Source organism: Aedes aegypti, unplaced genomic scaffold, assembly GCF_002204515.2.
Source record: "Aedes aegypti strain LVP_AGWG unplaced genomic scaffold, AaegL5.0 Primary Assembly AGWG_AaegL5_hic_scaff_128_PBJ_arrow, whole genome shotgun sequence".
NCBI classification, from domain to species: Eukaryota; Metazoa; Arthropoda; class Insecta; order Diptera; family Culicidae; genus Aedes; species Aedes aegypti.
The window spans coordinates 1-55932 of record NW_018734718.1 but is presented as its reverse complement, the minus strand read 5'-3'; the positions used below and the strand labels follow the sequence as shown (position 1 = coordinate 55932).

The 55932-nt window shown below is 41.5% G+C and overlaps 1 protein-coding gene and 1 long non-coding RNA gene across 2 annotated transcripts; one reads left to right on the top strand and one right to left on the bottom strand.

Moving 5' to 3' along the window:
• Nucleotides 1–10130: 10130 nt before the first annotated feature.
• On the top strand, nt 10131–52161 carry LOC110680394 (neurofilament heavy polypeptide-like). The gene is made up of 4 exons (XM_021856202.1): nt 10131–11238; nt 50610–50748; nt 51219–51308; nt 51429–52161. Exons 1-4 carry the CDS (start codon nt 10281–10283, stop codon nt 52144–52146), a joined length of 1905 nt encoding a protein of 634 aa, XP_021711894.1. The 5' UTR covers nt 10131–10280; the 3' UTR covers nt 52147–52161.
• On the bottom strand, nt 26545–29707 carry LOC110680395. Its single transcript, XR_002502859.1, has 2 exons — nt 27679–29707; nt 26545–27596 (listed from the first exon to the last, which is right to left on the bottom strand). It is a non-coding gene; the product is annotated as an uncharacterized LOC110680395 (long non-coding RNA).
• Nucleotides 52162–55932: the final 3771 nt, after the last annotated feature.

Here is a 55932-nt window from a genome sequence, read left to right as displayed (position 1 = left end):
CCAAACGCAGATATATAGCACTTGTTTTTACATCTGCAAGATCTCCCATGCACGATTTCGAGCAGAAAGCGCAAGATCGAAACGATCACGGTCATGGAAAGTCGACAGAAGTCGGGTGGAAATGTAAATTTATAATTAACCCCCTCTTCGCGGCTTGAATTTCCATGGTAGTACAGGGGCTTCTTGTTTTTGGATCTTCTTATCTTTCTCTCCTCCTAGTATAACATATCACCTAGGACTAAACCTGCTTCTAATCCATCATTACTTTTTGTGATAATCTCCAGTTTTCGCCACCCGATTATACAAATACGATGAAAAAAGGGGTAAAATCACTCAGTTAAACCACAGTTCATTTGACCACTTTAAAATGCCATGTCAACATTTTCAGAAACCTCAAAGTTTGCTTATAAAATAATGTAGATGTACCATTATTCGCCACCAAAAAGAAAACTATTTGAAAAAAATCAAAAGACTTTTGATTAAACTGTCAATGTTTCAAATGAAAGCTTTTAATCCACATTTAGCAGGAAAAATATAACAATTAGTCAGAAATTTTGTGTTTGTAGTTTCAAAAAGGAACATCTGCACCAGTATTTGCTATGTTCTAAATTTTGGTTCCTAAATTCGCTACTTCAATTGATTTCTTATAAGGGATGGTGAATTCAAAATTTTAGCTTACTTGCACCGTATTTCGCCATGGTGTTATTGAATTTGCCACCTCCTATTAGAAATCAATGTATATGGGGAACTTAGGAATCAAAGCTAAAAATATGACGAATACTGTTGCGGGTGGTCCAGTATCCAGTCACTCTCGTTTTAACCAGAGTTTATAAATGAAAAGTTGCGCGAAGAGTGAAACCAAATCTACCGATCAAACTGTCAAACCTACTTATCTACCCACTTATTCGGGCAGACCAGCAAAACAAATAGCAGCTATTTTTGAAGACGAAGAAGAACAATCATTCAAAGAAGTCTTTTCGAGCAACTATCGGTATACAGATTCTGGTTTAACGACTTTCCCGGTGACTATCCTGAGCTTTCTATACCTACAAACACGTTGGAGCACTTCAGGAACATAACTATAAGAGAGTTTTCAAAATCCTATAGTCCATTCTCAAGCCAACTAGTAACATACAAACACCATTCGATTTTTATTTATATAGATGAAATTTCTATCACATTGCACAGTGATCTAGAAAGCAGTTTTACGCGGAAAGATACATTTTGAGCATTAAAATAAAGCCATAGACAAAAACCCAATTGTTTGTATTAGCAATACTAGTGGTCCCGGCAAACTTCGTCTTGCCATCAAGTAGGCTGTTGGGAAGCGTCAATAAATCTCCCATACAAAATGACACATTCAATCGTTTTCCCGATCATTCTGGAGACTTTCCAGAACTTCTTCTTCACACGAACACGTCGCATCCCTTGCGGAGTGCAACAGTGAAAAACTTGCGTTAGTCCGATGACCCGTTCTCAAGCCATTTCGTGACATACAAACACTACTCCATTTTTATTTATTTAAATAAATGAATAGCTAGAATAAAAGTGCGGAATTACACCGAATCATATTGGAGCATTTATTCTTTGATTTGGGGAGAATAAGTCCCCCAAAGACATCTACTCGATTTGATGCGATTGCGCACAATTATTAACGTTTCCGCACTTGTAAAAACATCTGCGATAGTCCAGTGGTAAAACAAATGCACAATATGGCTCATTTCCAATTATCCCATGCACCCAGGAACACGGGTAGTCACAGAATTACTACATTTTAGTAATTTATGATTATTTTCCATCTGCCTCTTTTTCATTGTGCAGGGAATTTTAATCCTTTTTGTGTCTGGGTTGAAGCATTACTAAGCTTCAACCCAGTCGAAATGACAGTTAGTGTAAAAAATCTCAGCAGAATGAAAGAGAAGCAGATAGAATGCATGAGCTTTAGTAATTCTGTATTTTTATTTTTGAGTGTACATCAATTTGGCGTTCCGTTTAGCATTGCATTGCATTTTTTTGCAGTGAAACGCTGATGGAACTTTCTGTGTGGTTTAACATATTCATCGAATAAATTTGTGCAGCTGTAACAGAACATTATAAGAATGAGGAACAAATACGGTCCGATTCGTGACCTCAGTCGCTCCCCCAGTACGACCAGTTCAAAGTGAAGTGATTATTAGTTAGTAAAGTTAGTAAGGAAATTGAATTGAAATTCGTTTACAAGAGAATTCCATTGTGTTTCGGCAAATCTTTGAAGTGAAATTATCCAGTTTTTTATTTGTTCATGAATAACTCTTTTTTCGATTTATGCCTGGTTTTGCGAATCATCCGGCGACATGTAATCTTTCCCTGTATGATTTTCCACATACATCAGATGAACTTATATCAAATCTCTTTTTGAAGATTATAATATGATCAAGTCAAGTAAAGTAGAAGTCGCAAGGGAATAACAACTTGAAATTATATATTTTGTCAATTGAAATTTGAATTTGATAAGATGCATGTTCAAATCAGAATAAGTTACTGGCTCCTTGAACAATTTAAATCAACTCAGTTTTGCATATTTATATAATTGAATAACTGAATATTTATACAATTTTAAATTAACATCCTTATATGATCACTGGTTTGCTGGGATACCATTTAATTCCACTAGAGTTTGTATCCTTTGACAGATAAGTTTATTCCGACCTCAACTGTGAGACCGCCTTCAGTGTCGTGTACTAGAATCGAGTCTACACGGCAACGCGGATCTACTCAAACCTGAGTTGTTTAAACGCAAAACCGTAGTTGAGCCCAATAACCCAAATTTGGCTAAGGCCCCCATTACGTACTTTGCCATTAGAAAAATTTATTTAAATTTGGTTTGAATTGATTCAACCCAAGCTTGAGAATATGTAATGCATTTACCCAAATTTTAATTATTAGGCCAAACTACCCCCATTAGGTAGATGCAGCTCTCACTATTTTTGACAACATTGGTGAATAAGAGAGAGAGAATACCGAGAGATTTTGGGTTGAGAGAATAATCGATATACTTAATTTTGGGTAAAATCAACTAAAAAATAGGTAAAATGGTTTCTCTGTGTAGTACACGACACTGAAGACGGCCTTACTGCTGAGGTCGAAATACGCGTATCTGTCAAACGACACAAACTCTAGTGGAATTAAATGGTTTAGTACTAAATTCGGTTTTTAATTTACTTATAGGTAGTCCACTAAACAGCTCGAATATTTAATATGTATATTATAATTTCCAAACAAAGGTCCTTACTAATACAAACAACTTTGTAGAAGACCACATTTGTCTAATATTTCATTCTAAAGCGCAAAATGCATCTTTCCGCGTAAAACTGATTTCTGGACCACTTCGGTGACATTTCTCGTTGTTTTGATTTTATATTTCTAGAGTTCGAGCATAACATTTGAAAACGTATTGTAAAAACACCGTACATAATAGGTGCGGCTTATTTTTCGAAAGCTCTCAAAACCAAAAGTTCACGTGCTCTTCTGAATTTTAATCGCATGAAATGGGAAACCTCAAATTTTGAGCCAAAAATATTATAATAAAGAGATGGCACAAGCGACTGGAGGTGAATTTTCAAGTTATGAAATATGACTTTCAGTGAAGACGTTATAGTGATGACTCCCTTCTGGAAGGTTGAATTGGTGCTGGTGTAAATTCGCGTAAGCAAAGGCTGAATCAGTTTTACTCCAGTTGGTAATATTCTTCTGTTCAGATAGTCAGGCTGCTATAAAAGCTCTTGCTTCAGCCAACTCAAGGTCGAGGCTGGTTATCGTATGTCGAGATCAAATTGAGGAACTGAAGTCAGTCAACTCTGAAAACCTTGTATGGGTAATTCTTTCATCGCTGGGTATGATTTAGCTCACAATGGAGCATCTCATGACTTAATTGGCTCTGAGCCAGCTTTTCCAATTTCGAAGTGCTGGATGAAGCTTCAGATAAATTCTTGGGCGGCAACTCAGCACATGTAATACTGGATTAATTTGGAGTCTTGTAGTAAAACGAAGTTGTACATTACTGAGTCATCTCCTAGGGTGGCGAAGAATTCAACAAATCTGTCAAACCAGAATTGCAATCTCTTTGTCAGAGCGTTGACTGGCCACTGCCGACTTACCAAATATTCAGCGTGTTCACTCATTTGTGTGTGATAGTTGTGATTCCGATTATGGAACTTCGTATCACCTGATATGTAACTGTCCAGTTTTTGTGCAAATACGATTCCAATTACTTGGTAAACACTTATTAAGTGAAACTGAATCTTCAGGACATTCTGTTATTCTTAGCCCGTTTTGGTAGTGAGCTATAGTCTCTCATGGGTTTTGCAGTGTGCATCATATCCGGAATGACGCCCATTAGGGAAGATGTTCAATGCTTCAACCAAAGAGGTACCGGAGGAGTCCGTAACGCGTGTAAAGAGATAACGCTTAGTAGTAGGCAGAAAGAATGAGATAACTCCACTAAAGGTAGATGGACCAATAGGCTAAAAAAACATTTAGGAAGCTTGGGTCAGCGGAGATGCTTTAATCCCAAACTTCGTGTAGTTTTCAATTTCTTGCAAAAAAATCAAAAATTGACAATTTACCATGCGAGCTTTCTGTAACTGATACTCTGGTAATAATTGTGAAAGCTCTCATAGGGACTCAAAGTAGACTAAATTGCTCTTTTCCAATTTTCACGTGAAGTCAAGAAGCATAAGAATGCGTAATAAGTTTAAGAATAATTTACTCCATTTTCAAGAGATAGCAATTCGTAACAACCAAGTTGCCGTAACACCAAAAGTCGATGCCTCTCTATTGGCGACATCGCCATTGAGCTAAGCAGTATCTGCCAACAACAATGTTTCTAAGCTGGCCCCAAAAACCTATCACTTCAACAAGACATGTGTCAACTCATTCTCAAGCCAAGTCGACAAAACTTAGATACTGAGTAGACCATGTCCGAACGCAATGCGCAGATATTTTCGGCTATTGAATCATATCCTCGGAGTATTTTTTCGCGACACATGCAATCGTCTCGACAAGCTTATGATCTATCAACGGCGGAAAATTGCCGTAGATCATATGTGAATACTCTTTTTCTTTCAAACTGTGCAACTGTGTTGGTGGATGAAATACCTGGGATCATACAGGTGGCCAGCTGTTGAGGCCCTTCCACCAAGAGAGGGGGTGACGAGTGGGCGGCGAATGTTTTCATCGCCCCGCATTCGCAGCGGCGGCGATGTGATGTACGATTTTTTTTCTTATTTTGATACTATCCACTATTTTTAGACGGCCGACTCAAATATATTTCGTTACCTACAAACGAATTTGTTGGTAGCCAGCAGTACCGCGTCATCGTGTTTGGTGACTCGGAATCATTGGCCGGCAGCAAGTGATTGAACCGTTGTCGTTTGTTCGCGCAGTTGTAGTCTCTTTGTCGAGGATTTTCCTCTATTTACGAATGGTGAGCACGTCACGAGTAACGAGAAAATGTGCCAACCGGCCTTCAGCGTATTATACAACGGCGGGACACTCGTGGGTGTAGCCGGAGGGGGGGAGTCTGGTCCCCTTTCTTCTTGGCATCACGTCCCCATTGGGGCTGGGTCTGATTTTCAGCTCCGTGTTCAATGAGCACTTTTACAGTTAATAACTGTGTAGATGGACCCATCGGCTAATACCAAATGTGTCAGATTGGTATAGTAGAAACCATGGGGAAGTGAACTTCCACCTGACGCAGTTTCCGTCAGTACATGGTTGCTATAGACAGTACCTGCATAGGTTCGGGCACTCAGAATCTCCTGCGTGCCCCAATTGTGCTGGTGTGGAGGAAACAGCGGAGCATGTCGTGTTCGATTGCCCCCGTTTCATTGTTGTGAGAGGTCGCATGCTCAATACATGCGGAGGGGACACGTCCCCCGACAATATAATAGAGAGAATGTGTGCGGATGCCGAGTGATGGAATGCAGTAACTACGGCTGTCACTCACATTATGTTAGAATTGCAGCGTCTATGGCGCGCCGACCAAGAGTTGGCTACAGAGGATTAGCCCTGCCGAGGCTAGTCCCTTGTAACATTGTTTAAGTCGGCTAGGAGAAGCAGTTTGCCTAGGCTACTTCTGCTACACGTGTTGTGCTATATGCACAGGCCCGTCCCCGAAGAAATACCGTAAGGTGGTTCCGGGGAGATAAGGGTCTGAGTCCAGGGGTAATGTCGATGCACTGTTCACCACTTGAGCAATTCTAAAAGAATTGCTCAAGCACAGTGCATAGGCTGGTTTTAGCGGGTCATCGTTGGTGCGTCATCCCCGCATTCCCTGAGTTACCTTCTCAGGGGATCTGTTTGCAGACTTCCCCCTTGTAAAAAACAGTTAATAACTGTAAGCAATATTTGGCCAAATTTTCATTACGAAAAGTTCCTTGACCGATCAGGAATAGAACCCAAACTCCAGTAGCCATACCGTTTTATGATTGCGTCACGATAAATTTATTGGAGTCCTGCTAAAAGTCAGACTTTTTGCCAATATTCATTCAAAGATATTGTCCTAAATTTTCCAGTTTAGAAGGAAAATAAAATTGACCTATCTGGAACCAGTTCGAAGAAGATGCAATAAAAAACCGAAAATTAACCGAAAGTTGGGGTCGTTTTTACCCGATCTGACTCAGAGGCCCATTAAAATAACTCTGGAGCAGTAAACATTTTCAAAACTTCCAAAAGTCCTCGAAAAATTAGACATCCAGACAATTTTATTGGAGCTAAAATGGAGGAGAGCTGTTTAAAATTGTCTAAATGGCAGAATTTTTATTTTTTTTTTCCATTTCGTGGGCGGATACGGATTAAGATATTTCTCCAAATGTGTTTCTTAAGATTTTTATAGGAATTCCTTCAAAATTGATCAACATTTTTTTAAGTTTTTTTTTTTGGATAGTGTTTCAAATTTTGTCAGAGAATCCTCAGCGATTTCTCCAGATATTTTAAAAGGAACTCCCGCTTGCCACGCAGAGTGGAGTAACTGCATATTACAGCTCATTTTTCGAACTTTCTACTTGTCAGAAAGTATTTTTTATTATTTCGAGAAATTAAGCTTTTTCAGTACTGTAAATTCGGGTGAAATTAATCGGTAGGGTGAAATTGATCACCGTGTCTTACGATTTTGTTTCTTACTAATAGAGCACAAAATTCAATGCCCCCTATACTAAATGAACGTGCCTTAACTATTGTCGAATTGTAGGTTGTGAAGTTTTTTTCTGTCAAAAAATGTTTATTTCTTCGAAAATAATGTAAAATTCCATAATCATGTTTGGTGTGGTATTGGCAGACATCTATAAACTTCTAGTATGTATCAAGGATTTGGATATGGTTTCAACCTGAAAGGATGCTTGAAATATATCCCCAAAAAAGATTTTATTATCGAAATTCGTACGAATTTGCTCATTTTGTTGAAATAATAGTACTGAATTCGTTTTTTTTTTCATTTACTTACATTTAGGCGTTTTCAGTGGTATTCTTGAAATTGATTTGCTAATTATTTCCATCAATCTTGCATTGGCAAGAATTTAGCAAGCATATTTGAATACAGGAAGCCCAAATTAAGTGAGTCAAGTTTTTTTTTTGCAGAACTAACAGAAATCGTTTTGATAAGTGATCATTTTCACCCTGATACGGGATCCCTTGATTTTTTATTTTAGAGACGATTTTCAGCACTAAAATTACATCTGTATGAAAATTTTCGTATATAAGCTAATGAGGCTCACTGTCGTACTTGTTTGCCTGCATTTAGATAAGTAGATGAAAAAACCGAATTTAGTACTATACCATTTAATTCCACTAGAGTTTGTATCCTTTGACAGATACGCGTATTTCGACCTCAACTGTAAGGCCGTCTTCAGTGTCGTGTACTAGACTCGACTCGCGAAGTCGAGGGCTTGAACTTTTACCCCACTATGGGCTCAAAATGGTTTCATAGCATTTATGCAAAAACTAATATACCTCAAAGCATTCTTATTATAGGCCTAAAAATGGCCTTAAACAAAAATCTAATAAGATTTTAGTTTTATTTTGTTTCAATGAAAATTTGACCGGAAATTACAATTATCACGTCAAAAAACAACAACAGCAATAACTTCTCCAAATCTCAATCGATTTCTATGATGTTTGGAATAAAAGTCTCTTGAGCGAAATTGAGTAGCATTCGAACCACCATGACATTTATAACATTTGTCTTTTTAAGATTTGTAGCTCAATTCAAAGCTATAAATCTTAAAAAGAAACTCTTGCCCACTCGAAATTTTTAATTATTATATAGGGGAACTTACGTATTCTCGGCAGTCTAACCCGATGCCACGCTTCTTTTGTAATATTCATCAGCAGATAAATTCTGTGTTTGTCTGTTTACATTTATGCGTTGCTCAATCATCTATCGATTCACACCGACAGACTTGTCAAAATGCTTTTGGAAACGTTTTTACAACGCTGCGAACATCTCTTGTCAGTGTGACTATTGTGGGCAGCCTCATTTTGTTCGGCAACTTTCCCATAAGAACTGCTGGTGAATCACTTCTGCAGCTCCAAATCAGTCGCATTTTTAGGCATGTTCATTTGAATTGATGACATCTCTGGTGGTATTGTTTGTTCAGTCTCGGAAATCTCGTCAGTGGGAAGCGGACAGAACAAAGAATCATCTGAATGTTTTCATTGACGTGTTTTGATAGAATAATACTGAGAATTTGGCGTTTGAAATTTAATTGCCTATAATAGTCGAATGGTGCCGAAGCCGTAAGTCTCCCTATATAGGGTAATATTAAATAATTTGTCCGAACTCCCTTTTTCATGTTCCAGTTTCCTTGAAGTACAATAAAGTTATCCATTAATTACTCCTCTTTTAAGGTGTAGTTTATGGTTTGCATATCTGTTTCCGGCGCAAAATTACGCATGTAACCCTTACAAATGATGAAACTATCATTTCTTCACGTTCGAATGGCGACAAAAACTATTGTCTAAGAGAGTATTAACTGTGCTTTCACTATCAAGCAAACAAGGCGGATGCAACACAAATCGTTTTTACTTCGGGAAATAGAGATATATGTTCAGCAAAAATACGCGTTTTAATATGTCTAACAATTTTGTACAGAAAACTTTATTATTATTATTATTAACTTTATTTATGAGATTTTCAGCCCTAGGCTGGTTCATCTCAAGACAGAAAACTTTAAAAAAAGTTAAAAATTGTGGAGATATTTTTTTCTTAGGTCTTAAGGATTTAGCCCAGCCTTAGCGTTTTGCTGGATACTGGGTGCACCGTAGAGTTGCGCAAGCTCGTGGTTCATTCTTCTCCTTCATACGCAGTTCTCACATACCGTAATCGAGGGTAACATTGATCATTTTTTTGGATATTTCTTTGAAGTTTCATTTGAAAATACATATGTTGCAAGTTTTATATTTTTATATCAAGTGTTGATAACCAATGCTCGTATCTATATACTGTATTTTGTTTTCTGAAAGTTTAAAGCATGTTTAAAAAAATGCCTTAACCTCCAAAGGAATCGCCACAAACCCCAGACAACTGGGGACAACCAGAATTATAACTAAAAGGAAGCTTTTGTAATTTTCTTGAATGCCTTTACTGAAAGCAAAGAAGAAAACATCGAAATTTAAGAAAGTCCTAGAAAAGGTATATTTTTTGTGAATTATTGTCATTGATTCAATGAGACGTAAATTATTGTAAAAGTCAAATCAGTAATACCAGATCAAATGGATAATTAACTAATTAATTGTTTGATATTTAAATAAATAATATGATTTTTCTTTTCTATAATAAACAGTATCCACATGGACATTAAAATTATCCTCATTCCTTTTCCTTGGACTAGCGTCGTACACCCTATCTTTCTCTAAGTTGTCTACGTTTCATACAAAAGTTTCGAATAATTACACAAAAAGGATGTGTGATTTTGCGAGGAATTGGTGAATAATGCCTATGAGATTGTTCAACCTCCTGGCTACGACCATGGGTACCTTATTCCGAAGAAGACTAAGTACGCAATGTGGTTGTAGAGAACAAGCGGTACTTACCGTTTTCAGTTTTGATTCTTTCGATTGGGTGCCTGCAAGAAAGAGGAAAACACAAAGGAAAATTAGCCATCTGATCGTAGATAGAAAGTGATGATTCCAATTTCTAGAATCAGCAGTTAGTGGATGGTAATTCAGAGGTCTGAGTGACTCAGACAGAGATTGTCATCTGCGCGCTAGTTTGAAATTGGTGATTGATAGTTGTAGCATATACCATGCCAGTGAATGGAAGCAACCGTCCACCTTGGCTAAAGGATAGAGTTGAGACAGTGAATAAGAACGTTCCTCCGGCGTGGGCGCGGAAAAATTCGGACACCCCCGGTACCGGTCCTAAAGATTTCAAATCTACTAGCAAAGCGGAAAACAGCGACAGCAAAACGGCTCCGATAGTGAAGAAACCTTCAACTGCTGCTACGGCGACTGCAGCAGCTAAGGAGAATGGAGAACCGCCAAAGACCTCCAAGCTTCAATCCCGAGAGATCAAAGTTCCTGTCGTGGTGCAGCAGAAAAAGCCTGTCCAGCCTCCCCTGACCAAACCGGAACCAATGATCAAGAATACTACCCCTCAGATGACGGTCCTTCGGGAACCCGCCAAGTCCAAACCGAAACCCAAAGAACCTTCACCTTCGGAATCCGAAGAAGAAGAAGAAGAAGAGGAGGAGGAGGAAGAAGAAGATGAACAAGAGGAGGAGGAAGAGGAAGAGGGTAGCACGGAATACGAAACGGAGACAGATTCCGAGGAGGAGTCTCCTCCACCACCACCAGTGAAAAAGCCGGAACCAAAGCGGGAGCCCTCTCCCCAAAAGCCTAAACTTCCCGTCCCATTGAAGAAAGTCTCCAAGAGTCCGGAGAAGACCGACACCGAGAGCAAATCGTCCAAATCGGAGAAATCTTCGTCTCCCGAGCCGAAGACGTTCGTCAAACCGCCGCTCAAGAAGGTGATCCGACCGCAGCAGGATGAGCGCAAGGAACGATCCCAATCGCCGGAGCCCAAGGGATTCCGGGTGCAGTTGCGCAAGGTGCCGTCCAATCTGAAGGCGCCACGCCTCAAAGAAAAGCTACCGGAAGTGCAGCTGAAGCGCGTGGAGAAACCGTTGCTCGAGGAGAAACCCAAGAAGGAGGAGGCATACCCGCACAAGCCGTCGATGCTGAAATCGGAGAGCAGTAAACGAAGTGAGTATCATGCTTTTCTAATATTCAACAAACTGAAACAACTTTTAACTGTTCAATTAGCTCTATCTAATATTAAGAAAATTTATCTACTCTCCCTATTGCCAATTTGATCATAGATTCGAGCGGAATTGGCAACGATGTGTAACAAAAAATAAAAACTTCCGCAGTGAGCCAATCGTAGTCCCCAAACCTCCCCCCCTCATTTTCCAAAATCAATCCAAGCACGAGAAATGTTTTTTACGAATTTCATGCGTAAACGATGATTTTCCGGTTACAGTAATGACCCGATTTTGTCAGCCCCCGATTTTGTCTACCCCCGATTTTAGTATCCTTTTTTCCCGATTTTGTCAGCCTTAATATTCATATTTATTTTAATCAGAGTAAGCTCGTCTATACTGGAAATATTGGGTGCATAAAGTCAATTATGACCTTGGCCACGTCTATACAATCATCTAAATCTATTTTTTTAATAATTATTCAAGAAACTGATCAATGTTGCCTTGCATCACGGTACATAGAAAATTGAAGTAAAAAACACAATGTTCAGGTTAAAACTAAGTCCTTAAGTTAAAATAAAACTTGAAACCAGTGGAAATTTTTTTTCCCGATTTTAGCTCTTTTCCGATTTTGTCAACCCTAAATTCAGCATGGGGCTGACAAAATCGGGACATTACTGTATTGTAAATTGCAAGAATCGTTTCACCAATCACTACAAATAACAGCCACTACACTCTTTTTTTAATTTCTGGGCTTTATGTAATTTGAAATTTAAGTTTTGGTTTTCATGATACAAAAAAATAAAATAATTTTACAGTGTATTTTTTTTTCTTGTAGTCCAAACGATTCACTACAACTTCTCTATACCGTGCACCCCCGCTAATTTGAACGGCACCTCATGCAAACCATCGGGGTTCATTTTTAATTTGAACATCTAGTCACCCTAGAAACGTGTTTCTGGTAACCTCTTTCACTTCCATCTCACTTCACTCCGTTCCATGAGCTAAATGACGTTTGAACTATTTTTAATCTGAACGATGTGCAAATTAGCGGTGTACAGATTAAACATTGTTCAGATTAATTGTGGTCACTACTGGAAACATGTGCAAAATTTAATCGAAATCGAAATATTATCGAGTAAGATTTTTAATTTTTTCGACTCATTCAGAATGCAATTCCTGTAGAACAAGTTTCACTGTTTTTGTTACTTTCCTGGGATGAATATCTGATGCAATTTATCGGTGATTTTCTTACAGAACTTTTTGATAAGAAGTTTATGATGAAAGTCGTGGCATAATTTGAGAAGTAGGTAGTAACTCAGGTTTTTCTTAAAATAATTTCATGTTTTTATTGAAGAAATCTCGCTTAATTTATGATTTCAGCCCAAAAGCCATTGGTAACCGCGTATATAGCTCGTTGTTTTTAAGCAAATGGATGCTACCCCATTACCCCGAATCCCATTGCCCTGAATGCCATTAACCCGAACGCCATTACCCCGAATTCCAAAACTCCGAACGACACATCACCCCGAATGACATTACCCCGAATTCCAATATCATGGAGAAATGTCATCAATATCATCATGTCAAGATAATCGTAAATTCGGGGAAATAGCATTCGGGGTGATGGAATTCGGGGTAATGGTACATTCGGGGTAATGGTATTCGGGGAAATGGCATTCGGGGTAATGGGGTAGAATCTGTTAAATAACGTATAAATTCATCCGTTTACTCAGTAACAACATGCTACACACTTGATTACCAATGGCTTTAAGGGCGAGATCATAAATTAAGCTAGAAATTTTTGGTAAAACTTGTAAAGAAAATACTCCAAATGAACACTCTGACACAATCCATAAAGGTATACCGTAAAATGGGGTGACAATAAACACTTGTGAGCGACTCTGTTAAGTAAAATCTGGTGGGATGCATGTATCATCATCCAAATATTTCTAGAAACCAGTACTAATTGGATGTTTATCGAATAATGTTAACGAAATTATGACACAGTGCAATGATAATAACAAAACTTCATAATAATAATAAATAAGAACCGCACGGCCAAGATGCCCACAAGTATTTGTAATCGACCCTATATTGCAATGAATTATTGATTATGCATCGTTTTATACTTCCAGCGTAAAATCTTGAAGATTGATCCGTCGCATGATAGGGTTTGCGATCATCGGATTGATGTCCTTTTCCAGGGTCTCTTGATCGACTTCAAGGCATCCCGGAAGTACTTGTAAATGGGCCTATGTTGCAAGAAATTACTCAATTTGCACCTTACCATACTACTCTGGAAAAAAAACTTGTAGATTTATGTGTCATATGATATAGTTTGCAATCATCGGATTGGTGTCCGTTTCCAGGGTCCCGGAATCGGCTTCAGAACATCCCGGAGTACTTTTAAATAACACTAAGTTGCAAGAAATTACAGTCGGGTCTCCTATTAAACGTATTCCTATAACGCGCACTCCTATAAGACACTCTAGAGCGTTATAGGAGACCCAGGGCTTATGGGATTTCATCACAATGGGGGTGCTGGTGAATATCTCGTATGTTAAAAGATATAGCACCGTATTTTCTTCGGCGAAGTTTCAGTGCTAAGTACGATCTACCTTTAGGAGTTGAGGATCATCCTTGTAGTTGAGAACTTGGCCGGTAGGGGCGCTTTTTCTAAATATAAAATTTTGGAACATTTTTTTTTTGTCTTTATTAAAGTGTTTTTTAACTGACGATAGTTCAACACTCTGTCGGATTAGAGAACACCAAAAGAGTGCCTCGAGAAAGAGTGTGCCAGAGGGGCAACACTAAAAAGGTAGAAGTGATCCAGGAGGGATCACTACTCGAGCCCAACCAAAGGGGTCTCGCCGAAAAACAGCTCCCAAGGTTTGCCAGCATGTCAAGTCCTACGTCAAAACATTTTGTAATCTGTTATTCTAATAATGCTACCAGTATAAATACTTCTTCTTTCTGGCGTTACGTCCCATCTGGGACAAAGCCTGCTTCTCAGCTTAGTGTTCTTATGAGCACTTCCACAGTTATTAACTGAGAGCTTTCTATGCCAATTGACCATTTTTGCATGTGTATATCGTGTGGCAGATACGAAGATACTCTATGCCCTGGGATGTCGAGAAAATTTCCAACCCGAAAAGATCCTCGACCGGTGGGATTCGAACCCACGACCCTAAGCTTGGTCTAACTGAATAGCTGCGCGTTTACCGCTACGGCTATCTGGGCCCCCAAATAATAAATACTGTACACTGTTAATTTGTTATTCTGAAAAAGTTTTCTCAAACCAAAGGCGGTTTGTGTAGCTTCAGGGCTTCACGAATGCTTCTTGAGATCCCATGAATATTCCTGGAAAACTCGTATAGTGGGCAGAAGCAGATTACGTATTCTACGGTATTCCTTATATGACAAAAGGAACACATCCGATGGAAAGATCCACTGCCACTCATGTTGTGTGAAAAACTCGTGTGCGCCGTCCTCAGCCGATATACCAACCGTTGTTCCTTCAAAAGAGGAAGGTCTTTCCAACGTTCGGTGGACGATTTCACCTTTCGCAGGTACGGTGAATTCAGCTGATTCCATTCCGTACTCCATATACTCCTAAATTGATTTGTTAGCCACCTTTTTTTTTTTTTGTTTTTTACAAGGGGGAAATCTGCAAACAGATCCCCTGAGAAGATAACTCAGGGAATGCGGGGATGACGCACCAACGACGACCCGCTAAAACCAGCCTATGCACTGTGCATGAGCAATTCATTTAGAATTGCTCAAGTGGTGAACAGTGCATCGACATGACCCTTGGACTCAGACCCTCATCTCCCCGGAACCACCTTACGGTATTTCTTCGGGAAGGGACCAGTGCATATAGCACAACACGTGTAGCAGAAGTAGCCTAGGCAAACTGCTTCTCCTAGCCGACTTAAACAATGTTACAAGGGACCAGCCTCGGCAGGGCTAATCCTCTGCAGCCAACTCTTGGTCGGCGCGCCATAGACGCTGCAATTCTAACATAATGTGAGTGACAGCCGTAGTTACTGCATTCCAGCACTCGGCATCCGCACACATTCTCTCTATAATATTGTCGGGGGACGTGTCCCCTCCGCATGTAGTGAGCATGCGACCTCTCACAACAATGAAACGGGGGCAATCGAACACGACATGCTCCGCTGTTTCCTCTACACCAGCACAATTGGGGCACGCAGGAGATTCTGAGTGCCCGAACCTATGCAGGTACTGTCTATAGCAACCATGTCCTGACAGAAACTGCGTCAGGTGGAAGTTCACTTCCCCATGGCTTCTACCATACCAATCTGACACATTTGGTATTAGTCGATGGGTCCATCTACCCTTAGTGGAGTTATCCCATTCCTGCTGCCAGCTTCTGAGCGTTTCCTCTTTACACGTGTCGCGGACTCCTCTGGTACCCCTTTGGTTGAAGCATTGAACATCTTCCTTGATGATGAGCCCGATGGGCGTCATCCCGGCTATGATGCACACGGCCTCTTTAGATACCGTCCGGTATGCACTTGCTACTCTTAAGCACATTATCCTGTACGTGCTTTCCAACCGCTTTAGGTTTCTGTTCGTTCTAAGCGCTTTTGACCAGATTGGTCCTCCATACCTTAGTATGGATAGCGCCACGCTTGCCAGCAGCTTGCGTTTGCTGGCAATTACAGCAGAGCTGTTAGACATCATCCTCGAAAGCGCCGCTATAGCCGTAGATGCCCTTTTACAGGCATATTCAACGTGGCTAGCGAAGCTCAGCTTGTCATCGATCATTACCCCAAGATGCCTAAGGGATCGCTTGGACTCTATGGTGCAATCACCTACCGAGATAAGCGCCCGTTGCTCGGACTTGCGGTTGTTGACCACCACCACCTCAGTCTTGTGACGGGCCAGTCCTAGTTTCCTAGACTTCATCCATTCCTCAACCAGGGAAATAGAGTGCGCTGCTGTCAACTCTACTTCCTCCATCGATTCACCATAGACCACTAGGGTGATATCGTCGGCGAAGCCAACAATCTTAACACCCGTCGGAAGGGGCAGCCTCAGTACGTCATCGTACATCGCATTCCATAACAGTGGGCCCAGGATTGAACCTTGAGGTACTCCCGCGGTAATTCGAACGCTTTTCTGCCCCTCCTCTGTGTCATACAGTAGAATCCTACCATCAAAATAGCTTTCTAGAAGCTTACACAACTGCATCGGTACCTTGAGACGGTGAAGTGCGTGTGCTATTGCTTCCCAGCTTGCGCTGTTGAACGCATTCTTCACATCCAGAGTGACAACCGCGCAGTAACGGATGCCGCTCCTTTTATGCTCGATTGCCACCTCAGCTGTTTGAACGACCGACTGGATGGCGTCCAGAGTAGATTTACCTTTTCTGAATCCAAACTGGTTGTTGGACAGGCCGTCCGCACTCTCCGTATACGGTACTAGTCTGTTGAGAATCAACCTCTCCAATAACTTGCCCGTCGTATCTAGTAGACAGATAGGTCTATACGCCGACGGGTCACCTGGTGGTTTCCCCGCCTTTGGTAGTAGCACCAATTTCGGTCGCTTCCATACATCCGGGAAGATTCCTTGATCAATGCAGCGTTGCATCGTGGTTCTGAACATGTCCGGATTCGTGTTCACTGCCGCTTTTAAGGCAACATTCGGGATACCATCGGGTCCCGGTGCCTTGTTTGACGCGAATGATTTCACGACTTCTGCCAGCTCTTCGTTCGTCACTCTCGCCACTTCTTCTCCTTCATCTGCCGCATACGGCGCTGGGGGCCATGGATGGTGCGGGAAGAGTACATCGATTATCGATCGCAGCAACTCGGGCGATTTCTCTTGGGGCGCTATGGCTCCTTTGGTCTTAGCCATTACCACTCTGTAGGCGTCACCCCATGGACTAGAATTGGCACTCTCGCATAGACTTTCAAAGCATGCCCGTTTTCGACTCTTGATTTCCTTTTTAAGAGCCAACTTTGCCTCTCTGAATGCTGCACCGCGTTCCTCTCTTTGTGCTTCTGTGCGTGCGCGTTGCATTCTTCGTCTAGCCCGAAGGCAGATTGCTCGAAGATTTGCAATTAATTCGCACCACCAATACACTGGCGGCCTGTTCTCTCTAGGAGGGGCTTTTCTCGGCATGGAAGCATCAACGGCTCGTGATATCATAGCAACTAGCTCTTCACCGTTTAGGTCCAGAGTGTTTCGTTCGCGCCTCAGGGCTTCAGTGAATACTTCGCCGTCGAAGCGCGCTGTTTTCCATCCTCGGGCTTGGGTCGAGTTACATCGCGCTGCCTTCTGCCCGCCTAGTATTATACTATAGCGAATCGATTGATGATCGCTATGAGTATAACCGTCATCAACGCGCCAGTTCATGGTACCTAAAAGGTTAGGACTACAAAACGTCACGTCGATGATCGATTCTGCACCATTTCTGCGGAAGGTACTCACTGTACCCACATTTGCCAGCTCTACATTTAATGCGGCCAGGGATTCCAACAATAGCTGGCCTCTTTGATTGGTGCAGCGGCTACCCCACTCCACTGCCCATGCATTAAAGTCGCCAGCTATCACTACTGGCTGCCGATTAGCTAGTTCGGCCATCATCCTGTCAACCATGTGGGAAAATTCCTCAATCGACCACCTTGGGGGCGCGTAACAACTGCAATAGAACACGCCGTTGATTTTTGCTATCGCAAAACCGTCATTTGAGCTAGAGACTACTTCTTGGATTGGGTATCGTCCTGTCGTCCCTTTAGCTGCTAGCTGTTGAGACCTATCCGCCACCCAGTTCCCGTTGTTGGCTGGTATGCGGTATGGGTCCGATAATAACACCACGTCAGTCTTGGTTTCCGAGACTGACTGCCAAAGCAGCTGCTGGGCTGCATCACAGTGGTTTAAATTTAACTGTGTTACTTCCGTTTTGGCTGCTTTGATACTCCGCTTGTGCCCGGACATTTGGGTCCGCCCGTTAAGTGTCCGTTGTCTGCTCTGTCGACACATATTAGGCACTTAGCGATTTGCTTACAATCGCTTGCCCTATGGCCTTCAGCGCCGCATTTTCTGCACATCTTACTTCTGTCGGGACCATTGCAATTCCACGACTTATGGCCCTTCCCGAAACACTTGAAAACTTCAGGAGGCTGTTGTATGCTCAGCCGGCAAACCGACCAGCCTACCTTGAGTATGCCCAAGTTCTTCGCTTTGTTGGCCTCTGCGACCGGCAGCCTGATCGCCGCCACCTGGGTGCCCTGCGGGCCCTTTCTAAGGTGGATGGCCTTACTGGCTACGTCGATGTCACACTGCTCTTTGAGGGCAGCCGAGACCTCCGCTGCATCGGTGACCTCATCCAGATTTTTACACTGGAGAGTCGCTTCAGCAGTAAGGGATCTTACATCAACCTCGTCACCAAGTACTTCTTGTGCCAGTTGCTTATAGACTGCACCCTTTTCCTTGGCGTCCTTCTTTAAGACTAGGATCATTTCACCAATCCTAGTTCGCCTTATGCTTCGCACGTCTGCGCCCAATGGCGATAGCTTCTCTGTGCTTCGCATCGCCTTCAGAACCTCGGCGTATTTTGCTTCCTCCGTTTTGATAACGAGGGCTTCGCCTAAATTCCTACGTTTCGCTGTTTTCGGTTTAGCGCTCTCCTTGGGCTCCGTTTTCGGTTTCCTCTGTTTTTTCTTATTTCCAACTCGAATCCACGGGTTGCTGTTGCCTTGCGCCCGTGGTTCCTGTGGATGCACTGCCTGGTTCCGGTTAACCCGTGGCTCCTTTTTCTTGGCTTTCTTGGCCTTAGGATTGGTGTTGGCCTCTCCTTTGTTGCCATGTCCTCTTGATCGCGGGGCTTGGCTCGTGCCAGCTTTTCGGCTTTGGAGGACGGCCGCGTAGGTCACTTTTCCCTTAGCAACCATACGTCTTTTCGCCACGTATTCATCCCCGGAAGCTTCCCTCTTCCGCATCGCGTATCGAATAATATCATCAGATATATTCGCGTTGCCTGTGAAGGAAAACACTTCGGTCTGACACGACCTAGTGTCTTTTTGGCCTTCTACCTTGCCCAGTTGTTCCTTGGCTTTCTCGTAGTCCTGCTTTGCAGCTAGGACTGATTGTCGCAATTTCAGTAGACTTGTTTTCAAGTCTTTGCTGATATTTGTTTTGCTTTTAACATATTCGATGATGACATCAAGTTGCTCAGCAGCTACCTGCATTTTAGGGAGGTACTCCCTATTGCGATCCATGGCCTCGATTAGTCCCGGGCCATCGGTCACCACACATGTTGCACTGGAGCGGCCAGTGCCTGCCGTCGTCACAGTATCTAGGCTTTTGCCCACACTGTTTTCAATAAAGTTGGTCGCCTCCTTCCTTGGCGGGAACCTTAGCCGGTTACTGATAGGTCCAGAAGCCTCTCCTTCACATTCCGCTAGTTATTTGTTTTGGTTGATCATCTCTTATGGGTCCCCCTAAGAGCCGCTATCCATCTCCTCTGGAATAGTCGCCTTTATAATCCCATGGTTATCTATGCAAGCAGGGAGGCCATGCTAGGGTTGACATAGTCCTTTATGGGGTACTATGTTCAGAGCCGGATCGGCGCAGGTCAGGTAATGGCATCTGAGCCTACTCCCGCCCAGTTGGAACAACCAGGCGACGGATTTGGAACGTACTCTAAGGCCTGCCACGGTTTTACGGGACGGGGGCAGCCTGCGCCATTAACCCACTCGTCGTTTCGGGCCAGTGTCACCCGACCCTACTAAGGGAGTAGAATGTCGCCGCTGTCAGCCTCAAAGCATATTATCCAGTACATATACCGTTACTTGTCCTTTGTCGTGCGCTGCCAGTATACATAATTGGGGCCGTACTGGCGTTGGTCCCAATGTGCTCGAAGCACTCCTACTCGTAATTCCATGCCTTGTCCGTTTGTATCGCGACCAGTATGCCATAATCAGGATCTCACTGGTATCAATCCTGATGTGCCGGTTGGCACTCCTGTTAGTTTGGGCTAGGGTACTTTAAGCGGCACCGGTCGCTGTGACAGAGTTGCATTCGGATTTTTGTGGTTTTTATGAAGGTTCATCAGAGCCCACTGCGAACTTCACCACATCCTGGGCAACTCCCCAACTCGCAGAGGTCCTGGGGGGGGGGGTCCGTTAAGCCCCTGGACTGTCGTCCCTGCTGCCCCAGCCACCTTTTAACATCATCAAAGGGTACATTATCTTCGCAGTGGGGACAGGAAAAACCAGCACCAGCTAGATGATCGGCAGCTGTGTTTCCGGTTACACCGCAATGTCCGGAGATTAGAGATGGGCGAACCGTTCGCGAACGGTTCAAAAGAACTAGTTCTTTGCGGTGAACGAATGATACGTAGTTCTTTTTTTGAGAACGGTAGTTCAGCAAGAACGGTTTACTGAACTCGAACTGCGAATGAACGAACGCAACGAACTGGAGGAGAGAACTATTCGGCATGCATTCTTCGATCGTTCTCACCGAACGAAAGAAACAAAACGAAGCAAATGAAGAACGCTACACTCCGCTTTTGGTATGTCCTGTCCTTTCTACGTCCACAAGACGCTGGTTATGATTATGTGCGACGAATGAGCAACGAATGAAATGTGTTTGTGTGAATGATGAGTCCTCGTCGCTTCGCTTTAATCATTTCAATCATTCAATATGTGTTTGGATTAGCTGGATAAGGCTAAATACGGACTGACAAGGCTTGGCGTGCAAAGAAAAGCGCAAGGAATAAGCTTATCTATTTTTATTTTATAATTTATTTTACAATAAATCTTTTATTCTAGTTTCCAAATAAATGCATTCTGTTCAATTTTCTCTTGTCAAAGTTTTCTAATTGTAAACAGAAACATAATTTAATTAATCATAATTATTATTAATTAATCATAATTTAGCAGAAAATTCCCGCGCTGACTAAAAAAATTTTCATGAGTCGTAATACATTATTTTGAAAGCGAAAAAAAAAGATTTTTTTTAAGAACGAAAGAACGGTTCAAAAGAACTAGTTCTCTTTCGAGAACGGAACGAATGGGAACTGTTCATTGAAAAGAACTGTTTTGCCCATCTCTACCGGAGATCCATGCAAAGGTGGTGTTGGATCGAGCATCGGTGATCGTGCGCTGAATCCAAGGGTGCGAAGGCCTCTTTGACTACAATGCGGATACTACGCTAGCTGAATCCGTAAAAACAATTATTGATCGATCGGATGGGATAGTGGCTGCTAAATACACGGCTGCGGCTTCCGCTGAGAAGATCGAGCAAAGTGGTGGCAGACTAAGGGTTACTGAAATATTAGGGCCGTAGACGCCAAGGCCGACGCCTCTTATGGAAAGAGAACCGTCGGTGTATCTGTGATCATGATTTGGATATTTTGTACGTAGCCAGTCCAGAACGGTTGTCCGAAGAACTATTGAGTTGTCCCCGGCACGAAACTGGTTTCCAATCGTGCTATCTACGTTAGGTTTAGGTGAAAGCCAACAAATGTCCATTCCGCCGGCCACTGGGGGGAAATCTACATTGGCAGCAGTGCGGAGGATACTGTTCCCCTCAGTAAGGAGGCAGATCCTGTCGTCCCCGATTGTTTTTTTTTTTCGATAATGGCAGTGATTTTTTTACAAATCACTGCGGATATTAAGAAGCGGATGAGGGGGGTCCGTAGCCTTGAGGTTACGCTTTCGCTTCATAAGCGGAAGGTCATGGATTCAATTCCCAGCCCCTCCAAAAAATAAACCGTCCAGCCACCAGAAGACGCCGCACGGAGGACCGTGCATAGGGGAGCACATCCATCCTCCGTCAGTATCAGATGGTGACTGAGACAAATTGACCCACTTCGCAGGCAGCTAGCCTCAAACGACTCAGGAAAACGGCAAAACGAACCACCGCAAAAGAGCAACGGACTATGGCTTATGGACATCGATTGGACCAACAGCAGAGCACTCTCCTACCTGCTCGGTGTGAGAGCAAAAGAGCAGAAGAGAGTGAAAGCAAATGTAAATATAGATTAGTTAAAAATAGAACTGTATCGGTAAGGAAGATACAGATAAAACTGATTCCGGCACAGTAGTGGCCACGAGCACGGAGTGCCTTAATAATAATAATAAAAAAAAAAAAAAAAAAAAATAAGAAGCGGAAAAGAAGGAGGCCAGCTTCAGTGCAAGCAGAGTCAGCAGGCGTGGATGGAAGAAGTCCGGATATGATGCGAATGTATCCATGGTACAGTGGTGCGAGTGTTGTTATTAATCGATCCCTTGCAATGCACGTAAGCTCAAGGCCATATGTTAACCGGCTGTCAACAATTTCGGTGGTTCGTGCAGTAAGGGCGAGAGATTGTTCGAATCAAGTTGAGGCGCGTGCGGCAGCTTTGCTTGATCAAATCAAAGTGATGCTGGAAAGTGAGCGCACGGTCAATGGTTTCGCCGAGCACTTTCACCGTTTTCTTCGTGAGGATGCGTTGACCGTTGATACTTATGGGTACGGATATGCGGTGGTTAGAGGGACAGACGTGACATCTAACACTTCTAGGGGCGGACAGCTCGAAACCAGTTGCAGTGGTCCATTTGAAGATCGCGTTAACTGCCGACTGTGCCTTGATCCTGACGCGGACTGGGGTTTTGCCGGAGACGACAATGAGTATGTCGTCAGCGTATACGAATACATAGATGCCTTTCGGTAAGGTAGGAAAAACGCTGTTCATTGCTATCATGAATAGTGTGACAGCTATCACGGATCCCTGTGGCACGCCGGTCTCTTCGGGAAAGGAGTCGGATAGGTGGTCTCCAACAATGATTCGGAAGGATCGCTCAGACTAGAAGTTTTGAACAAATCGCAGAATGTGACCCGATAGTTTCCATTCAACTAGCTGACGTAGCACTAGCGGGGTCCATGTTCGATTGAAGGCCCTGGACAGGTCCAATGAGACAATTTCGGTGTGTAAGCCTTCCGACTGCACTGTATGTAAGACGTCGCCAAATTGGGCAAAGTAAGTGCTTGTTCCATGACCAGCTCGGAAGGCGTGTTGCCGATGATCCAACAAGTCTTGGGACTCTAAAAATTGTTTCAGCCTCCGGTTAACCATCCGTTCCATCACCTTGCACATGCAGCAGGTGAGAGCAATCGGTCGATATTTGGATGCGTAGTGGGTTTCTGCATTACTCTTTGGAATGGGAACCACGAGACTTTCCCGCCATTCCGGGGGGAGCCAATATTTGTTCATGAGTTCTAATAGTTGCAACTTACCCGAAGGAGGAAGTTTTTTTTATAAGTGGGTAACCAATGCCGTCTGGGCCAGCAGATTTTCCGGTACAACATTTGAGTGTGAAAAGAAGCTCACTAATAGAAAATGGTTGGTTTATCAACAAGTTTTCTGGAACATCAGGAACAGCAAAGGTAGTGACTGAGCCAGGCTATCGACATCGATGGAGACATCATCTTCTATGGTGACAGAGGGCTCGATTGGCTTGTCAGATGGATCGGGCCCGGGACATCCTGTCTACTGCAAATCGCTGCAGTTGATATAAGGCATGTCGATAGGCTGGACTGAGCTGATGGTGGGCTGCATACGACGCTTGAAGCTATCATTATAGCTATCTACACTAGCCAAGCTGGCGAAGTATTCGCCGATGATTCTATCGTTGAGGGGTCAGAGATGGGCGAGTTTTCAATACAAAGAGTCAGAGGCTTTGTCTTTCCTTTGCCACTGAGGGCATTTACTCGGGCCCAGAGGGCAGATGAAGTTTGTAATGCGTTTATGCTATCCAGAAAGTTCTCCCAACTATTGCGTTTGGCGTCTGCAATGATCTTTTTGCATTCATTGTGCCGGCTTCGGTATAAGTTCCAAGCATTCTTTCTGCTAAGATCGCCTATGGGAATGCGTTTGACGGCGCGTAATGCTTTCCTTCTGGCCTTTACCGCTATTCGAGTGTGATCGGTCCACCAATGTAGCGCTTTGCGACTCGGTTGGTTAGGGTAACTGGGGGTAAAACACGCCCTTTAAGGAAGGAAGCGTTTTTAGCTATGAAGAACATTATTATTAGCCTTTTTTTATTCACTATCTCATAGACAAACATGTTTTCTATCAAATAGTAGAAACAGCGATCCATTTTATTTTTACTGGAGTTAATAAATCAATTTTTCTAAAATGCTTGTTTCTCTGCATTTTTATTTTTTGCGGGGTAAAACGCGCCACCTGATCTCGGCGTTAGTCGTTCACGCGCACGCATGCGCAATCATGCTTGCAAATAGGTTGCATACATAAGGGCGTTTGATCACATGTTATTGTTCGATTATAGTATACATGCTGATTCGAAAAATGTGCATTTGTAAGGTTCAATTTGGCCCGTAACTACAGCTTGGCATTACGTTTGCTGGAATTTGAATTCAAACGGCTGTTTTGGTGTTATGAAATAGGTGTGGCCGTTTTGCCCCACGAGTTGATTAAAGTTTGAGTCCTTCAATACGCTTTTTAAGGATAAATTCAACACTTTTTTCGCATGGAATACAAACTATGGGAGTGCACAAGTCGATTCTCGGTGATAGTTTCAAAAGTTTAGTTGTTTATCGACCTGGAAAATGACCTAGAAAATAACTCAAAATTACAACGAAAACAGCGAAAAACGTTTTTTCGATTTTTTCACGATTTTTGCCAGTAAAACACTTAAAAATATATATAGAGAAGCATTTTAATAAATTTTCTGTTATCTCGGGTGAAAAACAGCGTCCCAAAGCATGTCGTTCGTTCAAAACAAGGGTGGCGCGTTTTACCCCAACGGCGCATTTTACACCCAGTTCCCCTACTGCTGTGGGGTATGGAAGACTTGGCAGCTTTGTTAATAATGTCAGTGAGCTCTTGCAAATGGGCAGATTCGCGACCCCTAGATGATTTCCGGAAAGTTTATTCGTAGTTATCCCAATCGGCTTTTTCGTATAACCATCTTGGACGACGAGTGGTCGCCGGTGGAGCGACGTTGGTGGCAATGTGAATAGGGTAATGATCACTACCATGAAGGTCGGAGTCAACATTCCAGTGGAATCGATTGGTGCAGGACCGGCTAACCGCAGCCAGGTCAATAGCCGATGCGGAGTTTCCTTTGAGAAAGGTATTTGATCCACTGTTGAGAACAACCAGATCGTGTTCTTCGAAGACATGCAGTAGAGAGGTTCCTCGATTATCAGTTTCCCGCCCCATATTGGATGGTGGGCATTCATGTCACCAACTAGCAGGACTGGATCTGGTGTTGCTTCAAGGAGTCTATGGAGTTGTTCTTGAAGATTTGGTTGGGCACCACAGGGAATATAGATGTTTACTACACTGATGTTGAATGGTCCATGGAGACGCACTCCAACGGCTAGAAGGTCGGTTTCGAGCCTAAGGACATCAAAAGGAATTGAGGCCAAGACTCCGACTGCAACGGAATGTCTTAGGTTGATATCTCGAAAGAGGGCCCAACGGTATTGGCCACGTAGAGATCGACTGAGCTGTTCGGTTGTAACCCTGTTCACTTCTTGCAGAGCTAAGCACCATGGTGTTTCATTGATATTCCACTGAAGTAAGAAGTTGACTGGCTTTGGGAGTTGTTACCTATGTGATAGGTCACAATCTTGTATTTGCTTTTTTGTATTTTCCTTTTTCGTTTTGTTATATTTTTCTCCTTTCTTGTAAATAATTATGCTTAACATTAGTTTAAATGTATATTTATAAAAATGTAAATAGTTTTTAAATAGTTTTGCCAAGTTAATTAGTTTTGAATTTGAAATTGAAGTTTTTTTAGTGTTAAATTTCTTTAGTTTTCTAGTCTAGTTTTCCGTTTCTTCTTATTATTATTATTCTTGAATTAACTGAATTAGTAACAAATAGTAACAAATTCCGGAATGTAACAATTGGCGCCCAACGTAAATTAGTGTGTGAACAAAAAAGTTTCTAATATATCCAAAATTAGAACCTTTTTTGAATTGTGCTCCGGGAGAATCCGAAATCGAGAAATTTCAATTTCGTTCCAATTCCTTTCAAATTAGAATTAATAAATTGTGCTTTCAAATTGCAAAATCGATTGTGTTAGAACAAAACCATTTCGAATGATGATAATAGCTTTTTTTCCTTTGTTCATTGAACAATTAAGTGTCATTCTATAGCTCATTGTTTCAGTCCTGAATAGAATTATTTTCATTTAAATAACGTGTGAATTGATTTTGTATTGAATAGAATTTCTTTTGTGAATTGGCTGTGTAGTGAATTGAATGTCTTTTGTGAATTGAATCTATTGTGTGATTTTTTTCTTTTGTGAATTACTTTGTCTGCATTTTGGTTTTTATTATTTTGTGAATTGATCTTATGGCAATGCCTACGTTTTCTACCTTCATGTTTGACTATACGCAGTTATGTGCAAGACAACCGAATATGAGTGCGGATGAGAAAACTGTTTTGGAGTCTTTGTTATTTCGAGTCAAAGAACTTGAAAGTAAACTGGTTGAAAATAGCGGAGAAGAATCAAAAGTGCAAATTCCAGTTGCCGACGGCAGTCTATCGAGTATTTCTGCACCTGATTCTGTTGAATCAGGACCGGTAATCGACCTGCAACAAGCCTACATAAATTCACCGACGTCAAATGATTCGTCAATTGATTCAAATTCTTCGAACGGAATAAGTCACTCAAATGCATTCCAGAATTTACCAGACATTTCATCACAGTCAAAGTGTGACAATGCACGATCACCTTTAATGACTTACAGGCTAAATCCGCAGTGTAGCCCGAAATTAAGGAACGGTGATTATTTGTTCAATTTTAGGCACCAGTCGTTTAATCCACCCCAATTGCCCATACCATACTCATTCGACCCTAAATTTCATTCAGTGAAATCCACTCTTACCGCTAATCATGCGAAAAGATCATCGTCATACGAATACCTTTTCGATTCGTATCATCCCCCACCTGAAGACAGATGCTTCAATTGTGGCAAACATGGCCACCCTGTAAGAAATTTCGAGCACTCCACGTACATTTTATGTACAGATTGTGTCTCTGCCATTCACAATACCGCATCAATTCATAAATAGGTGCGTTACATCGCAGCATCAAAGTGTAACCCAACCGAAAGAGAGTACTTATACTTACACGAACATGACAACAACCAATTAGCCATAATCATTGCTGGCAAACCCAACTTAACAACCAGCGCAATAAATCAGAGATTTTTGTTTTGATCAATCGATCGTATGCTAAATCGATTATGAATCACTTAGATATTATTTTTCGAAGAAAAAAAATAAACAAGTCGATAATTTTCTTTTCCATTCTTTATTCATTCCTTTTTTCTATCTGGATGTAACAAAATAATTATTCGTTGCACCTAAAAATAGATAAGAATGATTAAACAAATTTGCAGTGGCACATACCTTCAAGCCCAATGGAAAGCTATGATCAATATTCACCTGCAAACTGTGATAAAACCGTGAAAAGGTGAAATATTTTCACGGTTCACGGTGCTTCAACTCGTATTTCGGGCGAAATGTAAACATACTTTGACATTTCACACCCACACAAGAGCCTTCTTTATTTAGTCGACATACACAGGGCTGAGTAAAAGGCTTTTTCAACCTGGTATGGTCGACATTCGCTGTAGTCATTAAAAGCCCCTCATGTTGCTTGCAATTTTTTCTCGCATGCGAGAGAGTAAAGAAGCAGCATTGAGATCGGTTCATTAAATTTAAGTTTCGCAGAAAGACCACCAGTTTTCTTAGAATAAGAGACGCTAGAGTGATCTAAGAAACAATATTAAGTTAAGGGCGCCCTAAAATCATGTGTTTTAGTAGTAATTAAGTAGGATGAGTGTAATTTTTGAATGAGTAAGTGTGAATGAATGGGATGACTGAAAATTATGAATGGGAATGAGTGGAAATGAAATGATTGAGTGGATTGATGAATGTTTGTGAAATGAAATGTTTGAATGTGAGTATATGAAAATAAAATCTGGTCCAAGTGAAATCTTGTGACGTCATTAAAAAAAAAAGAGAAGTAATCATTGTTTTTCTCTCTAATTAAGTACATTATTTAGTTCTAAGTTATTTTGTCAACGAATGTTGACAGGAAAATAATTAATTGAGGCCTTGTATTCAGTGGGTTCTGTGAGTGGCAAAATGCGAGCTTTTCTGACGAAATATGGTTTTGTAATTTCAAGTACAATTGCAGTTTGCAGATCACAATTTAATAATTCTAATTAATTCTCGGGACAAATCACCTGTCCAGATCATGGCGACATAGAAGTACGTATTCAACTAGATAGTGAGCCTCACTATTTCAAATTCACGTAATTAAGAGCAACAGCACTTGACGCTCAGGAACAATCATTGCTCTCAATTAAATTGAATTTGAAATAGCAGAGAACTACTAGTTGAATAGGTCTTCATAGTTGACCAAATCTCGACACGCAGATCCCTCTACCAAATGGAAAGACTTTGGAAGCTCCGGCTCTTTTCCTTCAAGCGACCGGAAAGGATTGCTATATTTCTATTCATAGCAGGCTCACTCTTCCAAATTCAAGTGATTTAGAGGAACAGCACTTGCCGCATAGGAACAATCATTGCTCCAAATCAACCTGAATTTTGAAGAGAAGAGAACTATGTAAAGAATAAACAGCAGTTCTATCCACATGGTAGCTCAAAGAAAAGTTTCGGATATTGAAAGTTTTGACAAAGACGAATTCCGCGACAACCAGGCTCACTCTTCCAATTTTATATGATTCCTCGGAACAGCACTTGCCGTCCAGGATCAATCATTGCGAAGAATCAACTAAAATTGGCAGAGCAGAGAGTTGTGTAGCGAAACTTATAGTTGGACGCCTGGGAATCCTATAGTCGGAGGCAGAGAACAGAAACCGGATTCATGCAAAAGCAGGCTCATTCTTCCAAATTTAGGTGATTTCGAGCAACAGCACTTGCCGCATAGGATCAATCATTGCACCAAATCAATTAAATCTGGAAGAAGAGAGAACTTTTGCTTGAACTTTTTTTTGTAATCACTCGATTGTAGAGGACCCCATAATAAAAAAAACTTTGTTTTTTTTTACACCCGATCCGGGATAATTGTTACCTATGTGATAGGTCACAATCTTGTATTTGCTTTTTTGTATTTTCCTTTTTCGTTTTGTTATATTTTTCTCCTTTCTTGTAAATAATTATGCTTAACATTAGTTTAAATGTATATTTATAAAAATGTAAATAGTTTTTAAATAGTTTTGCCAAGTTAATTAGTTTTGAATTTGAAATTGAAGTTTTTTTAGTGTTAAATTTCTTTAGTTTTCTAGTCTAGTTTTCCGTTTCTTCTTATTATTATTATTCTTGAATTAACTGAATTAGTAACAAATAGTAACAAATTCCGGAATGTAACAGAGTGCAGGCGTAGGATGATAGGTTTCGGAAATCGATGAGTCACGGTTACGATTATACGAAGTTTGTCTGTAGGGTTTGCTGCCATAACGGTGCCTGGACTGACGTTGGAACAATGCGGCCTGATTTGCAGGTAAATGAATCGGTAGGGGATTCGTAGCGGGAGCAGCGAAAAACAGAGATCCACCGATGGAAGATGACGGCAAACGTTCCACTGGGGGTTTTGATCCAATGGGATGGGGAATAGCGATTTGGGACTTACCGCCCGAGTTGAGGTGCTCGGTGTGCCCGATCGTAACATATGATATCTCTAGGTCCTGATGTTTTGGAAGGTCTCCGGAAGAGTTGTTCAATAGCTCAAGGGCTGACATGCGGTGGTCATTCTGGTACGGAATTCCGCCACCAGGCAGCGCTAGTGGGCATGGAATTTTTGTTTTGCGCATAGTTCAGTAGCCTGTAAACTTAAAAAAATATGGCGTCTTCGGCAAAGTTGTTCAAGGGCTATTATTCACAAGGGCTATTATTCAGCCCTTCCATGAAAAACCGATCTAGTGGGTCACCGAATTCCGTGAAAATTTGCTATTTTGTTCCTTATCCGAAATAAGGATATACGTGTTTTTTGATTTTTTTTATTAGGGTGGCCATTTCCGTAATAAAGTGACCAGAAAAATCGCGATTTTGCATTTTTTTTTTTATTATAACTTTTGAACCGCTTGACCGATTTTCAATTTTCTTGGACGTAATAAAAGCTAAAGATTTTAACTTCAAGAAAAATATAAAATTTCACAATATTTTTTTACATGAAAAATATCAAAAATTTCCGTTTTTTCATGTTTTGAAGGCCTTGGGACCAAGGGGGCTATTGCTATTCTATTTTTTTCTTGAAATTTCAGAAAATTTTACGTTTACTGTCTAATTTTCAGCGATGTATGTTTTTTAGTTTTGAGATATATTTTTCTGAAAATAAAAAAATCAGTCATTTTTCATCGGCACACACTGTAGGTCTCAGCGCATTAGATTTTTTATTTAAAAAAAAAAAATCATAACTTTTGAACAGCTCAACCGATTTCCAATCTGGAATGAAATGAATTATGGAATGAAAGCTTAAGATTTCAATTTTTCAGAAAAATATAAAACCCAGGAAAAATTACATGAAAAACTTTCTGAATACTTACTGTAATTTAATGCATTTGCTGCAGAATATAAGATTGTTTGTATACCGTCAAAAAAAAAAATAGCCATTTCTATCTATTAGAGCTGAGATACAAAGTGCCAAAAATGGACATTTTTTAAGGGCGAATAGCATGGTTTTAGCGATTTAATGTCGATTACGTTTGCGAAAGGTATCTAGCCACCATTTTTTTTTTTCAAATTTATGACCCATCCAAACATTGTATTCTTCTCTTAAAACGCAATTAAAATTCTACATAATGATGCTCTTTGATTTTTTGTGCGATTTTTCAAATTTGATCATTAAGGTGAAAAATCTTTCATCCCGAAGGGGATATGCAAAGGTATCCGATACTCGAAGAAAAAAAACTCTAGCATTTCGATACACTGACTTAATATACTATGTGTGGTCAAAACTAAATCCGCGGAAATCGAAATTCACCTCCAAAATCGCGTCAAATCCGCTAAAATTGTGACAGTTGTAATAACCCTGCACAAATTGTCGTCTTTTTATGAAACTTTTGGAGCTTAAAACTACAAATGGAATTCAACTAATTAAATTGTAAGCATTCACAGTAGATTATGTGCAAATAGTACCCAAGATGGACGTATATCTGTATCCGTATGCCGTTATCTCAAACAAAAAACTAAATTACAACTTGTTTGCTTCCGCCGAACGCTATCGTTGCGGCAGCTTACACTATGGAAATGTGGCGGCGGGAAATATCTAAAGTGAGTGGGCGCTTGATGTCAAAATAAACTTCAACCACCCATTTGAGCGCGCGTGCACTTTATATTTGCGTTCATCAATAATAAGTTACTTGGTAGGTACCTCCTACAAGGTTCGATGATCTGATCGAATATTCATTTCGAGTGAACTTCGCGATCGAGCCGATGTGGGTGAGTGAATCTTCGGGCAAAACATCTGATTCTACTCTGTTGGTGGGCATGCTAATACTAACAACTAACGTTCCTAAACAGATGACGATTCGACGCAGCTAATGTGTTTCTGGTTGTGAATAATGCAAATCGAGTGGTTGATTTGCGCGTGCGCTTCAAGTCCTCTGCTGTTACGAAGTTTTCTCGAGTCTCGGAAATGATGTTTACATACTCAACTTGCGACTGTGCTGAATAATTTAGAGCAAACGCATTTCACCCATGTTCTCACTGTTCTCCACTGTCTAGCCAGACCGCACACTGATGGATTCCCTGTAGATGAAAAATGGTTCAACCGACCGCATGTCCATTTCGTGAGTGAACAGCTTTGGGTTTTTGGATCAAGGTCGGCGAAAAGTGATACTCGAAACATTTAGTGTTCGTTGTGACATGAATCGAGTACAATAGAAGGATGGAATTACATTCAATGCAAGATTCCAAAACAAAACGAACTTTGGTTCCCGTAGCTACTTATAGTGGATTCTTTGGATCAAATGTATATCAGCTGAATCGTCATGTTCTAAAACATTTTGAGAAACATTTACAAAGTTATGGACTTTCTTCACAATGTAAAAGCTAATAGAAATGTCCAAAAATAGAAGCTTTAGAAACCTCATGCTTTAAAAAAGAAAACCAAAGAAGTCCGAATGAGAATTAAAAATAATCAAGCAGTAACTATGAATGAAATCAAGCAGGAACCAAATCAACAAAAACAAATTAAAACAGGAACCAGGGAATACTCCCAAATTTTTATTTAGATTCATTAGAAAGTTTGACACCTTGACCAAACGTTTCGCAGTTTAAGATTCTTCGTGACATTACACCAGGTATTGCTCAAAGCACTTTTTTATATTTTTTTCAAAAATATTATCAGAAATTTCATGAAGAATTTTCCCAAACTCCCACGCTTTTCCTAACGCCTGATACATTGGATGTCTGCTAACCAAAAAGCAAGCCTCTCTGCCATACAATTACCACCCTTACACCTACTCGCATGAACTGGCGTAGAGGCAGTGGTATATACGGTCTACAGCAGGCCTGCCCAACCTTTTTTGACCGCGGGCCAAATCTCAGAAAAGATTGTATGTGGCGGGCCATGTTTTAACATGCATTCGCATGAAATCTGACAAAAGTCAGTGAATAAAGTAAAAATTTCTTTGGATGAAATCGAAAAACAGAACATCCTGCTGGATTATGAGGTAGTCTCTGTCAAATTTATGCAATAATTTTGCCAAGGATATTTTGAAAAATTTATCACATTTTAGATCTTGTAAGGGTATATAAAAATCATGCGTAGAATTCTGCTAGAATCTCGACTAGTATTATTCAAAATCATACATAGGGTACCCAAGAAACCAAAAGTTCAGATTTTACTTAAGCAGTGAACTCAAAAGTTCACTACTAGTAGATTTTGAGTTCCAATGAAACTAACAGAACTTGATTCTTGAAAAAGTAACTCATGCACTTATCAACAACTGGAAAGTTTAGAACAAGTTCCGGTCGAACTTTTTCCCTATTTACATAATTTAATTTTAGCTACCTCAATGAACTTTATGTAAACTGAAGTTCGGTTAATTACTTAAAAAGTGAGCTGCTTAAGCTAAAACATACCCTTTTATCTGAACTTTTGGTTGCTTGGGTATTTTAAGAACCATGACCCGGAGTGTGTGATAGTCCTGATCATGCATATGCGAAAGTCTTGGTCGGAATATGAGAATTCTGTCCAGGAATTTACAAGAATTGTGTCTAGAATTTCTTCAGTATCTCACCCAATATACGTTTTATAATCTTAACTTGAAGTATTTGCGAATGCTGTCGAGGATTAAAAAAAACTACAAAAATTCTTTTATAAGTTCATTAGAATCAACAAATTATGGAGAAACTTTAAAGTAGATGGAGTACCGTGTACCTTTTAATTCCGCTCCTAAATGCTTATCTTTGACAGATACGCGTATTTCGACTACCACTTGCAGTCTTCTTCAGTGTCAGTTACTCGTATCCACGGCTTTACTTCCCTTCCGAAGGAAGTCGTCACTTTTTTTTAGTGACTATCTCGGGGATGGGATTTGATCCCAGGTCCTCGGCGTGAGAGGCGTGTGTTCTAACCACTACACCAGGTCCGTCCCCGAATGAATTTCTTCCAAATCTATGGAATAAACCTTCGACGATCATGTAAGGATTTCTGCTATCTGCTATTTTATATCTGTTCGAATAACTGGTAAAGTAGAGAGTTGACTAGTAAATGACTTGACATTACGTATCATAGGTACTTCGAATACCTGCAGGAATAAAATAGACCCCATTTGTGGTCCATAGCCTCTTGTCCAGTAACTCCTATCCTTACCTCCCCGCGGTGCCATCTGGGATACGAGTAATCATAGGAAAGATCGGGTAACTAACCCCGGTGGGACCTTGGTTGTATGCTGAGACCCCCCCCCCCTCCTATCTTCGGACGGTGTAGTTCATCAGAGCGTCTGTTCGCCATGCTAGGAGTGGCTTATCATCGTCCTAGTGCCAGCGTGGGGCTCTGTACAGTGCTGTGCGAGACAGGGGATTGGTGCAGGCCTTACAAGCTAGCCGTAAAAATCATTAGTACAGGAAGCATACAATGTAAATTCGTACCGGAACAATCGGCATAGACCCAGGCATCCAAAATGGACTAACGATTATAAACTCGGATCATGGAACTGTAAATTTCTTATTTCCTGGGAAAGTACCCGCATTCTTTCCAAATTATTGAGGGTCCGCAAGTTCGACATCGTAGCGCTGCAGATCTACCAGAGCTGCAGCAACAGACACGAGCTGGGCGAAATGCAGAGGCGCGTGATTGGGTGGTGGCTAAACGACAACAGAATGTGCAAGTTGAGAATCAAAGGCCGTTTCTTCAATATCAACGTGCACAGGCTTCACCTAGCAAGTGACGATGACGATAAGGAGGCTTTCTACGCGCAGCTGGAAGGTGAATACATAAGACAATTTACAGCCTGCACAGATTGAACAATCACGAACATTAGGCAAAGGACAACACGGAACACCCAGTAGTCCAGTGATGAATTTTTCGTTTGACGAAAAGCTTCCACCGACTGGAGCGGGAATCGAACTCATGCTTCGTGGCACAATACGCCTAAACGACTGACGCCGCTAACCGCTCGGCCACGAAGCCCACGACGACCCAAGCCATGATGTAAATATCGTTATCGGAGATCTCAACGCTCAGGTTGGCCAGGAGGAGGAATTCAAACCGATTATAGGGAAGTTGTTCACTAGCTTACGAACGAACGATTTCGCTGCCTACAAGAACATGGAGCTACTAGAGCATAGCCATGCGTAGTACCAGCAAATCGCAAATCGACCAGGTTTTGATTGATGGACAACACTTCTCGGACATTGTCGATGTCAGATCCTATAGCGGCGCAAACATTGATTCTGACCACTACCTTGTGATGGTTGAAGTGCGCCAAAAGCCTTCCGTTGTGACCAACATTCGGTACCGACGCCCGCCACGGTACAATCTGGAACGACTCAAGCTACCCGAAGTCGCAACTGATTACGCGCAAAGCCTTGAAGCAGCGTGGCCGGAAGAGGGAGAGCTCACCCTCTTGAGGACTGCTGGAGTAGTGTCAAAGCAGCCATTAACAATGCAGCAGAAAGTGCCTTTGGGTTCGTAGAAGGAAATCGGCGGTACGTTTGGTTCGATGATGAGTGTCAGACGGTTTTAGACGAGAAGAATGCGGTGCGGGCGATAATGCTGCAGCAAGGCACACGTGAAAACGTGGAACGATACAAACAGAAGCGAAGACAGCAAACCCATATATTCCGGGCGCCTCCTGGAAGAGTTGTAGTGTGAAGAGATGAGGCAACTGTATCGTTCTCAAGAAACGCTTAAGTTCTACAAGAAACTCGATGCATCCCGCAATGGCTTTGTGCCGCGAACCGAAATGTGTCGGGATAAAGATGGAGGTATCTTGATGGACGAACGTGAGGTAATTGAAAAGTGGAAGCAACACTACGATGAACACCTGAATGGCTCAGAGGAGGATGACCTAGGCAGCAGGAGGGATGGCTTCATCAGTATGGCGGATGAGGGAGTCGTGCCAACTCCCACAATAGGTGAAATTACAACAAAGCAGCTGGGAAGGATGGTATTGGAGTGTAACTTATTAAAATGCACCGATTAGCACCGATTGATAGCCAGGATCTGCGGTACAGAACAGCTACTGGAGGAGTGAAAGGAGTGAATAATATACTCAATATACAAAAGGGTGATAAGCTAGAATGTGAGAACTATTAAGCGATCGCTATTCTTAGCGCAGCCTATAAAGTGCTTTCCCAAATCATCTTCCACCGTCTATAGTTGCTAGCAAGCAGATTTGTGGGAAGTTATCAAGCCGGTTTCTTGGACAGGCGATCGACATCGGACCAAATTTTAATGTTGCGGCAGATCCTCCAAGAGTGTCGCAAATATCAAGTTCATACGCCCCACCTATTTATCGATTTTAAAGCGGCCTATGATATGATCGACCGCAAAGAGCTATGTAAAATTATGGACGAGAATAGTTTTCCCGGGAAACTGACTAGACTGATCAAGGCAACGATGGATAGTGTACAGTGTTTTGTGAAGATATATGGTGCCTTATCGGACCCGTTTGAAACACGCAAAAGACTTCGACAAGGCGATGGTCTTTCCTGCATCCTTCAATATTGCGGTGTTCAATAGAAGGTGTTATGAAACGTGAGGGCTTCAACATGCGGGTCACGATCTGCAATAAATACAGCCAGTTCATCTGTTTCGCTGACGGGACATTGTCGGAAGAACGTTCCCAGTGGTTGCTGAGCAGTATACAAGGCTAAAACGTGAACTAGAACGGAGCGGAATGCAGGTGTATACGTCTAAAACAAGCTTGACCAAGTAGAGCAGAATCTTGGAAGTGTGGGGCGATCGGGAAACTGGAGGCTAGCAGCCATGGAGCGGTTTTGTTGGTGTAACATTGTGACGCAGGTCATGTCTTGAAAGACGTAGCAACATCAAAAGTAAGTAAAGTTAGAGTAACTATTGGGAAAATCGGTGGAAGAATTAGTAGAGACATCCTGGGATAGTCCCTAGGAAAATTTTCATAGTTATCCCTGCAGAAATTACTGGAGGTATTTGCGTTGGATTTCCTGGAGCAGTGTTATTAGCACGTTTTCGTTGACATTCCTTTAATTGAGCTCAGAAGTACAAAATGGAGGAAAAGTGGGCTTGGTTGACTTTCGTCAATAAGCATAAGCATAAGCATAAGCATAAGCATAGATGACCGTACAATTCGTAGTTGCTACTCCGTGATTGACCAGAATAATCAAAATTGTACAGGGAACCAACAGGTGCAGCTTGGGAGTAGCTTACATCTTCAATGAACAATTTCGAGAACTCCAATAATAGTAATGTCAATAACGGCGCCGGCCACGTCCTTACGGCCATCGGGGAAGGAAAGGAATGATAGTGTGACGTCCATTGCTACTAGAGACCGAGATCACCTCTGCATCTCCATGGTTTTCACAGGAAGGAGGATTGTTAGTGGGAGGGTTAAAAAGCTACATAATCAGGATTCACCTTGGTTAGTGATGCGATTAATGTAGCCTAAATTTGAAAAAAGTTATCTATCTGTCGTCGACAATTTTATTGTCGAACTATTCAAAGGTTATTTTTTGGTTATTGCGACCAATATATAAACAGGGATAAGGCCTTATGCCGACACTTACAGTGACGAACCATCCATAGTTTGTTTAGTGATTAAATAAATGAAGCAATGCCATGATACAAATTTATGTTATCACAAGCATGAAACGAACTGAAATGCGGAGTAATAAAAAGGTTTTGCCAAGGGATTTGCAAACAATACAACTAACTTCTTCAAATGCTATAGAGTAGAATGATAAAAGGAAAGTTCTCACCGAATGTCAGAGCATGTCTTCATGGGAAGTTCGTCCATTGAAGCGGCCGGAGCTACTCCTTTTCAGCTAGCGAAATGTAAAAGAAACCCAACTCGAATCCTGCTCTTCTTTATGTTGCGAAGACTTCGATTTCACAAATCTTGACCGATGAGAAACACTTTTTCTTTTCTCAGTTTCAGTTTCTTCAGATTGGAATAGTTGATCTATTTCCCTGCAGATTTACGGCAGAGACGTTTCACTATCTTTACAAACTTTTTAAATGACAACAATAAATGCTTCTTTAACAAAACTGAAAAACCAAGTCACTTTTAAATGGCACAATCGTCAGCCAAATATCAGCCAAAACGCTAAAATTATAGAGTGAAAATTCGTGACAGGAACAATTTTCTGGGCTTGGTTGACTTTCGTCAATATTTGATAAATGATCCTTAAACAAAAGTGATGACTAGAAGGCTAAATTTTCTAACAATTTTTTTTATTGATTTATAAGCTAATATTCTCACCCATTTCTAGAAGCTTACCAAATTCTGCGAGTAATTTATGCATATTTTTTTGGCAGGATTATTAAAAATAGACTACGTTACATTATTACCCTAAGTAAGACTTTGATAGAATCTTAGGTGCATTTATAAAATTTTGAGCAGGTTTCTTTTGAAACTCTGGACAGCATTCTCAAAAAAATCATGGTAGGATTTTGTAAAGAATATTGAGGCACAGTTCTTGTAAAATATTGGACAGAATTCACATTTAATTGTGACCAAGATTTTCGCATACGCTTGATCATAATTTGTTAACTCTTTAATGAATGTTCGAATCCTCTGAGCAGAATCTCAAATAGAGAAACTTTAAAGTAGATGGAGTACCGTGTACCTTTTAATTCCGCTCCTAAATGCTTATCTTTGACAGATACGCGTATTTCGACTACCACTTGCAGTCTTCTTCAGTGTCAGTTACTCGTATCCACGCAGTGTCTATTTTTAATAATCCTGCCAAAAAAATATGCATAAATTACTCGCAGAATTTGGTAAGCTTCTAGAAATGGGTGAGAATATTAGCTTATAAATCAATAAAAAAAATTGTTAGAAAATTTAGCCTTCTAGTCATCACTTTTGTTTAAGGATCATTTATCAAATATTGACGAAAGTCAACCAAGCCCAGAAAATTGTTCCTGTCACGAATTTTCACTCTATAATTTTAGCGTTTTGGCTGATATTTGGCTGACGATTGTGCCATTTAAAAGTGACTTGGTTTTTCAGTTTTATTAAAGAAGCATTTATTGTTGTCATTTAAAAAGTTTGTAAAGATAGTGAAACGTCTCTGCCGTAAATCTGCAGGGAAAAAGATCAACTATTCCAATCTGAAGAAACTGAAACTGAGAAAAGAAAAAGTGTTTCTCATCGGTCAAGATTTGTGAAATCGAAGTCTTCGCAACATAAAGAAGAGCAGGATTCGAGTTGGGTTTCTTTTACATTTCGCTAGCTGAAAAGGAGTAGCTCCGGCCGCTTCAATGGACGAACTTCCCATGAAGACATGCTCTGACATTCGGTGAGAACTTTCCTTTTATCATTCTACTCTATAGCATTTGAAGAAGTTAGTTGTATTGTTTGCAAATCCCTTGGCAAAACCTTTTTATTACTCCGCATTTCAGTTCGTTTCATGCTTGTGATAACATAAATTTGTATCATGGCATTGCTTCATTTATTTAATCACTAAACAAACTATGGATGGTTCGTCACTGTAAGTGTCGGCATAAGGCCTTATCCCTGTTTATATATTGGTCGCAATAACCAAAAAATAACCTTTGAATAGTTCGACAATAAAATTGTCGACGACAGATAGATAACTTTTTTCAAATTTAGGCTACATTAATCGCATCACTAACCAAGGTGAATCCTGATTATGTAGCTTTTTAACCCTCCCACTAACAATCCTCCTTCCTGTGAAAACCATGGAGATGCAGAGGTGATCTCGGTCTCTAGTAGCAATGGACGTCACACTATCATTCCTTTCCTTCCCCGATGGCCGTAAGGACGTGGCCGGCGCCGTTATTGACATTACTATTATTGGAGTTCTCGAAATTGTTCATTGAAGATGTAAGCTACTCCCAAGCTGCACCTGTTGGTTCCCTGTACAATTTTGATTATTCTGGTCAATCACGGAGTAGCAACTACGAATTGTACGGTCATCTATGCTTATGCTTATGCTTATGCTTATGCTTATTGACGAAAGTCAACCAAGCCCACTTTTCCTCCATTTTGTACTTCTGAGCTCAATTAAAGGAATGTCAACGAAAACGTGCTAATAACACTGCTCCAGGAAATCCAACGCAAATACCTCCAGTAATTTCTGCAGGGATAACTATGAAAATTTTCCTAGGAACTATCCCAGGATGTCTCTACTAATTCTTCCACCGATTTTCCCAATAGTTACTCTAACTTTACTTACTTTTGATGTTGCTACGTCTTTCAAGACATGACCTGCGTCACAATGTTACACCAACAAAACCGCTCCATGGCTGCTAGCCTCCAGTTTCCCGATCGCCCCACACTTCCAAGATTCTGCTCTACTTGGTCAAGCTTGTTTTAGACGTATACACCTGCATTCCGCTCCGTTCTAGTTCACGTTTTAGCCTTGTATACTGCTCAGCAACCACTGGGAACGTTCTTCCGACAATGTCCCGTCAGCGAAACAGATGAACTGGCTGTATTTATTGCAGATCGTGACCCGCATGTTGAAGCCCTCACGTTTCATAACACCTTCTATTGAACACCGCAATATTGAAGGATGCAGGAAAGACCATCGCCTTGTCGAAGTCTTTTGCGTGTTTCAAACGGGTCCGATAAGGCACCATATATCTTCACAAAACACTGTACACTATCCATCGTTGCCTTGATCAGTCTAGTCAGTTTCCCGGGAAAATTATTCTCGTCCATAATTTTACATAGCTCTTTGCGGTCGATCATATCATAGGCCGCTTTAAAATCGATAAATAGGTGGGGCGTATGAACTTGATATTTGCGACACTCTTGGAGGATCTGCCGCAACATTAAAATTTGGTCCGATGTCGATCGCCTGTCCAAGAAACCGGCTTGATAACTTCCCACAAATCTGCTTGCTAGCAACTATAGACGGTGGAAGATGATTTGGGAAAGCACTTTATAGGCTGCGCTAAGAATAGCGATCGCTTAATAGTTCTCACATTCTAGCTTATCACCCTTTTGTATATTGAGTATATTATTCACTCCTTTCACTCCTCCAGTAGCTGTTCTGTACCGCAGATCCTGGCTATCAATCGGTGCTAATCGGTGCATTTTAATAAGTTACACTCCAATACCATCCTTCCCAGCTGCTTTGTTGTAATTTCACCTATTGTGGGAGTTGGCACGACTCCCTCATCCGCCATACTGATGAAGCCATCCCTCCTGCTGCCTAGGTCATCCTCCTCTGAGCCATTCAGGTGTTCATCGTAGTGTTGCTTCCACTTTTCAATTACCTCACGTTCGTCCATCAAGATACCTCCATCTTTATCCCGACACATTTCGGTTCGCGGCACAAAGCCATTGCGGGATGCATCGAGTTTCTTGTAGAACTTAAGCGTTTCTTGAGAACGATACAGTTGCCTCATCTCTTCACACTACAACTCTTCCAGGAGGCGCCCGGAATATATGGGTTTGCTGTCTTCGCTTCTGTTTGTATCGTTCCACGTTTTCACGTGTGCCTTGCTGCAGCATTATCGCCCGCACCGCATTCTTCTCGTCTAAAACCGTCTGACACTCATCATCGAACCAAACGTACCGCCGATTTCCTTCTACGAACCCAAAGGCACTTTCTGCTGCATTGTTAATGGCTGCTTTGACACTACTCCAGCAGTCCTCAAGAGGGTGAGCTCTCCCTCTTCCGGCCACGCTGCTTCAAGGCTTTGCGCGTAATCAGTTGCGACTTCGGGTAGCTTGAGTCGTTCCAGATTGTACCGTGGCGGGCGTCGGTACCGAATGTTGGTCACAACGGAAGGCTTTTGGCGCACTTCAACCATCACAAGGTAGTGGTCAGAATCAATGTTTGCGCCGCTATAGGATCTGACATCGACAATGTCCGAGAAGTGTTGTCCATCAATCAAAACCTGGTCGATTTGCGATTTGCTGGTACTACGCATGGCTATGCTCTAGTAGCTCCATGTTCTTGTAGGCAGCGAAATCGTTCGTTCGTAAGCTAGTGAACAACTTCCCTATAATCGGTTTGAATTCCTCCTCCTGGCCAACCTGAGCGTTGAGATCTCCGATAACGATATTTACATCATGGCTTGGGTCGTCGTGGGCTTCGTGGCCGAGCGGTTAGCGGCGTCAGTCGTTTAGGCGTATTGTGCCACGAAGCATGAGTTCGATTCCCGCTCCAGTCGGTGGAAGCTTTTCGTCAAACGAAAAATTCATCACTGGACTACTGGGTGTTCCGTGTTGTCTTTTGCCTAATGTTCGTGATTGTTCAATCTGTGCAGGCTGTAAATTGTCTTATGTATTCACCTTCCAGCTGCGCGTAGAAAGCCTCCTTATCGTCATCGTCACTTGCTAGGTGAAGCCTGTGCACGTTGATATTGAAGAAACGGCCTTTGATTCTCAACTTGCACATTCTGTTGTCGTTTAGCCACCACCCAATCACGCGCCTCTGCATTTCGCCCAGCTCGTGTCTGTTGCTGCAGCTCTGGTAGATCTGCAGCGCTACGATGTCGAACTTGCGGACCCTCAATAATTTGGAAAGAATGCGGGTACTTTCCCAGGAAATAAGAAATTTACAGTTCCATGATCCGAGTTTATAATCGTTAGTCCATTTTGGATGCCTGGGTCTATGCCGATTGTTCCGGTACGAATTTACATTGTATGCTTCCTGTACTAATGATTTTTACGGCTAGCTTGTAAGGCCTGCACCAATCCCCTGTCTCGCACAGCACTGTACAGAGCCCCACGCTGGCACTAGGACGATGATAAGCCACTCCTAGCATGGCGAACAGACGCTCTGATGAACTACACCGTCCGAAGATAGGAGGGGGGGGGGGGGGGTCTCAGCATACAACCAAGGTCCCACCGGGGTTAGTTACCCGATCTTTCCTATGATTACTCGTATCCCAGATGGCACCGCGGGGAGGTAAGGATAGGAGTTACTGGACAAGAGGCTATGGACCACAAATGGGGTCTATTTTATTCCTGCAGGTATTCGAAGTACCTATGATACGTAATGTCAAGTCATTTACTAGTCAACTCTCTACTTTACCAGTTATTCGAACAGATATAAAATAGCAGATAGCAGAAATCCTTACATGATCGTCGAAGGTTTATTCCATAGATTTGGAAGAAATTCATTCGGGGACGGACCTGGTGTAGTGGTTAGAACACACGCCTCTCACGCCGAGGACCTGGGATCAAATCCCATCCTCGAGATAGTCACTAAAAAAAAGTGACGACTTCCTTCGGAAGGGAAGTAAAGCCGTTGGTCCCGAGATGAACTAGCCCAGGGCCAAAAATCTCGTTAATAAAGAAAGAAAAAAAAAAGAAATTTATTTTGGATAATTTAGCAATTTGAAATTTTCTGACAATTATTTTTTTGTCGAAAATTTTATTTTTGAGGAAACAAAAGTTTAAAATTACCCCTAAGGGGTCTTCTATGAAAAAAGTTACAAATTGTGACTTAGGGTCATTTTCGACCCAAAAATTCAAACAGCTCGCAAAAATCAGTGTGTTGACCCATTTCAGTTCTGTTGGACTTATGAAAGGCACACATGTCTAGTTTCAGACACCCTCCCAGAGATCCGGATTTGGTCACTGTGACCTGCTACATCTGAAAAAAGTCCCTTTAGAGACTCTTACTTTGACAACCTGTAGTTCCGTAACTAAACAAGTAATCTGAACCGTCCTCGTATTGTTGAATAGATATTCACGTAGACTGCGAATAGCGATTCTCAAATCATCTACTTATTCATACCGGGTTCCGGAAACCCGGAACATCTGAAAAGTAAGTTTCCATCGCAGTTTTGTATATGTAATTCACATCGGTACTATTCGGTTGACGGATATTTTGGCATAAAATTTATCTGTAATAAGAAACCAATAGGGTCCTAAAGCCTTGTCTCAATTTTAGTACCATACGCTAAAGTTTTAGCCAGAAACACATGTTTACTCAACTTTTAAATGTTTTACTTTCGTTTAAGCCCAAAACATGTTTTTCGGTTTTTGAGATTTGGTCACACCCCCTCGTTTGAACTAAAATTTTGTGTGTGTTTTGTTTTCCGTGTCCTTTCCAAAATGTCATGTAGGAAGAATCCCAGTATTAGAAAGTTGAACCCCTATGTTTGACGACTAAGTAAACGTCCAATCTAATCAAAAGTGTCAAGGTTCAAATTTGGACCCATTTTTTGAACTAAAGTATAAATATGATATAGCCATTATTTGGTTTGCCATAGTAGTAGCAAGAACACGCTCTATTGTCTTATATAATGAACTCAAGATTGTATCGAAAGTTTTAGGACCCTATTACCGGAGCTCATCCCCTGAAAAATTCGGTCCTGTATGGTGCGGAACCGATTCTTGATGTCCCGGAAGGTGGCCAATTTGGACTTCCAATTCAGTTTATTTATGTTTGGATGTATTTTGCCAACAGGATGAATGGATGGTTATTCTGGTCCTTTGGAACACCGGAATGGCCATCGGGAAACCTGTAATGTGGGAACATTAAGTATCAGAACCAAAACTAGGCATGCGACAGCTCATTCTTCATGATTTTGAATCCTTGTGACTCTTCTAGTTCAATCATAGATGGTTATTCTTGACCACCCAAACAACCCAGAAATTAACGCCGGAGATATCTGTGTTAATGTGTTGGGAGTGATACAACCACGACACTGATTTCTTATAGCTGATCAAAAGTCCGTTTTATGTTGACAAGCTTAAATTAAATAGAATTATTCGAATTTTATAGTTAAATGTTACTGCATATCTACTTACACATCTCAGTGTTTCTATCCGCTAGGTTTCAAACCGTCTAACAACTAATTATAATAAAGCTGCTTCCCAAACAATCATTGTCGAATTCAACTCTTTGCATACTGTCTCTTCTTCAACAGATCAATTATTTCAGCCAAGCTATTTATAGGGTTACCAGTTCTGACTGTCGCGCCAACAATCTGTATTGTAAGACATTTTAGTTTTTGTACCAAAAACTAGGCATGCGACCGGGTCAATCTTCATGGTTTTGAATCCCTGTGACCTTTCTAGTTTAATTATAGATAAATGACCACTTTGGTGCTTTGTGACGACCGAAATAACCCAGGAGTGATCAACGGAGATACCCATATTGTAAGATGTTTTAGTTTTTAGGTCAAGACATATCTGGAGTGAAGCCTGAGATACCACAGAAATTTTCACACTAATCCTTGTGGAAATAACAGAAGGTAGAAACGTTCTGGAGACATTCCATCCCTAGAAACACCACTGAAAGATAGGTGACTAGAAGACTTGGTAGAGGAATCAATAGAGGAATCCTGGAGGAGTCCCTGAAGGTATGCCAGAAGAAATCGTTGAAGCAATCACAAGAATAATACCAGAAGCATTTCTTCAAGGACAGCTCATTCAATCTGACAAGAATTTCCTGAAGAACCTCAGGTTTCTCAGGAACCTCTAACATTTGTCAACAGGATTAGAATAAGGAAGCAGAATAAAGAAAATAGTGACTTTAGAGACCATTATGGTTGAAGAAGAAATTTAAGAGAACTTCGATTAACACTTACTTACTTACTTATTTGGCTTTACATCAATTATCTTGATAAAGCCTCGCCAACAATATTTCGCCAATTCCCTCGGTTCATGGCCGCTTCTCTCCATCCTCGACTGTGACCCACGCTCTCCAGGTCCTGGTGTACCTGGTCAATCCACCTAGCTCGCTGCGCCCCACGCCTTCTTGTTCCGACCGGATTTGTGGCGAACACCATCTTTACAGGGTTGTTGTCCGGCATTCTTGCAACATGCCCTGCCCAGCGTATCCTTCCAGCTTTAGCTACCTTCACGATACTGGGTTCGCCGTAGAGTTGAGCGAGCTCGTGGTTCATCCTTCGCCGCCACACGCCGCCGAAGATCGTCCTTAGCACTCGGCGTTAGAAAACCCCAAGAGCTTGCAAGTCCTCCTCGAGCATAGTCCACGCCTCATGCCCATAGAGGACTACCGGTCTTATGAGCGTTTTGTACATCGTGCATTTGGTGCGGGGGTGAATCTTTCTTGACCGCAGTTTCTTCTGGAGCCCATAGTAGGCACGACTTCCGCTGATGATGCGCCTTCGTATTTCCCGACTACCATTGTTGTCAGCCGTCAACAAGGATCCGAGGTAGACGAACTCGTCCACCACCTCGAAGGTAGCCCCGTCTATCGTAACACTGCTTCCTAGGCGGGCCCTGTCGCGCTCAGTTCCGCCAACCAGCATGTACTTTGTTTTCGACGCATTCACCATTAGCCCGACTGTTGTTGCTTCGCGTTTCAGGCGGGTGAACAAATCTGTCACCGTTTCAAATTTTCTCCCAATAATATCCATGTCGTCCGCGAAGCAAACAAATTGTTCGGATCTCGTGAAAATCGTGCCTCGACTGTTAAGTCCGGCTCTCCGCATGACACCTTCAAGCGCAATATTGAACAACAGGCACGAAAGTCCGTCGCCCTGTCGTAGTCCCCGCCGAGACTCGAACGAACTGTAGTGTTCGCCCGAGATCTTCACGCAGTTTTGCACACCGTCCATCGTTGCTCTGATCAATCTTGTGAGCTTCCCGGGAAAGCTGTTCTCGTCCATGATTTTCCATAGCTCATTGCGGTCGATGCTATCGTATGCTGCCTTGAAATCGATGAACAAATGGTGCGTAGGGACCTGGTACTCACGGCATTTCTGGAGGATTTGCCGCACGGAAAAGATCTGGTCCGTTGTCGAGCGGCCGTCGATGAAACCTGCTTGATAACTTCCCACGAACTCGTTTGCTTTAGGTGATAGACGACGGAAGAGAATCTGGGATAGCACTTTGTAGGCGGCGTTTAGGATGGTGATTGCACGATAATTTTCACACTCCAGTTTGTCGCCCTTTTTGTAGATAGGGCATATAACGCCTTGCTTCCACTCCTCCGGTAGCTGTTCCGTTTCCCAGATTCTGACTATCAGCCGATGCAGACAAGCGGCCAACCTGTCCGGGCCCATCTTGATGAGTTCGGCTCCGATACCATCCTTGCCAGCGGCTTTGTTGTTCTTGAGCAGTTGAATGGCATCCTTAACTTCCCCCATCGTGGGAGCTGGTTGATTTCCGCTGTCCGCTGTGCTGACGTAGCCATCGCCTTCGCTGTCCTGACCTTCTGTGCCTGTGTTCTCTGCGCCATTCAGGTGTTCATCGTAGTGCTGCTTCCACCTTTCGATCACCTCGCGTCCGTCCGTCAAGATGCTCCCATCCTTATCCCGGCACATCTCAGCTCGCGGCACGAAGCCTTTGCGGGATGTGTTGAACTTCTGATAGAACTTCCGCGTTTCTTGAGAACGGTACAGCAACTCCATCTCTTGGCATTCCACCTCTTCCAGGCGGCGCTTTTTGTCCCGGAATAGGCGGGTTTGCTGTTTCCGCTTCAGTCTGTATCGTTCCACGTTTTGCCGCGTACCATGCTGCAGCATTGCAGCCCGCGCTGCATTCTTCTCCTCTAAAACCTCCTGGCACTCCTCGTCGAACCAATCGTTTCTTGAGCTCCGTTCCACATATCCGACAACGCTTTCGGCAGCGTCGTTAATGGCTGCTTTGACTGTCCTCCAGCAGTCCTCAAGAGGGGCCCTATCGAGCTCGCCCTCATCCGGCAACGCTGCCTCAAGATGCTGCGCGTACGCATTGGCGACATACGGTTGTTTCAGCCGCTCGAGATTGTACCGGGGCGGGCGTCGGTACCGTACATTGTTGATGACGGATAGTTTTGGGCGCAGTTTCACCATCACCAGGTAGTGGTCGGAGTCAATGTTGGCGCCACGATAGGTTCTGACGTCGGTTATGTCGGTGAAGTGCCGCCCATCGATCAAAACGTGGTCGATTTGCGATTCTGTCTGCTGAGGTGATCTCCAGGTGTACCGATACGGGAGGCTGTGCTGGAAATAGGTGCTATGAATGGCCATGTTCTTGGAGGCGGCAAAATCTATCAGTCGTAGGCCGTTCTCGTTCGTCAGCCGGTGGGCGCTGAACTTTCCAATCGTCGGTCTGAACTCCTCCTCCTGGCCAACCTGAGCGTTTAAGTCTCCTATGATGATCTTGACGTCGTGGCTTGGGCAGCGGTCGTACTCGCGTTCGAGCTGCGCGTAAAATGCGTCCTTGTCATCATCAGTGCTTCCGGAGTGTGGGCTATGCACGTTGATTATGCTGAAGTTAAAGAATCGGCCTTTGATTCTTAACTTGCACATTCGTTCATTGATCGGCCACCACCCGATCACGCGCCTTTGCATATCACCCATCACTATGAAAGCTGTTCCCAGCTCGCGTGTGTTGCCGCAGCTCTGGTAGATGGTATGATTACCTCTAAACGTTCGCACCAATGCTCCTGTCCAGCACACCTCCTGCAGCGCTACGATGTCGAAACCGCGGGTCTTCAGTACATCGGAGAGTATGCGAGTACTTCCAATAAAGTTCGATTAACAATAGAGACATTTTAGAGACTTGCATTAAAAATAGAGACTAAGTCTCTGAAATGAGGCCTCCTAACATTCCTGGAATCTAAAGTAACAATAAAAGGGTTCGATTCCATATTCGACCAAAGTTTCCTTCAGGTATTATTCCGAAGATATATTTTAGTTATTTCTAATAAAATACTCTAAAAAAAATCGTTTTAGATACTTTTATAAGGATTACGCAGACATTACCTTAAAGATTACACAGGAATTCAGCCAATAATTTATGAATAAAAAAAAAACAACAGGGCATAAGTTCTCCAGGAATATATCCAGTGATTTTTTATTCGATTTCCCTAGAACTCTTTCCTAAACATCTTCAAGAATGCAAGCAGATATTCCTCTAGGGATTTATTACGATTTCATTGAGGTTTCAGTCAGAAATTTCTGTGAGTAAACGCTCGAGAATTACTCCAAAGATTACTCAAAAGTTGAGAAATTTTGAAGGAAATCTTCAAATATTCTTCCAGGGATGAATCCATGGAAAAGTCAGGGACATTTAAAAAAAAAATATTTGAAAAATCTTCGAAAAACGAAGATAAGTAATTTCTTGTTGAACACCTACAAATTTCACTGAAAGAACTCTTACACTGTTGAGGAAGTCTTATTGGATTTCCTCGATTGAAAAAATAATGCATCGAATCTCTGTATAATATGCTGACAGGTTTTCTGAACGAATTCTTTAAAAAACATCGAAAAAAAATTCCTGAAGAAAGATCGCATAAATTAGAGGAATAAATGCTGAAGATTCCGTGCAGATTTTACTTGAGAAATAACTAGATAAATGATTGGACGAAGTGCAGGAAAAATCTTTGGATGAAATGCTGGCGAAATTCATAGAAAAAAAACTGGAAGAAATTCATGAGATGAAATTTATTGAGGAATTTTCTGCAGAGTTCTTGATAGACTTTCTTTAAAACCTCGATAGACGGATTTCTTTACAAAATCGGGAATAATTCTGCGTAGATTCTATAGGAATCTTTGGAAGATCACCTGGAATAACAACCGGAGAAAACGATTTAAAAACATCAGGAGGAAATCTTGGTTATATATTGGGAAAACTTTCAGGGTGAACCCTTTGAAATATTGAAGATAGCAGCGTCTAATGTTCAAGGATTTCCATTTTTGAAAATCCTGGAAGAAATTCTGCGAAGATTGATGGGGGAATCTCTAGAAAAAAACCTGATAGAATCCTTGGAGAAGTTCCTGAAAGAATTCCATAAGACATCTCTGCAGAAATTACTAGAAGAATTCCTGAAGGTGATCCTCGAGGAATCCGAGTTACCATCTTTGGAATAGTCGTCTGACCTGTCATTCACATTATGCAGGAATTGCAGCGCCTTTAGCATGCCGACAAGTTAATGCTGCTGAGCCGAGGTTGGTCTCCTGTAAAAATGTTTAAGCCGACTAGGAGAAGTAATTTGCCTAGGTCATTTCTGGTTCCGAGATCTGAGGCCAATGGTGATATATGTGCATTCTGTACACCACATACAGTGCATGAGCTGGTTTTAGTGGATCGTCGGAGGTGCGGCATCACCACACTCCCTGAGTTGTCTTCTCAGGGGACTAGTTGCGGATTTCCAACTTGTATAAAAACAGCCATGTGAAAGTTAAGGTGAAGATACATCGAAGCCAAACTTCAAATTATCAAGTGCACAAATCTGGAGAACCGAACACCCGTTTGAGCTGAAAACTTAGTCGATTGGTCACCACCAGCTAGTTTTTTTTCGATTCATCTTCACATTAAGTGAAGCTACGCCCTTTGGTATGTTTAAGCCGAACTAATGATGCTAGGAAGCATCGTAGTCTACTAGCGATACGTTCATCTCATTGAAATGTTATTTAATTTGAATTTCAATTGTATAGGCGCCATCTTAGATAAAACTATAAATCAGCATTCGAAGAATTAAGGTGAAACATCTCGGAATCCAAAGATGGCCGTCACAATGGCCGACTTGTGCCCATACTCACGTTTTTAAAGGCACTAAACTGAAGAAATAGTTGACAAACTTTTCTGATCTTCTTATTTTAGGCTTTCTGCTAGTGCACAGAGCCAAAATAAAAAGTTCACTGTTGTTGGATGCGTTCTTCGCGAGATTTGTGCCATTGAAGTTTCAGTGCAATCTTAGAAGATGATTTCAAACTGTTTCACCTTAAATACTTCAAATTTATATCAGCATTTAAAGTGAAACAAACAGCAAAATATTGAACTATATTATTCCTGTTTTTCCAGTTCCACCGCCACCACCTCCACCGATGCCCAAATCGAACATCCCACCACCGCCACCGCCGCCTCCCAAGCTGGGACCCCCACCGGACTTCAAAAAGGAAGAAGTATCCGACAAACACAAAGAAGTGATCGAGAAATTGAAGTAAGTTTGAACTTGGCTAATTAAGTTTGTATAACAAACGTAGTTTGGAGAAGTTTCTTCGCAAAAAGTATTAAAATAGTTTTTTCTAAGAAAATAATGAAACTGATCCAAACTATGCTCAGATATATATTCTATACCAAGCTGTCATACAAATTAGCATGGAAATTAGGAAACGTTGTAAATTTTGATTCGGCTTAACAATATCAAATGACAGTTTGGTCAACTTAACAGACTGATAAATGGTTCAAAGCTAATGGTTAAATTTCAGTTTCCATTGTTTTATACTCCAATATCCAAACCAATAATGTTCAGCAGGAATGTGCATGTCTCAGGTTCCTTATGTTGTAACGTGCCAAAGAATCAAAACGCTCTCCTCGACTAGTCCGTTCGGAACGTTCGTCTCCCCCAACAGCCACTTCCCAGGTGAACTAACCACTAATCAATGCCTCGAATGCCTGTTTCGTTTGCAGAAAGCGACCGCGCAGAAGGCCGGACTGGTCCGACATGATGAAGGAGGTGGAGCAGGGTAAAAAGCTGCGTCACGTTGAATGCAATGATAGGTATTGTCGTTATCCGTGGAGCTCTTTTATATGTGTTGCGCATGAATGTCGTTAGATGTTGTCCAATTTGTTGAGAGATGTTAAGCGTCCCCTAACAGTGTCCTATTCTATCAATTACAGATCGAAACCGATCGTTCACTGCAAGTCCATCACCAAAGTCAAGGATCAATTTATTTTCGAAACAGAGAAAGCAACGGCCCACAACGTGCTCCTGAAGGAAATTCAAAGTGGCGTCAGGCTGAAACCGACCAAGTGCAATGACCGCAGTAAACCCATTCTGGAAGGCCTTCGCAAGTTCCGTCGACAGATGACGCTGGAGGAGCAACTGGCCAAGTCGGAGTCGCGAGCCAACCTGGAAGCACCGCCACCAGAGGAGGAAGAAGTCGACGAAATGGACGACATTGATAAGGTTCGGGATGACTTGCAGAGTACAAAGCAACTGTTGGCGATGGAGTTGCGCAACAACGAAGCGCTGGAGCGCGAGAACAAACGTCTACTGCAGCGGGTACAAAATCTCGAAGCGGAGCTTTCCCGAGAGCGATGGAATCCACTCAGCGGTGAGGAGAAGAGTTCCATTGCCGGACCGGATGCTGAGCTTATACATTCGCTCAAGAAGGAAGCAGTCGAGGCGCAGCAGCAATCCAAGCAGCTGGAGGAGAAATATCAAACGGTGGCCAAGGAACTGGACACAGCCAGCAAGCAGAATGAAGAGCAAAAGCGAAAGATTGCTGAATTGGAGAAGAAACTCCAGGTAAGGTTGAACGACGTTGAACATTTTGATAGTGCACGATCTATCACTTCATTCATTCCGTTTGGAAGCCGTAATTTTAGACTATAACTCTGCGCTTTAATGCAAAGATCTTGTGTTCCTGCCAGATAATCGACTGACATTCTTCAGTATCAACCCAAATGCTACATACGAGTGGGATTATAGATATGTTGTTAAACTCAAATTATCACTTATATGGCTTCGCACTATGCGTCTTACACAATGTATGCTGTGCTTTTCCGCCTTAGCCGTCTTTCAAAGGATACGATCTGTCTCTTCGCATCGCAACTTTTTTTTGTACTGTGTTTGCGTTGAAAACTTTCAAAAGAATAGAAAAACGAATTTACTACTAGCACGTCCCAGTAGTTTGTCATAAATCGAAGAATATGTGATCTGAAGATACCACCACGAAAAAATGTAGCCACGCACTTTCATTCGCATTTTCGCACTAATGAAGCATGACTGCGTAGTCTAGCGGTGAAAGAAATACAAAACATGTTTTTGGATTCTATTATTCATACGTCGTTAATTGTTGGTCAATTATCAAAAAACATGCAGTGCGATTGAAGCATTGTTTCGATTATTTCACATTTATAACACGAAAGATGTTATGGGACGAGAAAATGTTGATCACACTGAGGATACTCATTAGAGTGGTTCAAAAAATCGTTTTAATCACGACATTAACAATAAATCTAATATTACCGAATAATTTCATGCCTTTTACACTAATGAACCATATAAATTGAAGAGGGTCCATTCACCGTGCATTTGGGTTTCGACTGAAACACAATAAAAAATTCTAATTTGCATAAAATCTCATTGCTCATACGATGAAATACATCTTACTAGTAGTATCCACAGTGAAAACTTGTTGAAATTTTGAAAAAAAAAAAATCATACTCTAACGTTAAAATGAAAAAATGTGAATTTTTGGCTTTTCTACTAAGAGTATTTGAAAAATCCCAATATCAAACAGAATTCACATAATTTTGACTACATAAACTAAGTTTTTCAAAAATGTTTTGTGACAAAACTACTTCATTTCATCAGTTTTATCTCATTTTGCTGACAAAAGAATAATTAGTGAAAATTGAATGAATATTCTGTAGGAATTTGTATATGTGCACGGTGAACGGAGGCCGCACGGTGACTAATGACTTAACGGTAAGAGTTTTGTATGGAGACTGCAAGCATGTTGAAAAAATCTATTTAATCTAAATTGTATCGTGCAATTTCAACTAAATTATTTCTGAAATGAATGTTGAAGTTCTATTTTGCATGTCTGATGGATTAGATCAACAAAAAAAGTTTGATGAATCGTACTTTTAATTTCATGTAAATTGAACCAGTGATGTATACAACTTTGGTGACTTGTAGCTAAAAACTGGGACGTGCAGGGACTTTTCTGAAAACGGCATCAGATTCAGCGACCCCAAATCTAGACACATAGTTTAATTCTTGAGACTCGCAAAAATGTAATTTTTGTTACGATTGTGGTATTGAAGTGTCGATGGTCGTATGAGTGAATCTTGCGCATTGTGATCTCGATATTCGTGGTGTGAATCCTGGTAGTCAGGATTATTCTGCAAGTCGGGTGACTCGAGACGTGTTGCTCTCATCGCAAGTGATGTGAGACGACTAATGTTAATCCAATAAGAATGAGTCGACTATTGGTGCTTATTCTGCGCTGCTTGTGAGGTGAGACGAATCGAATGAGACGACAATTGTCGACTCGCTCCCTCAAGAAGAGAGTGACTCGTCTCGACTCACACGCCGCCTAGAATAAGTGCAATTGTCAATTTACTCGACTCGTCTCACGTCACTCGACTCGCAAAATAAGCACATGGCGATGTAAAATGTTGTGCAAAATTTTGGGTTCACTCCCTTAAAAACGTACAAAAGTGATTTATCCATATTTCTGTGATAACACGTCTAATTGAAACTTTCGAATGGTAATGAGTTAACCTTACTTCGTTGGTATTTTGACATAAAGATTTTTTTGAATTTTGTTTACTAAATTTTTTACTTAAAACAGTTACATTTTTCAAAAAAAAAAAACACACCGGAAAAACATGTCTCAGTATTTATTGAGGATTTTGCCCCTCCAATAGACTCACACCTAAATAATTTTGTCACACCAAAATATTCTCTCACCATGTTTGCCATACATTGGATGGCGTCGTAGCTAACAAAAATAACATGTTACGTACACTGTTGGATTGTGCATTGAATGCAAGGTGCGTGCTTCTACTGAACTACCATATAAACTGACGTGTGAGTATTTATTTCTCCTCGCTAAAAATGTGCACGAGAATCTATTCGCCAACAAAACGGACAATAATTGACCAAAATTTTAAATCAATGCGTCATTAGAAGCGTAAGAGAAATCTGAAAACTATTTGATTATAATAAAATAGTCATTCAAGCCATTGTGCAAAAGTTTGGGTGCACCCCTTAGTATGGTGTATCGTTCAAAAGTTTGGGGTCACAAGAACTTTTTTTAAAACACATAAGATCATCAACAGGGTGAAAATGATGACTGAAACTGATCAAGGTTGAAAACGTTGCACACCGTTCGCGTTGTGCGTAAACAGCCGATATTACCAAACACAAATTCCATGCGTTGTAGATAAATTCAAACTTTTGCACGACGACTTGAATGGCTATTTTATTAATATTAATATTAAATAGCTTTCAGATTTTTCCGTTAAAATTTCGCTAGTGTTCTGAAAATAATATAAAATTACGATTCTAATGTCGTACCGGTTTAAAATTTTGACCATTTATGAAAAAAATCAACCATGTTGTTTTCAGTGTGTGCGTTTTTTTTGGAATAGGTCACAACTTTAAGTGAAAAATTAGTGAACAAAATTCAGAAAATATGTATGTCAAAATACCTACGAAGTCAGATTAACACATTTTCTTTCGAATGCACCATAAAGAGTTTCCAATTAGTCGCGTAAATCACAGAAGATATGGACAAAACACTTTTGTAAGTTTTTATTATGGTAAAAAAATATTTACTCTGGCGCGACATGTGAGGTGAAGACGAGTCCTCGACTCACAGCGAGGCGCAGAATAAGGCATGAGTATTAGAGTGATTCAAAAATCGTTTTTTGCTCCACACCGCTCATTTGATTCTAGATCACATTCTGGAGTGTCCTCCCAAAATTTGAGCTCATTCGGATCAAAACTGAGACTTCACAAGCTCTTCAAAAGTTTATATGGGAATTACTATGGGAAAAGCAAGCAATTCATTCAATTCGGTCATAGTGTTTGCCCATGTGCTCTTGGAGATTAGAGCTACGTTGATACTGTGAGATACATTCATCTTGCTACAACTTTGCCGAAGACCGTTTTCAAAATCGGATGCTCCAGTAATTAGCTATTGATTTTTGAATGAGTTGTAAAACTTTGGCTATAATTATTGGGCTGTTCTGGCAGGCATCACTGAAAAATGCAGTAAAACATAGTAGCCATTGATTTGTGCGTGCTATCTTTCGCGCCAGGTGGCAGCAATGTTGCCTGTTCATGAAGTTAAATGAGCACTGCTTAAGAATTTGTGGACTGGATTTAAATCATAATAATAATTACTGAGATGTCCGATTTGAAAACGGTCTTCGGCAAAGGTGTAGCAGATGAATATATCTCACAGTATCAACGTAGCTCTAATCCCCAAGAGCACATGGGCAAACACTATGACCGATTGAATGAATTGCTTGCTTTTCCCATAGTAATTCCCATATAAACTTTAAATGGTTTGTGCAGTCTCAGTTTTCATCCGAATGAGCTCAAATTTTGGAGGACACTCAGAATTTGATCTAGAATCGAATGACGGTGTGGAGCAAAAAC

Excerpts from the sequence above, each read along its gene's own strand:
- LOC110680394 (XM_021856202.1), top strand. The coding sequence starts at position 10,281 with ATGCCAGTGAATGGAAGCAACCGTCCACCTTGGCTAAAGGATAGAGTT. Across the intron at positions 11,239-50,609 it reads ATCGGAGAGCAGTAAACGAA|TTCCACCGCCACCACCTCCA; the intron begins GTGAGTATCATG and ends CTGTTTTTCCAG. Across the intron at positions 50,749-51,218 it reads GAAGTGATCGAGAAATTGAA|AAAGCGACCGCGCAGAAGGC; the intron begins GTAAGTTTGAAC and ends TTTCGTTTGCAG.